At 42.8% G+C, this 69237-nt stretch overlaps 5 protein-coding genes across 11 annotated transcripts in view; all 5 read right to left on the bottom strand.

Moving 5' to 3' along the window:
• LOC131346734 (cytochrome P450 3A30-like) overlaps positions 1-2427 on the bottom strand; it is a 9494-nt gene extending 7067 nt beyond the window's left edge. The window contains exons 1-3 of the mRNA XM_058380325.1: positions 2195-2427; positions 322-415; positions 168-220 (exon numbers count right to left, since the gene is read on the bottom strand). Coding sequence (XP_058236308.1) covers positions 168-220; positions 322-415; positions 2195-2265 — 218 coding nt within the window. The 5' untranslated portion in view covers positions 2266-2427. The remainder of the gene's footprint in view (positions 1-167; positions 221-321; positions 416-2194) is intronic.
• A 660-nt stretch (positions 2428-3087) lies between these two features.
• On the bottom strand, positions 3088-12687 carry LOC131346964 (cytochrome P450 3A27-like). The gene is made up of 13 exons (XM_058380775.1): positions 12530-12687; positions 11560-11653; positions 11416-11468; positions 11116-11215; positions 10535-10648; positions 10339-10427; positions 9090-9238; positions 8836-8963; positions 8641-8722; positions 7910-8070; positions 4934-5160; positions 4427-4589; positions 3088-4234 (listed from the first exon to the last, which is right to left on the bottom strand). The coding sequence occupies exons 1-13, from the start codon at positions 12598-12600 to the stop codon at positions 4148-4150; spliced, it is 1518 nt and encodes a 505-aa protein (XP_058236758.1). The 5' UTR covers positions 12601-12687; the 3' UTR covers positions 3088-4147.
• A 4123-nt stretch (positions 12688-16810) lies between these two features.
• Positions 16811-28157, bottom strand: LOC131346965 (cytochrome P450 3A56-like). 4 transcript variants are annotated; one of them, XM_058380776.1, is made up of 13 exons: positions 27950-28157; positions 25475-25568; positions 25321-25373; positions 22427-22583; positions 20856-20969; positions 20635-20723; positions 20373-20521; positions 20150-20277; positions 19984-20065; positions 19726-19886; positions 18770-18996; positions 18281-18443; positions 16811-18101 (listed from the first exon to the last, which is right to left on the bottom strand). In XM_058380776.1, exons 1-13 carry the CDS (start codon positions 28018-28020, stop codon positions 17997-17999), a joined length of 1593 nt encoding a protein of 530 aa, XP_058236759.1. In that variant the 5' UTR covers positions 28021-28157; the 3' UTR covers positions 16811-17996. The 4 variants fall into 4 exon arrangements, with proteins under 4 accessions (XP_058236759.1, XP_058236760.1, XP_058236762.1 ...); XM_058380777.1 differs by having other exon boundaries at positions 22427-22571; XM_058380779.1 differs by lacking the exon at positions 22427-22583 and adding an exon at positions 21370-21469 and having other exon boundaries at positions 16812-18101; positions 27950-28156.
• Positions 28158-28855: 698 nt separating this feature from the next.
• On the bottom strand, positions 28856-47959 carry LOC131346966 (cytochrome P450 3A27-like). Of its 4 annotated transcripts, XM_058380783.1 has the most exons (14): positions 47715-47958; positions 46360-46783; positions 44190-44283; positions 44036-44088; positions 38547-38646; positions 37725-37838; positions 37397-37485; positions 37145-37293; positions 36901-37028; positions 36742-36823; positions 36393-36553; positions 29836-30062; positions 29341-29503; positions 28859-29168 (listed from the first exon to the last, which is right to left on the bottom strand). In XM_058380783.1, the coding sequence occupies exons 3-14, from the start codon at positions 44223-44225 to the stop codon at positions 29088-29090; spliced, it is 1383 nt and encodes a 460-aa protein (XP_058236766.1). In that variant the 5' UTR covers positions 44226-44283; positions 46360-46783; positions 47715-47958; the 3' UTR covers positions 28859-29087. The 4 variants fall into 4 exon arrangements, with proteins under 4 accessions (XP_058236764.1, XP_058236767.1, XP_058236766.1 ...); XM_058380781.1 differs by lacking the exons at positions 46360-46783; positions 47715-47958 and adding an exon at positions 44561-46312 and having other exon boundaries at positions 28856-29168; XM_058380782.1 differs by lacking the exon at positions 46360-46783 and having other exon boundaries at positions 47715-47959.
• A 5178-nt stretch (positions 47960-53137) lies between these two features.
• Positions 53138-69237, bottom strand: part of LOC131346502 (cytochrome P450 3A27-like) — a 20378-nt gene continuing 4278 nt past the window's right edge. The window contains exons 2-13 of the mRNA XM_058379958.1: positions 63561-63654; positions 63425-63477; positions 62704-62803; positions 60628-60741; positions 57288-57376; positions 57038-57186; positions 56768-56895; positions 56609-56690; positions 56301-56461; positions 54626-54852; positions 53785-53947; positions 53138-53605 (exon numbers count right to left, since the gene is read on the bottom strand). Of these exons, the coding sequence (XP_058235941.1) occupies positions 53525-53605; positions 53785-53947; positions 54626-54852; positions 56301-56461; positions 56609-56690; positions 56768-56895; positions 57038-57186; positions 57288-57376; positions 60628-60741; positions 62704-62803; positions 63425-63477; positions 63561-63654 (1441 nt within the window). The 3' untranslated portion in view covers positions 53138-53524. The remainder of the gene's footprint in view (positions 53606-53784; positions 53948-54625; positions 54853-56300; positions 56462-56608; positions 56691-56767; positions 56896-57037; positions 57187-57287; positions 57377-60627; positions 60742-62703; positions 62804-63424; positions 63478-63560; positions 63655-69237) is intronic.

Here is a 69237-nt window from a genome sequence, read left to right as displayed (position 1 = left end):
TGAGTTTTAGGTGATTTTTTTTCACAAATATTATGGCCTATTATGCAACCAGTTTACATTCCAGTGCATTTACTCAGAACATTGCAGGAATTCTTACAACCAGTTGATTATGTTTCAGAACACGTTGTGTTTTCCGTAACCGGATATAAATATTGTAACACACTCACCCCCAAATCTTGCCGTACTTCTGAAAACTCTCCAGATCAAAATTGTGGATTCCCTGAAAATCAGAGAAAGATATTCTGTAAATAACTCTCACACTGAGTTTATTATATAATGTCATTTTTATAGAACGATGTTTACAAAATAAAATAAACTCACCTTACGATATTCTAACATGGTTCCAAAGAATGGTATGGGTTTAGGACCAGGAACTCCCAAACGCTTAAAGAAACCGTACGGCCAGTACCCATACCTGAGAGCGACAGAACGCAAACACAGTGAGGTGGAGGTTAAAAAATGCTGCTAACATTATAGCAGTGTTACATCAGTGTTTAACCACATGGAGATGCTGTAAATGATTCACTGCCCATCAAATAGAACTGTAGCTATGGCTACATCACCAACACCTGCCTAATGTTGAGTTGGTCCCCCTTTTGATTACAAAGCAGCCCTGAGCCTCGAGACATGGACTCCACTAGATCCCTGAAGGTGTGCTGTGGGATCTGGCACCAAGATGTTAGCAGCAGAACCTTTAAGTCCTGTAAGTTGTGAGGTGGGGCCTCCATGGATCGGACTTGTTTGTCCAGAACATCCCACAGAGGCTGGATTGGATTGAGATTGGATTGGGAACTTTGAGGCCCTGAAATCAACACCTCAAACTGGTTGTTGTGGTCATCAAACCATTCCTGAACCATTTCTGCTTTGTGTCACGGTGCATTATCCTGCTGAAAGAGACCACAGCCATCAGGGAATACTGTTTCCATGAAAGGGTGTAGATGGTCTGTAACAATGCTTAGGTAGGTGGTACGTGTCACAGTAACATCCACATGGATACAAGACCCAAGGTTTCCCAGCAGAACACTGACCAAAGCAGGACACTGCCCCCGCCGGCTCGCCTTCTTCCCCTAGTGCATCCTGGGGCCATGTGTTCCCCAGGTAAGAGACACACACGCACCCGGCCATCCACGTGATGTAAAAGAAAACGTGATTCATCAGACAAGGCCACCTTCTTCCATTGCTCTGTGGTCCATTTCTGATGCTCACATACCCATTGTTGGTGCACAGGGGTCAGCCCCATATGCAACAAACTGTCCTGCACTGTGTATTCTGACCCCTTTCTATCAGAACCAGCATTAACTTCTTCAGCAGTTTGATCAACAGTAGCTCGTCTGTTGGATCGGATCACACGGGTCAGCCTTCACTCCCCACGTCCATCAATGACCCTTGACCGCCCATGACCCTGTCTCCGGATCACCACTGTTCCTTCCTTGGATCACTTTTGATAGATACTGACCACTGCAGACCAGGAACACCCCACAAGAGCTGCAGTTTTGGAGATGCTCTGATCCAGTGGTCTAGCCATCACAATTTGGTCCTTTTGGTCAAACTCTCTCAAATCCTTACACTTGTCCATTTTTCCTGCTTCTAACATCAACTTTGAGGACAAAATGTTCACCTGCTGTCTAATATATCCCACCCACTAACAGGTGCCATGATGAGGAGATACTCAGAGTTATTCACTTCACCTCTCACTGGTCAGAGTGTTATGGCTGACCGGTCTATACTGTATGTATGTTTTACGCACAACACCATGTATGTTCTGAACAAATAAATGGAATTCCAAACACCAGAATATTTTACAAAACTTGGATTAGAACTGTAATCATTTTAGTTCTACAAGAGAAGCTCTATATCAAATTTTGAAAGGGGGTGTAATTAAAAGTCTGGGGATAAATAGAAAGTAAATTCAAAGTTACTAAAGAGAATGTAACAAACAATAAGGAGAGACAAAATAAAAAATGAATAAAAGAAGTTTTAAATTAAATTTAATTAAAATTTAATTAAATTAAATAGTTGTGTATAAATGATCTAAAGGACAGACGTGGTTTTATTTAAGAGATTATAACTCAGTCCCTGAATTCTGGTCTTCTTTGTCGCACTCACTCAGTCCTGAGGGTGTAGAAACTTTTCCAAACTTCATTATTTTCTGTCTGTAACAGTGAGATAAAGTGAAATGTGAGACAGCACTTACAGCAGGATGAGACTGATGAGGATCACGATCAGAGCCCACGTCTCAGCCGAGAAACTCCACCAATACGCCATGCTGATTATTAGTAGTAGCACTAGTTAGTCCTGAGTTAGTGTTAGTAACAATAATAATTGGATTAGTCGTAGTATCCCTAGTCTGTCAAATTCAGTCCGAGTTTCCGGTAGTGTGCGTGTGTGTGTGTGTGTGTGTGTGCGCACGTGAGCACTCAAGTGTTTATCATGAATCTGTAGTGGGAGGTTTTACTGTGTTCTGTGTACTGTGCTCCGCCTCCTCCCTCTCTCTCTCTCTCTCTCTCTCTCCCTCCCTCTCTCTCTCTCTCTCTCCCTCCCTCTCTCTCTCTCTCTCTCTCTCTCTCTCACACACACACACAAAAACTTAGCTAACCTTTGTACACAGTGCTGTAGGGTGTGTCACGTTCAGCTGGTTCAACCCCTCTAGAATTTTCCTGCTTTGGACATGAAAATAATTTTCATTACATCCCTATATTTTCTTGATGTCAACAAAGAAAGACACACAAACTCAGCTGACCTCTGAGCAACATACAGGAAAAACTGCAGACAAACCCTGGCGTTGCTACAGCACTGTAAAGAGCTTCAGGTCTGTACAGGTTGGACAGTGCAGAAAGCTGGACTGTTATATCCAGAGCTACTGATCATCTCCCTGACCAAACCCTTTTAATTAGGATCAGATAAAATGTTAAAAATTGTACTGCTGCCAGCCACTAGAGGTAGCTATATATATATATAATGTGTGTGTGTGTGTGTGTGTGTGTGTATATATACACTGAAGACATTTAAGGTTTGAAATCAAATAATGAGCTGATAGAATTTCAGAATTTCACCTTTTATTTCCTGATATTTTTATCTACTTACTTACTTTACTTTGTCCTTGGCAATTCTTTATGTAGACAGCAGTACACATACATACAGCAGCAACACAACACACATTTATAATTTTCTAATAAGTCACCTAAAATCATGACTGCAGCAGGAACTTTCAAGAAAGGAATTTTTATATCTAATTGAGTTTAAATCTCTGGCCAGTAGGAAGCAGATGAAATTCAGTCCACAGTGGATGGGTGGCATCAGAAAGGACTAACTTCTTATAAGGGCCTTCTTAGTCACCTTATGTTACACCCATTTTTCCAGTGCTCAAAGACATTAGAACATGTGACTGATTGTTTAAACAGGTAATAGCTCTAAACGTCTACACGAGAAGAATGGGTGAGCGTCAGATCATGCTGCTGTGTAATAACATCATCCAGGCTACATTGATATAAGAAAGATATTGATATTTATTGCTCCAAAGTTACCTGTTTACAGTCTACAATAAAAAACAACAACAGTTGTACAGTGAAAAAGCAGAAGCATGTTATATACTGGTGTTAATGGTGGCTAATTCCAGGCAGAACAATTTCTGACATTTACAGATTTGTTCGTAGGCTACAGAATGATATAAATAAGCTTGAGAATGATGCATTGTCTATGGTACAGTGGCTTTTTTTTATATTGTTAGAAGACCACACCAACTGAACAATAAGACCAGAACATGTTTTTAGACGTCACAAAGAATTCCTTGTCATAATTCCTGGCTAATGACCTGAGTGCTGAGTTGGTCCGGGGTTTAGAGAAACCGATATGCACCTGTCCAACTGCAGGTCTTAATGACCCATCTGAACTGTTCTACATGATGTTTAAATCCCTTTATGTAACGTGTAAGCGAGAGAAATATGCAACATTTTACAAGTTAACACTTTAAACATCATTAGTATTTAAAATCACTGAATAATGGATCATTACACACCTCATACCAATGTCTGCATGAACTCAAATACAGTGTGACTGCAATATTCTGAAAGATAAAGTAAAAATCTAAAGATAAAAATGATCAAAACCATTGTGAGTATAGGATTTAACGTAGCGGTTGTCACAGGAGTCAGAATTTAACATTCCGATCAGTGAATTTGAGTTTAATGGGGTGTTTAGGAGACAGAATTCCAGAGTTGATCAGCTCCAGAGGAACCTGATTGGAAAATGAGAAAATTAAGAATAAGGTTTGTTACGGGTGACAGCATTACAGCCAGGAACACAAATATTAAAAACTGTGTTTCATTTTGGGCTTTTTAGGTAAACTATCAGAATCATCTAAAATATTACCAGCTTTAGTGACATTAGCTTTACAAGTGTTACACGATTAGCGATTGAAGATCCTGACCTTCATCTTCTCAGAAAGACTGATGTCAAATCTCTGCAGAATCTCAACTACAGCCAGCTTTATGATCACCAGGGCAAATGTCATGCCGATGCAGTTCCTGGGCCCTAAACCAAATGGCATGTAGGCATACTGCTCGATGCTGTGCTTGTTCTCCTTAGTGAACCTGAAACAACGTGAACAATATATCAACAATCTACACTCACTTCATCAAAAAAGTAAACCAAAATCCTATTCAGACTATCATCAAAACATACTCAAGAGTAAAAACCAAATATTTTTTGTAAATCGTCCCCAACCCTGTATGATAAGCTTGTTTGCTAATCAGTCTAATATTCTGTTAATTTGGACAAAAACAGAATTTGGCTTCCTGGTTAGCTAATGCTTAATACCACATTTGGAATAAAAGCTAATGAAGTGTAGCAATGAAAACAAGCAAACAGGTCATGGAATCATCTCTGTTTACTCTTCTTGATAGATGGGTAAGCTCAGGTGACATATGCATCATACCTCTCAGGGTTGAAGGTGTTTGGCTCAGTCCAGTATTCAGGGTCCCTATGTAGGGCAAAAGTGGGGATTGAAATGACAGTATCTTTTGGGATGGTGAGGCCTTTTATTTCAACCGTTTTCTTGCAGACTCTTTGCAGACGAAAAATGACCGGGTACAACCTCAGTGACTCGTTCAGAACAGCATCCAGATAGTCCATGTTTATCACAGTGTCATGATCAACTTCAGCCTGATAACCAAAAGAAAAACACAGGTAATGTCCACCCCTATTTCAGCCTGTGTCAATGCTCTGTTGGGCTCCACATAGAACCCTGTCACAGACTACATAAAGACCCCTGTAACAGACACCATGCAGTCTCTGTCTGCTGTTCATTTGGATTCTATAAAAGATTTCTTGTGTATACCTTAGACTAAGAACTAAGCCTTGAGAAAGACCCTTTCTTTGTCTTTACCATAAGCTCCCATTATAATGCCTATGTATTCTGAAGCATCTATTTCACAGCAGTAGATTGCCTCTCTTTTATAAAGCTTCCTAAAAAACCCTCAGTGATATATCAAATAGTGCGATGTGTTGAACATGCTACGTAATTACAGAGACCGTTTGCTTCTTTGTTTAGACCGCTGTCTCTCCCTCTGTGTAAAACCCTACCTCAGTCTCTGTGCAGACCCCTGTCTTTGTCTCTGTGTAGACCCCTGTCTCTGAGTAGAACCCTGTCTCTGTGCAGACCCCTGTCTCTGAGTAGAACCCTGTCTCTGTGCAGACCCCTGTCTCAGTCTCTTTGTAGGCCCATGTCTCAGTCTCTGTCTAGACCGCTGCATCTGTGTAGAGCCCTGTCTATGACTCTGTGTGGACCATTGTCACAGTCTCTGTCTAGACCCCGGTATCTGTGTAGAGCCCTGTCTATGACTCTGTGTGGACCATTGTCACAGTCTCTGTCTAGACCCCGGTATCTGTGTAGACCCCTATCTCAGTCACTGTGCAGACCTATGTCTCTGTGTAGAGTCCTGTCTCTGTCTTTGTGTAGCCCCTGACTCTGACTCTGTGTACACCCTTGCCTCTGTGTGGACCACTAAGTCTCTGTAGACCCATATTTTAGTCTCTGTGTTGACCTCAATCTCAGTTTCTGTGTAGCCCCCTGTCTCTGTGCAGAGCCCTCTCTCTGTGTAGACCCCTAACTCAATCTCTGTGTATACCCCTGTCTCTGTCTCTGTGAAGACCTCTGTCCCTGAGTAGAGCCCTGTGTCTGTGCAGACCCCTGTCTCAGTCTCTTTGCAGACCCCTGTCTCAGTCTCTTTCTAGACCCGTCTCTGTGTAGAACCCTGTCTATGACTCTGTGCGGACCATTGTCAGAGTCTCTGTGAAGACCCATGTCTATGTCTCTATGTAGACCCCTGTCCCTGTCTCCATGTAGAGCCCTGTCTATGACTCTGCGTGGACCATTGTCACTGTTTCTGTGTAGACCCAGATCTATGTCTCTGTGTGGACCATTGTCACTGTCTCTGTGTAGACCCAGATCTATGTCTCTGTGTGGACCATTGTCACTGTCTCTGTGTAGACCTGAATCTATGTCTCTGTGTGGACCACTGTCTCACTCTCTATGTAGAACCATGTGTCTGTCTTTGTGTAGATGCCTCTCTCTGTCTGTGTGTAGACCCCTGTCTTTGTCGGTGTGTAGACTCCTGTCTCTCTGGGTAGACCCCTATCTATGTCTCTGTGTAGACACTTATCTCAGGCTCTGTGTAGTCCCCTGTCTATGTCTCTGTGTAGAGCCCTATCTCAGTCTCTGTGTAGACCCCTGTCTCTGTGCAGACCCCTGTCTCAGTCTCTGTCTAGACCCCTGTCTCTGTGTAGAGCCCTATCTCTGTCTCTGTGTAGACCCCTATTTCAGTTTTTGTGTAGCCCCCTATATATGTCTCTATGTAGACACTTATCTCAGACTGTGTGTACACCCCTATCTCTGTCTCTGTGTAGACCCCTATCTTTGTCTCTGCTCTGTCTCTGTGTAGACCCCTATCTCAATCTCTGTGTAGATTCTTGTGTAAGTCTCTGTATAGACCCCTGTCTCTGTGTAGAGCACTGTGTGTCTCTATGTGGATCATTGTCTCAGTCTCTGTGTAGTTGAATGTCTTACTGGGTAAACCTTTGCCTTTGACTCCTGTGTAGACACCTCGGTGTCAAACACTTCAATTCAATTTCAGTTTATTTTGTATAGCGCCTTTTACAGTGAACATTGTCTCAAAGCAGGGATGGAAGATCACACTGATTGGCATTCTTCAGGCAACAAAGGCTACAAGGAGGGTGAAGCAAAGCATGTAGATGAGTCAAGAAGACGACGCACAATCCACAGGATGAGGGCAGCCTGCACCTCAACATCCACCACCGAACACAAGTGCCCAACTTGTGGGAGGTACTTCCATGCCAGGATCGGCCTAACAAGCCATCTGCGGACTCAGAAACAAACTTTCCACATAATTTGATGTCAAGGTCATCTTCGACTACAACAGACGGACATTAGACCCTTATCTCACTCTCTGTGTAGACCCTGTCTATGTCTCTGTGTGGACCACTGTCTCAGTCTCTGTGTAATCCCCTATTTCAGTTTCTGTGTAGCCCCCTGTCTCTGTCTCTGTGTGGACCACTGTCTCAGTCTCTGTGTAATCCCCTATTTCAGTTTCTGTGTAGCCCCCTGTCTCTGTCTCTGTGTGGACCACTGTCTCAGTCTCTGTGTAAACCCCTATTTCAGTTTCTGTGTAGCCCCCTGTCTCTGTCTCTGTGTGGGCCACTCTCTCAGTCTTTGTGTAGACCCCTGTCTCTCTGTGTAGACCCTTTTCTCTGTCTCTGTGAAGATCCCTGTCTCATTCTCTATTTAGACAGCTGTAGTAGTAGTCAAGTTTGTCTGTTACTCTCAATTTAGTGTAATGATATACAGTATAATTGTCCATCACCATACCACATTTTGGTCCCTTGAGTGAATCACCTTATTAGGGAAGGTTTCATCGATTTCTTTCTGGAGTTTCTTCATCGTCTCTGGATTACTGGCCAGATTGTAGAAGAGAAACGACAAAGTCTTGTTGCTCGTCTCATAACCAGCAAAGATGAACACCAAGGACTGGGACAGAATCTCATGATCATTCAGACCTGCAGACACACACACACACACACACACACACACACACACACACAGAATGTCTGTCCATGAGGATTTTGCCTTTTTTTTGTGATATATTCTCTATTCTAAAGTTTCTAGAGTTTGACTTGTTAAACACTACTATTCAATATTATTTAATATTAACATTTAAGATTACTTAAATGATTAAGATAATTTAATACTATTTAATATTAACACTATACAATACTATTCAGATATTTTAATTTTATGTTCCCTTCCCTTTGGTTGATCTAGGCTCAGTTCTGTCTTTATAATTTCAAAATCAATCTCCCTAAAAACCTGAACATTGTTGTGCTTTTTCTGGATCAGTCATGGAATTTACAAAAGTCTGTTTAATTTCTCTGTAATTCAAACCAAACTCTGTAGTTCCACAAAACTAGAACTGAAACAGGATTGAAAAGTGATCTTCATAGGAACAAAACAAACAATTGAGAAAGTGATGAAATGAAATTTCTGCACCGTTTACTTAAAACATAGATTTTAAGGAATAAACATAGAATAATGTTATCATCTGAGTGATTTGTGACAAAGGATATGACCTTTGTTTGACTCTTTAATGTTCAGATCGTCTGTTTCTGATTTCTGAGAATCGATCATCAGCTGCATGAAGTCCACTCGTTTCTGCAGAAAGTCACAGATAAAAAAAACCAAAACAATAAATCCTCAATATCTAAAGTGTGTAAAATATTTGCAACAATCTTTAGCAGTTCATAAATAAACCAGCGTAGTTCTGCCTTATGATCTTGGGCCAGACGTTCAGACTTGATCTTTTGCAGGGAGGTGTAAAAGAAATCAGTCACTGCAGCCGGAAAAATGGAAATATCCATTTTCTCCAACACCGGTGTGATGAAGGGGAAGAGTGCTATTATAAAGAAAAACAGAATATAAAATAAGCCGATGTAAATCCTCATTTATAGCAAGCAGAAACAAGTACAAACATACCTCTGACCTTTAAGTGTCTGAAGTTAAATTTTATACTCAAAATTACCAACAGTGAGTAACAGAGGGTTGAGTAAATCAAACTTCAGCAGTTTCTTGATGTTGGATACGAACGGATCTTTGGGGTTGTTCAGGGAGTCGATATCGATACCAAACGCTGTGCTCATCACCACATCCATACTGTATGCTCCGAAAAATCTAAAATTATACACCAAATTACCCAAAATATACAAATTTGATACCAAACCTGAAAACATAAAATAGCCTCAAAATATCATGCAACTATAAACTTAAAACCAAACAATTTGATAACTTACACTGAGGATATTCATATGAAGGGTTTTACTTACATTGACTGATCTAATTGACCTTGACTGTAAATTAGACTGACTATCTTGTGTACTGGATTCTATTTAGATGTTTCCCCAAACAGATAATGCCAGATAAAGCCCTGTCAGTTGTCCAACTATAGACCAACCAAACCTCCCCTTTGTCTCCAAAAGAAAGTGGGTAGCACAGAAGTTAAGCTCAAAAGTGCATAAGACGAACATTTAGGCCTCAACATAGTACTGAAACAATGCTGGTTGAATAACCTGGTAAATGAGAAAGATAAGAAATATGATGTCACTTCATGATGCAGAGAAACTAGTTGATGCTTTTGTTAGCTCTAGGTTGGATTATTGTAATGTCTTACTGTCTGGATGTTCCAGTAGGAGCAGAAACAAGCTCCAGTTAGTCCAGAATGCAGCAGCTAGAGTCCTAACTAGAACCAGAAGATATGAACACCTCACTCCTATTTTAGCCACACTACATTGGCTCCCAGTCAAATTTCACACTGATTATTGTAGTGGAACATTTTAAACTTTCTGTGATAATGTATTTGTGAGGCTTGTGTGTATGTGCAGATTGTCATGTATATGTGTGCAAAAGACCTGAAATATGCTGACAGTTGTATTTCTTTTTTATAATCGTTGAAGACAATATGTCATCTTCTAAGGGGAACTAAGTTGGCAGGGTAAGGAACTGAGAGGAGACACCTGCCCAGAAACTATAGCTTGAACTTTTGAACTCATGCAACTTCTGTTAAGAGTGTATGTATAAAAGCAGCGTGAGATAAAGTGGAAGCGCCTCTCTCTGCCTCTCTCTGCCTCTCTCTGCCTCTCTCTGCCACGCCTACTTCAAAAGGTGCAGGTTATTTGTTGGTACCTCATAATAGTAAATTGTTACAGCAGGGGGCAGAGCTTTAGGACTGCAGTTGCCAGTTTTGCGTTTATGTATTACATTAGACAATGATTTACTCTTTAATATCTGCTGATTCTCCTCGCTCAGACACCTTCTGCAGATTTTCAGTCAGAGAGCGAGAATGTGACTTCATGATTCCAAACATCTGAGAAACAGAAATAACATCAGCTGTTAATGTTATCATCAAGAGTAAGTCAATGTGTGTGTTTAATTATTAAAAGAAATGAATTAATTGTATTAAAAAACACACACCTCCTTCAGTCTTCCGCTGGTGAATGATGGAGATAGAACACTCCTGATTCTCTTCCAGTCCTCGTCCTCAGCGATGGTCAATGCATCATACAGAGGACCATTAAGACGGAAATTCTGAGTGGAATAAAATAAATTCATTCAGCAGTGCAAAAGTTATATCATGCTAGTGAAATCATTCAGAATTCTGTTTGTTGTTTTTCTCTGTAAAGGACATTAACTGAGTAATACTATTGTTGTCAGACAAAACTACTAGGTGGAACACTGTAGGGACTTCCGCTGAGTGCTAAAGTTATTAAGTGTGCGTGTGTGTGTGCGCGCGTGCGCGTATGTGTGCGTGTGTGTGTGTGCGCGCGTGTGTGTATGTGTGCGCGCGTGTGTGTGTGTGCGTGTGTGTATGTGTGCGCGTGTGTGTGCGTGTGTGTATGTGTGTGCGCGTGTGTGTGCGTGTGTGTATGTGTGTGCGCGTGTGTGTGTGTGTGTGTATGTGTGTGCGCGTGTGTGTGTGTGTGTGTGTGTGTGTGTGCGTGTGTGTATGTGTGTGCGCGTGTGTGTGCGCGTGTGTGTGTGTGTGTGTGTCTCACTCTGCGGTTGGTGAAGAGAGAGTAACACTCTTTGATCAGGACAGTTTTGATGATCTCTGTGTCCAGGATACAGAGGACCGGCTGTCTCACGTCATATATACTGTAATTAACATGACAAACATCTGTGGCAAAAATCTGTGGCATAACTCAGAGCAATTTCTTATGTTTTAACTTACCACTGAAAAATAAAATACAGAAGTACAGGAACAAAAATACTTTTAAATTCTTTAGATTTAGAGATTTAGATTGTGTTTTCTGTTAGAGGGTATAAAGATAAAATCCAGACTGTAACACACTCACCCCCAAATCCTGCCATACTTCTGAAAACACTCCAGATCAAAATTGTGGATTCCCTGAAAATCAGAGAAAGATATTCTGTAAATAACTCTCACACTGAGTTTATTATATAATGTCATTTTTATAGGATAGAATAAATAAACTCACCTTACGATATTCTAACAGGGTTCCAAAAAATGGTATGGGTTTAGGACCAGACACTCCCAAACGCTTAAAGAAACCGTACGGCCAGTACCCATACCTGAGAACGACAAGAGATACAAGATCAAGCTCGAAAGCATCAGCCACTAAAGTGCTGTTACACTACAGTCACCACCACTTAGAGCTTAGAGGCCACCTCAACTAGTGAGCCTAGTCCTACACCAGGCCAAGCCAATAGAGTAATTTATGGAATTCAAGCTCATTCAAGCTCTACACCCTTCAGAATCTTTTTCTCCATGCATTTTGTAGACTCCCTACACACAACAGATAGAGGCGAACTCTACATCATCGTTCATCTGAGATCCAAGAGCAAAGTGAGTAAAGGCACCTTCGTGAGCTGCTGTTTGCCATTGATGCAGCCCTGATGTCCTACACAGAAGCCCCCTCAACCACTGTCACATGCCTGCAAAGACTTTGGGATCACCATCAGCCTGAAGAAGTCCCACAACACTGATGCTGCCCATTCCATCACCATCATCAGTCACACTTATAAGGGTTGCTGACATCACCACCTACCTAGGCTCCGCCACCTCCAACCCTTAACATAAACGCTAAGATAACCAGCAGGATAACCAATGCTGCTGAGTAGTCAAAAAGTGAGAAGTGATTGACAGCTAACACAGAACAACACCCCCCCCCCCCCCACCCCCTTCAAATTCAGCCTGTCAGCCTGTTTAACTGTGAAACCACAAAGTGTAAACTGTGCTGAAAACTTTCCACTGCTTAGAAACACTGCAGCTGTGTATATATGATCTAAAGGACAGACGTGGTTTTATTTAAGAGATTATAACTCAGTCCCTGAATTCTGGTCTTCTTTGTTGCACTCACTCAGTCCTGAGGGTGTAGAAACTTTTCCAAACTTCATTATTTTCTGTCTGTAACAGTGAGATAAAGTGAAATGTGAGACAGCACTTACAGCAGGATGAGACTGATGAGGATCACGATCAGAGCCCACGTCTCAGCCGAGAAACTCCACCAATACGCCATGCTGATTATTAGTAGTATGTGAAATCCAGAGACACTGCAGTCTGAGGTTCCTGTAGTATCTTTCAAGAAAGAGCTGTAAGAGAACACACCCACACAGACGTAACCCTTCCCCCTCACACACACACACACACACATCTTATCTCTGTACAGCAGTTGATACAGGGTATCAACTTCCTCTCTGAAACTGGAAACCAAAAAATTAAGATTATAAATAATTTCAGTACTATTATAAATGTTATAATGTTACACGATGCTCTAAAGATTCTGTAATTAATTCGGACATGTGTATAAGGTGTGTGTGAAAATTAGAACATCTCCTTCTGTTGGTTGAGGATCTTTAATACTAGAGCAATATCAGGAATATCTGTTCTGAACCTCCTACAGCCTCGGTTTCTTCTCCAGCTTCATCACCTAACCACAGAGCTGACCTTCCGCTTTTTTGTGTGACCTTCTGACATTTGCTGTCTGATTTTACATAAAATGTAAATCACCCTCTCTGCTAATTTTTTTTTATTAGGCATTAAAGACGCACCATGAGGGGGTCTGTAAAAAGATTTTGGGAAACTTGGGAAACATTTTTAATATATAAATATTTTAAGGAGAAAAACTTGCAGCTCTAGAATCACTTAAACCCTTCCATTCTTTTCAACTCCTGTCCTCTATTCTTATTTATTTATTTATTATACAGTTCCCCTTTCCCTTTACTCAATGCTACAAGAATGCTCTTTGTGCTATAAGAACATTCCTTGTGGAAGCGGGGTCTGAAGCTCTGTGTAAAATCACACCAATCTATTGGCTAAGGAGGTCAAGTGGAGCACCCCAGCAATACTATATAAGGGAATTTAAGTCACATTACTCCAGCTTCTTTGTTTTCATGAAGTGCTCTGTGTATTTTGGTGTCAACCAACAGAAGATATATACTGTAAAGACTAGGGTCTTTTTTCATCAAGACGAGCAGTCGGCTCAGGGAGGGGGCCGATTGCATGCATTGCGAGTGATTCCTCTTCGCAATCTTCGCTCCTGCTTGGCTGCATTCCAAGCACCTGTGCTGCTGGGCTTTTGAGGTACCATGCCGGCTTCGGTCATAGAGGTCGCAGGTTGAGTTAACGGAAATGTACTGAGAGGCAGATGAGTCCCTATTCTCGTAGTGTCCGCTGACTCTAATGACAGCTTCGGCTCTGGGAGCTTGCTTTGCGATTTCTCCTGACCCAAATGAGGAATTATTATTATTGTCTACAGCGGACTCTGAGGAGCTCAATCTGGGCAATGAGGCACAAGCAGCAGTTGAATTGCCACCACAGTCTGTGGTGCTCGAAAAGCTCCTGGAGGTGATTACACATGCTATTGCTAATCTTAGCTTAGGTTGGCCTGATAAAAAGGTTAGCATTGTTAGTTTGATGACTGTTACCGAACTTCACGCCACCTTCCACTTCCACACAGATGTCTTGCATTTTTCCCACACTTCTTCACTGAGGTGTTGAAGTCATGGAATAATTTTTATTCTGCAAGTATGTTCCCCAATAGTCAGGCCACTGCTAACTATTCATCCATTGTGGGCCTATATGAATACAGGTATGCGGTGCTGACTAGGGTTGAAGAGACCCTTGCAAGTTTCTTGTCTTCATCAGCTACATGGAGAAAGCCTGTGTTTCCTTTGAAACCCTGTTGGGCCACGTCAGCCCTAGTAGGAAAGGCCTACATGGCTGCAGGTTGGTCATCTTTGCCAGCTGGGCCAGAAAGGAATAACCCAGGGGCTAGGGTTTCTTGGGATGTCCCTTTAGGGCCATCTCCACTGCTGCCTACCCTGCCACCGCCAGTGCTTTGGTTGTCAGCCATGCCCACCCATGATTCTGCTCCTTATGTATCACCACCTCCTGGGATAGCCCCTGCCAGCTTGCTGTTTCAGGGCACCAGGCAAGGTGAGAACTGCAAGAGGCTAACACCGCACTGGAAGCTTCGGTCAGCGTTCTGGATACTGTGAAAAGTTTACAGAGTCCATTTCACCTTCTGTCCTCCCTTTTTCAAGGTGTGCTCACTGTGGCTGGCACATACCAAACTTCCAGTAGGAGCTTCTCTCATATCTAGGAAAGGAGCTGTATATTCACCTCCCAGATTGAGCCTCCGGGCCAGTTTTATTACCACTCAAGATCATTGTTTCTATCTTCACATAGGCATCTTGCTAGAGCCCAGGAGACTCCCTTCAAACCTTTCTTATGTGGACAGACCCTAGTTTCTCACCTTGGGTCCCACTCTTAGTGTGTCATCATCATTATTCTCTTTGGACAGATGCCTCCCTCTCGGGTTGGGGAGTGGCCCTAGATGGCGACTCTGCCCATGGCATTTGGGAGGGCTCCTGTCTCCTGTCGCATGCAGATTGCCTGAAGATGGGGCCATGTTTGCCCCTAGAGAGAGACCAGATTTCTCTCCTTGAGGTGCATGATTGGGACCCTCCGGGGCACATGATCTGTCAAGGCAGGGGCTGAGGCCCATAGAATGGCATCTTCACCACAGGTGATGAAATGTGATAGTCACTTCGTTTGAGGAGTTGACCCACTGTTACATTGCTCCTTGGGAGATTCCTGTCAGGATGGATCTCCTCTCTCAGACACAAGGGCACTTCTCCAACCTCATCCCAAGATTCGTTAACTCTTGGTATGGCCCCTGAGGGGGCCTAGTTCCTAGTTCTGAGTCTGAGTTCCTGCAGACGTGCCATTTTGAGGGCCTATCATCCTTTACATTGAGCTATACATGGCAGACATTGCTGCAAGTCACAGGCCTGTTATCTGGGCTCTCGCTTTCAGTGTGGTGCTAGGCAGCTGAGACATTCCTGCAGAGTGTGTCTTCCATCCTAGGACCTCTCAGTGGTCTTGGAGGGGCTGCTTAAAGACCCCTTTGAACCTATGGGGTCAGGCTCTGAGGAGTTTTTGACCCCAGCAATGGCTCTGTATTAGCCCTGGTCATCTGGTCTTTCTGCAGACCTTCTTCCCTCTGCCTCATGAGTCAGTGGAGCTGGTGAGACTGCACCTGCTATGCCCAGTTCAGGTTCTCAGCACTTACAACCATGTCTTTGGTGGTTGCACAAAAGCAATCCAAGCAGCATCTCCCAGGCCTATGAGGTGTGCTGTGTGGCTTTGCTTCTAGAGATTAAGGTCACTCCACTAGGGGTATCACCTTGTCCAGCACTCTGCCTAGAGAACCTCTACATACTCATATCGGCTTGTCTGTGCCCTTTTATGAACTCCAGAACAGACATCTCCCTGTGTGTGGTGGTGTTGGTATTGGCATTCTCATAGCATCAGCCATGATGCAGCTTCGCATTCCCTCGAAAGGGAACTACACCAGGTTATGTATGTTACCCAGTTCCCTGAGAAGGGAATGAGATGCGTAACTTGCCACACTCCAGATGTCCATGTGGTCTTGCTGGCATGCTCCGCTTCATCACATGATCTCCTTAGTCAGTAGATTGGCATGATTTCACACAGAGCTTCAGACACTGCTTTCATAAGAAGCATTTCTATAGCATCAGCCATGATGCAGCATCTTGTTCCCTTCTCAGGGAACCGGGTTACATACATAACCTGGTGTAGTTTTCTTTTTTTCTCCTTCTTTAGCTATTTATTTACCAGTGTGTTTATATATTTGAATTTGTGAATATGCAATCCTTTGGTACCAAGAAGTATGTGTCATAATGTTCTGCCAAATGATGAATTTCACCTTTGTGTTATTACTGCAGTTTTATTTTAATGTGATTTCATGCAGGAATGTTGTAAGAAAGAGAGGCAGTTTACTCCCTATCATGCATCTGTACAGAGTGGTATCTGACTGAAATCCAGGTGAAGCTGAACTTCTGCTAACTTCTGCTTTGGACTTGGTGGGTTTTTTTTTTTTTAGGTTGCACTGAACTTTTAGTTAATGGGAATGTGCGCTGAACAGCAAGCAGGAAAAAAGGAACAATATAGGGAGCCTGAAGAGCACCTGCTCCTTTCTTTTCCCCCACAGGCAGACACTCACCTGGCTGGAGCAACCATAAGTTGTATGGTTTGCCATTAATCATTTGTGTCAAATAAATGTGTTTCCTCCCCTCTCTGAATACTTCGTGAAAAATATTTTCCTCATTCTAAAACAGCAATATAAACCATAAAGTCAGGAATAAAACAATAAAGCAAGATAAAAGCTACTGTTATTGATGACCATGCACTCAATATTTCACCTATAGTATGTGTATTTTTATTAATAAACATACATTTCACAATTACATTTACATTTCTGGCATTTTGCTGACATCCAGAGCGACATTCAACAGTGCTTTGAAGTCTCTATCAATGAAACATCAACACAGGTTAAACGGATCACAGACTTAGGATACCATCAGCATTAAAACTGAGATAGTAGGAAATACAGCACTTTTGTATTTATTTTGTCTTGTGTATTTTTAAAAAATACATAAGACAAACAGGGAAAAATAAGAGCTAGTTTAAGTGTTTCAGGAAGAGGTAGGTCTTCACCCATCGTTTGAAGACGGTCAGTGACTCGGCTGTTCGGACATCTAGGGGAAGTTCATTCCACCACCTCGGTGCCAGAACAGAGAAGAGTCTAGATGTAGACCAACCTTTTACCCGGAGAGATGGTGGAATAGTGGAGCAGTGCTAGTGGACCTGAGCGAGCGAGGTGCAGTGCGAGGCGTAATAAGAGCTTTGAGGTCAGATGGAGCAGGTCCATTCTTGGCCTTGTAGGCAAGCCTCAGTGTTTTGGATCTGATGCAACTACCAGACCCCAGAAGCCAGTGGAGGAGCAGCAGTGGGGTGGTGTGGGAGAACTTAGGCAGGTTAAAAACAAGTCACACAGCTACATTTTGGATCATTTGCAGTGGACGAATTGCATTCATAGGCAGACCTGCCAGTAAAGAGCTGCAGAAGTCCAGTATCTAAATGACCAGAGACTGAACAAGTACCTGAGCATGACAGTTAATTTAATGGAAAGTAAGTAGTTAATGGACAGGATCTGTTGTACACTCAAGCAGAACATTCTTGAAGGACCTCTCAAGTTAATTAGATGGAAATTATTTGCATGCTTCAATTCTGTTAGTTGCAGTGCTTATTAACATAAAGATAATAAAAAAAAAATCTGACAGTTACACCTTTAATGTAAGACTACAGTGAATGCACTATATATATATATATATATTACACATAGTAAAATAAAACCTTACTTTCACTTAACTGAAATCTTCTGTAGGATTTTTGAATGCCTTCATTAAGATGTAAAATATGAAAAATATGTTCAGCATTAACAATTCTACTTTACTGGCATTAATGATAAACAGGGATCAGTCTTATAAAAACTTTTAAAAATCAGAAATGCAGTAAAACGAAGCAGAACCTTTGAATATCTATGCGTTAATGTGGCTGCTCTTGCAGGAATGTCATTTTCCGAGGTGTGAATATGATTTTGATGGGCTCTTTAGAAGACAGAAAGCCACTGTTGTTCATCTTCAGAGGAACCTGATTAGAAGATGAGAAAATTAAGAACATTTAACTACACCAAGTATAAAAAGTAAAGAAAGGAAATTGATAGCCTTTTAATGTGGTACTTAATGCTGTTTTATGTTAGTATTAGATATTACTAGTGTTAGTCACATTATCTTTACATGGTTAGATCATTAGTGATTGAAGATCCTGACCTTCGTCTCCTCAGAAAGACTGATGTCGAATCTCTGCAGTATCTCAACAACAGCCAGCTTCATGGCCACAAGGGCAAACCTCATCCCGATGCAGTTCCTGGGTCCTAAACCAAACGGCATGTAGGCATACTGCTCGATGCTCTCCTTGTTCTCCTTAGTGAACCTGAAACAACATGGAAGATACACACCAAGAATTAGATCAGAAAGCCCTATTATGATGGTGTCTATCTGAAGATTTACACAGGGACCAGGTGGGTTTCTGTCCTTTACAGATAATAATCATGATTTTATTTGTCTAGATCAGGAGTGTCAAATCTTATCCACAAAGGGCCGTGTGGGTGCAGGTTTTCATTCCAACAGAGCAGAAGCCACACCTGATTCCAACTGATTAAGACACTGGCCCTTTGTGCAGGCAAAACTCTATATTTGAGTGAAGGTAACATAGATTAATAAGTGTCCTATCATAGTGCAAGATAGATTCCATCGTACCTCTCAGGGTTGAAGGTCTCTGGGTCAGGCCAAAATTCAGGGTCTCTATGTAAGGTATATGTGGGGATCAAGACTACAGTGTCCTTTGGGATGGTAAGGCCATTTATTTCAACTGTTTTCTTGCAGATTCTTTCCAGACGAAAGAGGACCGGGTACAACCTCATTGACTCGTTCAAAGTAGCATCCAGATAATCCATGTTCATCACTGTATCATAATCAACTTCAGCCTGAAAAACAAAAGAAAAAACAAATTTTTGCCTTGTCAAAAACTGACCCTGGTCTCTGTATAGACCTATCTTAGTCACATTGCTGATCTCTGTCTTGGTCTCTATGTAGACCCATATCATGGTGTATTTGTCGACCATTATCTCATTCTTTGTGTAGAAGTCTCCTTTTAGATCCCTGCCTCAGAATATTTGTTGAACCTTGTCTCTGTCTCATCCACTGATTATTTGTGTAGACCTCTGTCTCAGACTTGGTATGGACACCTGTCTCTCTCTCCATTTAGACCCTTGTACACCCCTGTCTTAGACTTTATGTACACCCCTGAATCAGTCTTTCTGTAAACTATTGTCTTAATCTCTCTGACCTCTGTCTTGATCTCTCTGTAGACAACCGTCCCAGACTTTATGTAGACCCCTGATCCAAACTTCATGTAGACTCCATACCAAACATTGTGTAGACCCTAGTCCCAGACTTTATGTAGACCCCTCTATAGATTTATAATGATAGCACTATACCAGATGTGGTAGCTTGGTCGTTGGCCTAGTGATCAGAAGGTTGTGAGTTCAAATCCCAGGTCCACCAAGCTATGACTCCTGGACCCCTGAGCAAACCCCTCAATTGCTCAGGTAATAATATAAATTGAGAAAAATTGTAACTCTGGATAAGGGTGTTTACAAAATGATAGATCTTAATTTTATATAAAAGCTTTAATATAAATATAAGTGAATCACCTTATTAGGGAAGGTTTCATCGATTTCTTTCTGGAGTTTCTTCATTGCCTCTGGATTACTGGCCAGATTGTAGAAAAGAAATGATAGAGTGCTGCTGCTCGTCTCATAACCAGCAAAGATAAGGGTCATAGATTGGGACAGAATCTCATGATCATTCAGACCTTCAGACATCACACACACACACACACACACACACATTAAAGACGTACAAAACCTCATCATTTTAGTGTCAAAGAGACTTTTATTAGAGGAAAATACCTTTGTTTGTCTCTTTGTTGTTCAGATCGTCTGTTTCTGATTTCTGAGAATCGATCATCAGCTGCATGAAGTCCACTCGTTTCTGCAGAAAGTCAGAGACAACAAACAGTTAAACCTCAATAACATCTAAAGTGAATAGAGCAATTTAAGTTTTTTTAGGTTGTACCTTATTATCCTTGGCCACACGCTCAGACTTGATCTTTTGCAGTGAGGCGTAAAAGAAATCAGTCACTGCAGTCGGGAAAAACCCAAAATCCATTTTTTCCACCACCGGAGCAATAAAGGGGAACATAGCTGATTGGGAAACAAAGAACATTAAATAACGGCAGAAACACAGCAAATGTAAATGTAAAATTTAAGTGTCAAAAATCAAAATGTCAGTAAATTACCTGAAGCAATTATCAGAGGGTGTAGGTAGTTACAAGTCAGCATTTTCTGGACGTTGGTCACGAACGGATCTTTGGGGTTGTTCAGGGAGTCGATATCGACACTAAACGCTGTGCTCGTCACCACATCCATACTGTATGCTCCAAAAAACCTAAAATGACCAAAAACCATCATCAGATCAAAGAAACATGCAGAAATTTGGGAAATAAACACACACACACACACACACACACACACACAGCTGTGTTGAGTTTAATGATTTACTCTTTAATATCTGCTGATTCTCCTCGCTCAGACACCTTCTGCAGATTTTTAACCAAAGAGTGAGAATGTGACTTCATGATTCCAAACATCTGAGAAACAGAAAGAACATCAGCTGTTAATGTTATCATCAAGAGTAAGTCAATGTGTGTGTTTAATTATTAAAAGAAACATTAAAACACACACACACTCACACACACACACACACACACACACACACACACCTCCTTCAGTCTTCCGCTGGTGAATGATGGAGAGAGAACACTCCTGATTCTCTTCCAGTCCTCGTCCGCAACAAAGGTCAATGCATCATGCAGAGGACCATTAACAAAGAAATTCTGAGTGAAATGAAAAATACACTATTAGTCTGAAATTTGATGTTATTAGCAGTAATTCTAATCAGTGTGGATTTCAGCTGCTAAAAGGACACATTTGACAAAAGTATTATTTATCATTTTGTAATTCATCACTTAAGAAAATTAATTAATTTACCGTGGCTTTCTCTAACTGTCTCTCCATCTGTCTGTCTCTCCTGACATGTCTGTGTGTCTGTCTGTTAGCCTGTGTCTCTCTTCTCGCTATCTGACAATCACTTTATCTATCCCTCTGTCTCTCCATCTGTCTGTGTCTCTGTATGTTGTCCTGTCTTTCTTACCATGTCTGTCTCTATGCCCCCCTCCCCCTCTGACCCCACAAGTCAGTATTAAGTGTGTGTGTGTGTGTGTGTGTGTGTCTCACTCTGCGGTTGGTGAAGAGAGAGTAACACTCTTTAATCAGAACAGTTTTGATGATCTCTGTGTCCATGACACAGAGGACCGGCTGTCTCACGTCATATATACTGTAATTAACATGACAAACATCAGACCTCTGACATCACATCAGATTTACCAGCTGCAGCATTAAACAGAAACATTAAACCATTAGCCTGTTAGCAGTTAGAGTTAGCGAGAGTAACACTCTGTATAAATCAACACACTGTGTCCAGCTGAACTGATACAACATCTTATAAGGGGTTATTTGCTATGTTATGACCCACATGCTAACTAAGTAAACAGTAATTAGCAAATAAAACTAGCATTTATATAACGTTTAGACCATATTAGGTTTGTGTTTCCTAAAAAGCTCTCAGCAAACAGTAAACCTCATCAGAATGTTTTATAAAAAAGTTCATGTTCCGTTCCTGGAACGTTGTAGGAACATTTACTCATAATAACTACTATTAGTGTTTATCTGACAATAGATAAACACAGAGCGTGTAATGTTAGTTCCTGTGTAATGTGGCACTTGGCAAGAAAGAAATGTTTTTGGTTATAATACTCCTCGGTTCCCTTAGATTAATAATTCCTTTCCTTTATATTGTTTTTATTCTTGTGTTCAGTTACACATTTATTGAATTCACAGTGTAACCACATGGGGTGGGGGGGCAGGGAGTGCTCTTTTGAAGAGTCAGAGAGTAGAGGCCTGTATGTGGTTTTTTATCACCAGTAAAGTGAGGTTTTGCTAATGAAGCACTAAAATTGAAGTTAATTTGTTTTACACCACTGTGGCCTTGCAGTTTGAGTGGCGTAACAATTTAGAGGTTCCACAGAGATCACATTATTCCATGGAGAAAGACTTTCTAACTCAGAAAACCACAGTAAAGAGAAATGTGTGAAGCGGTGCAGACAAACCAGTTAGGTAGCTAAGCTAACAGTTGAAGTCTAGCTAGCATGATACTGACCCATTTCATTGTTTTTTCTAGGTCTTGGTGGAAATGCTTGGTGTACTGGACCAAGACAAAGCAAAGCATACATACCATCAAGGTAGCATTCGGGAGGAAGCCAGAAAATTCACAGGCTTCATGACCTCCTGGGGATGGAATGGAACTGTATGAATGGAACTGGATTCCGTTCGGCCTCACAAATGGACCCTCAGCTTTCCAGTGTAGTATGGAGGAGAGACTGAAAGACATCCTCACAGCATGTTGAGGATGTGAGACTCATTTTAAAACAGAATGCCTGGGGAATTAAGCTCTGGCCAGACAAATGTGGCCTGTTTAAGAACGTGGTGCACTATGTGGGAAATTGATTTCAGCTAAACGCTACAAGACGGTTGGTAATGAAAATAGCCATAGTGCAATCACCTTAAAACAACATCTCTGAAAACATTAAAGAGCTGTGCAAACTTCTCAGATTTCTCGGGTACTATATGAGTTACATGCAAGACTTCTCTTGTCATGCAAAATGCCTCTGAGCAGATCAGCCAAAATCCTGAGTCAAAGCCCAACTCCCGGCTAGCCAAGGTAGGACAGCTTCCCCCACTCCAGAAAATAGTGTGGACAGACACTTTAAATCATTAATTGATGCCCTGACTACCCTACCCATAATGACTTGAGGAAACTTTCATTTAGCATATTGATGCTTTGGAAGAGGGACTGGGAGCAGTCCTGTATCAGAGACAGGAAGGCAGACTGAGAGTTATAGGGTATCGCTCTCAAACAATGACACCAGCAGAAAAATGCAGACTGATTTCAGGGAGGCTTGAGTGCTTAGAGACAGGTTTAGGGACTACATGTTCTATGCTTCCTTAGTAACAGTATATAGTGATAACCCTGTGACTTATATCCTAAGTACGGCTAAACTGAATGCAACTGGACATCACTGAGTATCTGAGCTGGCCTGCTTCAACAGAGTATGTTCTCCTGGAGCATTAAGTGTAATATTCAGTGCAGTGGAAACACAGAATCAGTGTGACGTGGACTGGATCTCAGGTATTATCTACAGCCTATGGATCCAAGAGATAACTGTAGAGCCTGACATGAAGGTAACACCACATGAGCTACTACAGGCACAGTTGCAGGACCCTGTCATGTCCTATGTACTTCAGATGAAGAAGTCTGGGAAACATGGAAACTGCAAAAGATAAGCAACTGTGAACAGGGAAACTGCAAACTGTTATGGGAATGGAAAAGACTATATATTTCCCAAGAGAAATTACTAAAACATGAAACTGCAAGCTCTGTTCAAATTGTACCTGCACTATGAAATGGGTCACTTGGGAGTAGAGCGGGTCTTACACCTTGCTAAATCAAGATTTTCTGGCCTGGAATGCAAATGTGTCAATTCAACAATTAGAAAAAGTGTAGGGGAGAGCCCCCATGTGTCAAGTATCTGTAACTGCACCTTTCGACTTCCATAGACATCTTTACAGTGAATACATCAGGGCAGGGTATAGACTATATTTTAGTGATTATTGACAACTTCACTAAGTTTGCCCAAGCCTATCTAACAATTCAGATAAAACTGCAGCAGAAAAAATATTCAGAAGGTTGAGATCCACAAACATTACAAATACAAAGAGACTACAAGAAACAAAACATCTAAAGGCATCAAAGAGCTCAGATGAGGAGGAAAATTACTGTGCCTGTGGACTCATTATCACCACCACAAAGACGTTTCACACCCGATTACCCCAGAATAGGTACATCAGTCTTAATAATCAGAATCAGAGGAGTTTAGGGGGGATACACCAGTGCAAACTATCACAGACAATAATGTTTCTGGTACAGAGGCTACTGGAAATGCCATTCAAGACGTGACAGCCATGCAGGTCACAGAGAGAGAGAGAGAGTCATTTGGTCAGCCTGTTCATCATGTGTTGGGGACTCACATGAACTCACTTCATGCAAACACCCTGACATCAACCTATAGACAGTGCAATATGCGCTGATTAACCCCACAGATGCTTGAGATATATCTGCTTTATCTGACTTTTGTTTCTGTAAGATTCCACTGAAAGACTATTCAGAAGTTTGATAAAGACTGATACAAATCATTATGTGAAGAACGGACACAGTAACATGAACTAAGTGGTTACTGTCCATTATGTGTGGCATGATACCATTAGCACCGAGTTAATAAAAACTGGTAAACTGGTACTGATTGGACATTACAAACCTTTTATACAACCAGAAATGAGCTCTAGTCAGAAGCTAGGTGGAGTGTGATGGCACTGATATGAAGTAAATGAAATGTGGTCAATAAATGAGTTAGAAGATCTTTGTGAAGATGGTGAAGTGAAAATGAATGAGTATAATGTGTGTGTGGAATGGTACTACTATAACTACTCAAGAAAAGCCACATTAGGGTCTCAGCATGGAAGTGCTACATAACAGTGAGGTGTGATTAAATTACATAGTTGCTGGTAGTCATGTACTATTACAGTAAAATCGGTTAAAGTGCAATTACATTTATTTGTTTCTAACTTTCAAAATTACAGAGACTGCAGTGTGAGTGACGGTGATCGTATCCCACCTATGAAGAACATCGCTGGAACGTTATACAACATTTTCAGCGTTCCCCAACATTCTGATCAGGCTCTCTCTTAGCCGACTAAACCCTCACCCGAACCCCAGCTAACGATTTTAGATCAAATGAAGGTTTGGTTTTATGACTGTTATGATTTTAGGATCTTTTGGTTATTGGATCATTTAATCTGAGTTTTCTTCACTGTTGTTGTTCTGGGAACATTTGATTTTTAATTGTACAAACATTAAAACTAACTTTTATAAAGTTAGCTGAAACGTTGTGTGACCGTGCAGGAACGTTATTTTCCCAGCATCAGACCTGTTAAACACCTTACTGAATGTTAGCGTTCTCCGTGAGCTGTGTCTCTCACTGTATCACTAAATCCAGACTGTAACACACTCACCCCCAAATCTTGCCGTACTTCTGAAAACACTCCAGATCAAAAGTGTGCATTCCCTGAAAATCAGAGAAAGATATTCTGTAAATAACTCTCACACTGAGTTTATTATATAATGTCATTTTTATAGGACGATGTTTACAAAATAAAATAAACTCACCTTACGATATTCTAACATGGTTCCTAAAAATGGTATGGGTTTAGGACCAGGAACTCCCAAACGCTTAAAGAGACCATAAGGCCAGTACCCATACCTGAGAAGGACAGAACACAGGAAGACAGTTTATACTATAACATTATAAAGAGGAAAACACAGTGAGGTGGAGGTTAAAAATCCTGCTAGCAAAACTTTAAGGCAGGTATGAAGAAATGTTGTAAAGTAAGAATGCTTTTAAAAATTTATATTTTAATTGTTTATTTTTATTAATTTACAAAATGCAAAGTAAGCAAACAGAAGAGAAATCTAAATCAAATCAATATTTGGTGTGGCGACTCTCCACAAAGTCAGAGATTTTGTAGGATCAGAGTCAGGTGTCTGATTAACCAATTATACCAAACAGGTGCTAATGATCATGATTTCATGTGTAGGTTGAAACACAGTCAAAAAGTAAAACAGAAGCAGCAGTGTAGGAGCTTAAACCTGGTTGAGGAACAAACAAGCTTTGTACTAAGGTGAGGTTCTGCAAGTCAGTTTTATGTCACAAGTCATACACCATATCCAGACTGACCACAGCAACATGGCACAAGGCAGTTCTACTGTATCAGCATGGTCTCTCACAGGAATCGATCTCAAAGACTAGGGTTTCAGGATGTGCTTGACACAGTGCACCAAGGAAACATAATGCAGCAGATGAAGGACACATCACGCTCACTTCCCTTCCACATCAGAAGATGTCCAGCATAGCCATCAGCAAAGAACTAAGGGAAACCAGTGGGACCAGTACACCCATCTACTGTTCGGTGAAATCTGGTCAGATGTAGTTTTCATGGAAGAATTGCAGCCAAAAAGCCAGACCTCTGATGTGGAAACAAGGCTAAGAGACTCAACTACACACAAAAACACAGGAACTGAGGGACAGAAAAATGGTGTGATGAGTCGCAGTGTGAGATATTTGTCTGTAGCAGGAGGCAGGATGTTCACCGAAGGGCTGGAGAGAGGAACAGTAATGAGTGTCCTGGAGGTTTGGAGCTGCATTTCTGCAAAATTTAGTCAGGATTATTTGTGTCCTCAATGCAGAGAAATCCAGGCAGTTACTTATCCAGCATGCAGCACTATCAGAGAGGTGTCTGATTGGCCCAAAATTTATTCTTCAGCAGGACAACGATCCCAAACATACAAATAATGTCATTAAGAACTATCTTTAGTGTAGAGAAGAACAAGGAGTCCTGGAAGTGATGGTTTGTCCCCCACAGAGCCCTGATCTCATCATCATCCAGTCTGTCTGGGATTACATGAAGAGAAAGGAGAATGTGAAGCAGCCTACATCCACAGAGGATCTATGCTTAGTTCTCCAAGATGTTTGGAACAACCTACCTGCTGAATTCCTTCAAAAACTGTGTGCATGTGCATTTAGAAGAACTGATGATGGCAGGTAGGTTTTGCAGGTCACACCAAATATTGATTTAATTTGAATTTCTCTTCTGGTGAACTTTACTTTCTATTTTGTTAATTGATAAAAATAAACAATGAACACTTTTGTTTTTGGAAACATTCTTACTTTACAGCATTTTTTCACACCTGTGTATGTATAAAACTCTTCTGCAGTTGCGGTAGCAGAGCTGAACACTGCGGTACTGATTAACGGAGCAATAAAAAAATGTAAAATGTCGTTGGAACGTTCTTTGTAAGATCTTATCTTACTATGCTGTGGACTTCTCCCTTCATAGAACAGTGCAAACTGGTTCTAACCAGAACAGAAGGAGAGAGAGGGAGGCCCCAGTGCAGGAAAACAAGGAAATTCCCTAGTGATCACAAACTGTTGAACAGCTGTGTGTGTGTGTGTGTGTGTGTGTGTGTGTGTGTGTGTGTGTGTGTGTGTGTCTGTGTGTGTCTGTGTGTGTCTGTGTGTGTCTGTGTGTGTCTGTGTGTGTGTGTGTGTGTGTGTGTCTGTGTGTGTGTGTCTGTGTGTGTGTGTCTGTGTGTGTGTGTGTGTGTGTCTGTGTGTGTGTGTCTGTGTGTGTGTGTGTGTGTGTGTGTGTGTGTGTGTGTGTGTGTCTGTGTGTGTGTCTGTGTGTGTGTGTGTGTGTGTGTGTGTGTCTGTGTGTGTGTGTGTGTGTGTGTGTGTCTGTGTGTGTGTGTGTGTGTGTGTGTGTGTGTGTGTGTGTAATTGGTCTGTGAATCAAAGTCACTAAAAATCTGGGGATAAATTCCTAAAAAGTTACTAAAGAGAATGTAACAAACAATAAGGAGAGACAAAATAAAAAATGAATAAAAGAAGTTTTAACAGAATTAAATAGTTGTGTATAAATGATCTAAAGGACAGACGTGGTTTTATTTAAGAGGTTATAACTCAGTCCCTGAATTCTGGTCTTCTTTGTCGCACTCACTCAGTCCTGAGGGTGTAGAAACTTTTCCAAACTTCATTATTTTCTGTCTGTAACAGTGAGATAAAGTGAAATGTGAGACAGCACTTACAGCAGGATGAGACTGATGAGGATCACGATCAGAGCCCACGTCTCAGCCGAGAAACTCCACCAATATGCCATGCTGATTATTAGTAGTAGCACTAGTTAGTCCTGAGTTAGTGTTAGTAACAATAATAATTGGATTAGTCGTAGTATCCCTAGTCTGTCAAATTCAGTCCGAGTTTCCGGTAGTGTGTGGACTGGTACACTGGTAGTATGTGTGTGGGGGGGGGTATCATGAATCTGTAGTGGGAGGTTTTACTGAGCTCCACCTCCTCTCTCTCTCTCTCTCTCTCTCTCACAGCTGACCTCTGTACACAGTGCTATAGACTGTCCCTAGTTCACTGCTTTCAGCAAAAAAGTGAATTTTATCACCCTTTACCTTTTAATTTCATCCTTTAAATTCATGATATCAACAAAGAAAGAAATATATTATTAAATGTTATTGTCCTTGGATGCTTACTCATTTTTATATTTATTGTCCGTAATTTCATTTTCTTTTCTTTCACGCTTCAGTTTTCTGCGAACGTCTTTACTAGTTGCTTGTTTACGATTCCAAAAATTACAAGCAGAGTTTTATGCAGATTAGGGGGCCGGATTAAAGTCTCCATTGGTCCACTGGTTCTCATCGGACAGCCCTTCTCTAGCTAATCAATAAAATGGAAGTAGATGACGTGACTGATCTCTCCGTATTTGGCTGCTTAAAACATTCCCTCGATTCTGGATTTCTGAAGCTTTGTTTGAGTGACAATCAGGTTCTTGTTCACTTCCCTGACCATGGCTTTTCTAGCCAAGTTTCTAAGTTTAATCAGATGGTCAGTTCATTTCACAATTTCACAGAGAAAACACCACACATTGCCAAGCTCTGCTATGCTCGGCTTTGTATTTTAGCAGTAAAACATAACAAATACCTACATCTGAACCACTGTGTTTTTATTATACTTCCTAAAAAACATTATTGCTGAGCATTTGTTTAGAGATAAACATTTAACTTTTTATATTACAGAATACAGGCAATCAGAACAGTAGAAAAGAAAGATGCTACATTTTAATTTAATATAATAGTTTTGGTATAATGGTAATGAAGAAATCTGAAATAGTCACACCTTTAATGTTATGGTGTATTGATACTAGAGTAAAATAAAACATTAATTTTTCCGAGGTGTGAATATGATTTTGATGGGCTCTTCAGGATCCAGAAAGCCACTGTTTTTCAGCTTCAGAGGAACCTGATTAGAAGAGAAGAAAATTAAGAACATTTAACTACACCAAGTATAAAAAGTAAAGAAAGGAAATTGATAGCCTTTTAATGTGGTACTTAATGCTGTTAGTATTAGATATTACTAGTGTTAGTCACATTATCTTTACATGGGTAGATCATTAGTGATTGAAGATCCTGACCTTCGTCTCCTCAGAAAGACTGATGTCGAATCTCTGCAGTATCTCAACAACAGCCAGCTTCATGGCCACAAGGGCAAACCTCATCCCGATGCAGTTCCTGGGTCCTAAACCAAACGGCATGTAGGCATACTGCTCGATGCTCTCCTTGTTCTCCTTAGTGAACCTGAAACAACATGGAAGATACACACCAAGAATTAGATCAGAAAGCCCTATTATGATGGTGTCTATCTGAAGATTTACACAGGGACCAGGTGGGTTTCTGTCCTTTACAGATAATAATCATGATTTTATTTGTCTAGATCAGGAGTGTCAAATCTTATCCACAAAGGGCCGTGTGGGTGCAGGTTTTCATTCCAACAGAGCAGAAGCCACACCTGATTCCAACTGATTAAGACACTGGCCCTTTGTGCAGGCAAAACTCTATATTTGAGTGAAGGTCACATTGATTGATTAGTTTCCCATCATAGTAAGATAGCAAGATAGATTCCATTGTACCTCTCAGGGTTGAAGGTCTCTGGGTCAGGCCAAAATTCAGGGTCTCTATGTAAGGTATAAGTGGGGATCATGACTACAGTGTCCTTTGGGATGGTAAGGCCATTTATTTCAACTGTTTTCTTGCAGATTCTTTCCAGACGAAGAGCAACAGGGTACAATCTCAATGATTCACTCATAGCAGCATCCAGATAATCCATGTTTATCACTGTATCATAATCAACTTCAGCCTGAAAAACAAAAGAAAAAACACATACAATACTTTATCAAAAATGGACTTAATCACCTTGTTAACCCCTACCCTGGTCTCTGTCTTGGTCTCTGTGTAGATCCATATCCTGTTGTATTTGTCGACCATTATCTCATTGCTTGTTTAAAAATGTAAGTCTGTTTTTAGATCCCTACTTCATTCTACTTGCTGGACCTTATCTTTGTCTCTGTTTCAACTTCTATCACTGTCTTTGTGTAGACCCCTGTCTCAGACCTTATGTAGATCCATGTCTCAGTCTTTCATTAGACCCCTTTGGTCTTTCTTTTTATACTTTGTATAGACCCCTGTCACAGATGTCATATAGACCCTTTCTGGGGTTTATATCTGTGGATATCTGTGTACACCACTGTCTCTGTTTCTGTGTAGACCCCTGTCTTGCAATATGTGTAGACCCCGTCTTGATATCTGTGTAGACACCTATCTTGGTTTTTGTGTAGACCCCTGCGTTAGTCTTTCTGTAGAGCTGTCTTGATATCCGTGTAGATCTCTGTCTTAGTCTCTGTGTAGAACCCTATTTTGATATCTTTGTAGGCTCCTGTCTTGATATCTGTATAGACCCCATCTTGATATCTGTGTAGACCCATGTCTCCATCTCGTTGTAGACACCTGTCTTATTTTCTGTGTAGACCCCTATCTCAGTCTAGACCCCTATCTTGATATCTGTGTAGACCCCTGTCTCAGTCTCTGTGTAGACCTCTTCTTGATATCTGTGTAGACCCTGTCGGAACTCAGAGTCCCCTCCGAGTGGACATATCACAGGGTGGAATTTTAGATTGTGTATATTTCTATTATTTCCATAATCTTACCCAATGAACTCAATAAACTATCAAATACTTAGCCAAAATAATGGAGATCTCAGTCAGCAGATGAGAAGAAGCAGGTTTCTTTATTCAGAGATGCAGTCAATCACATGCATTTCTGAAGAGAGCAGCTCCAAAAAATCCCCCTCTACTTATACCTCAGGCGCCCCATGGCACCTCCTTTTCCTAATTTAAATATTTCCAGCAATTTCACATTATATTCAATGTATGGCTACTTTAATCCCTACTTCCTTAATTTACATACTTACTATATTTTCTTATTTGTCCCGATACCGCTCCTTAATTAAAACATCCTCCCCTTGATGACATCAGTGTTCCTTCTCTCAATGTTCCCCATAATTTCAGACTTACTTGGAAATTCTTTGACCGCAACCTTTCGGGTACATGATGTTTACAACAATGTGCACATACCTCGATGTTTACAACAATGTGCACATACCTCGATGTTTACAACAATGTGCACATACCTCGATGTTTACAACACTGTGCACATACCTCAATGTTTACAACAATGTGCACATACCTCAATGTTTACAACACTGTGCACATACCTCGATGTTTACAACAATGTGCACGTACCTTGATGTTTTCGCTGTCATCTTAGTTAGATGCGCTTCTACCTCTAAAATTAGATGTGCTTCCATTTCTTAGTAAACCCTCTATGTCTGAATTTAAATGTGCTTCTATGTTACCTATTAAGCGATGCTGATTATGCTGATAAGATGCTGTTATGTCTAGTGTATGTCTGTCTTCTCTCACCTGGGTGACTATTCTGGGCCCTGAAAATCCCCTCACTTTCACACTTCTCAGCACCAAAAAATCCCCTCTATTTCACCCTTCTCAGGACTAGTTCTGCATGATTATTATAAAAGTTATACATCTGCATTAATCAAAAGCTCAAAAGCCTGATTATTATAAAGGCTATATATTTGATATATTTGCATTACTCAAAAGCTAACTACTAATCAGTAGCTAAATATTTTTGTTAGATATTTGATAGGCATTCGATATTTGATAGATAACCACTACTTCTAGGCAGAGTATTGCTATTTTAAATCGAGGCTAATGTATGATGTATGATATCTATGTAATTTCTCCGACAACCCCTGTCTTTCAGTTTCTGTGTAGACCGCTGTCTTGATATCTGTGTAGACACCTGTCCTAGTCTCTGTGTAGACCCAGAGACAGGGGTATACACAGATACCAATATATCTTGATATCTTTATATCTCTTGATATCTGTGTAGATAACTTTGTAAGTCTCTGTGTAGAGCCCTGTCTTTATCTGTGTAGACCCCCTGTCTCATTCTCTGTTTAGACCCCAGTCTGAGTCTCTCGGTAGACCCCAGTCTCAGTCTTTCTGTATACTCCCTGTCTCTGTCTTTTTGTAGACCCCTGTCTTGATATCTTTGTAGACTTCTGTCTTAGTCTCTCTTTAGACCCCTATTTTGATATACGTGTAGACCCGTCTCAGTCTCTCTGTAGACCTATGTCTTATCTGCTTAGATCCCTGTCTTGTTGTGTGTAGACCCCTGTTTCAGTCTCTCTTTAATCCCCTGTCTTGATATCTGTGTAGACCCCCTTCTTTGACTCTGTGTACACCCCTGTCTTAGTCTCTCTGTAGACCCCTGTCTTAGTCTCTATGTAGACCCCTGTCTTATGCCAAGTTCACACTGCATGATTTTAGCCCTAATTTTCAGTTGCCTACAGGTTTTGCAAATTTGCTGATTAATTTTGCAAATTCAAGGCAAATCAGAGCTCATTCACACAAGTGACAATCACGCAGTGTGAATTATCAAAAACGTGATCTGAGAGAGTTGCCGTGGGCGTCACCGACCCACGTGAAATATTTTGCATGCTAAATATCTGAATCTGTCGGCTACTCAAAATCCTGCAGTGTGAATGGAGTTCTGACTGAAAAATACCTCGGTGATGACCTACAGCCAATGAGAGATCAAGGTATAGGGCAGCGGGCAGTTCGGGGAGGAGTTATAGACTACGTTATCAGCAAGCGTGTCTTGAAAATATCTTATATCGTAGTATATATAGTTATATCAGAATAAATAAGCTTTGCAATTACATCAAACAGAAATAAAGAAGAGACATTTGCTTGACCAGCCGCACCAGCAGCAGCACATTGGAAAATTATTTACTTGCAGAACGCACAATCCTTGTTCCCTGCCTCTCCCCAACATTTCCTCCTCCATAGTCATGTTCTCTTTTTTGCTCTTTCACTGCAAATCAGTTCTTCTTGCAGGATTCTATTTCCAGTCTCGCACAATAACTCTGATCTCACGTGTGATCTTGTGTTTTTCCTTATTATTTCTCACATATGTTTGGTTGTGAAACTCAGTTTGTGGTTCAGACAGAGTTGTGGGCGATTCTTCCTGTTGTGAAGTCATGCAGTGTGAAAGCTCCTGTTACTGATCCATCGTACAGTGTGAACACAGCGTGTAGTGTGTAGACCCCTGTCTTGATATCTCTGTAGACCCCTGTCTCAGTCTCTGTGTAGACCCCTGTCTCAGTCTCTGTGTAGACCCCTGTCTTGATATCTCTGTAGACCCCTGTCTCAGTCTCTGTGTAGACCCCTGTCTTGATATCTCTGTAGACCCCTGTCTCAGTCTCTGTGTAGACTCCTGTCTCAGTCTCTGTGTAGACCCCTGTCTTGATATCTCTGTAGACCCCTGTCTCAGTCTCTGTGTAGACCCCTGTCTCAGTCTCTGTGTAGACCCCTGTCTTGATATCTCTGTAGACCCCTGTCTCAGTCTCTGTGTAGACCCCTGGCTTGATATCTCTGTAGACCCCTGTCTCAGTCTCTGTGTAGACCCCTGTCTCAGTCTCTGTGTAGACCCCTGTCTTGATATCTCTGTAGACCCCTGTCTCAATCTCTGTGTAGACCCCTGTCTCAGTCTCTGTGTAGACCCCTGTCTTGATATCTCTGTAGACCCCTGTCTCAGTCTCTGTGTAGACCCCTGTCTCAGTCTCTGTGTAGACCCCTGTCTCAGTCTCTGTGTAGACCCCTGTCTTGATATCTCTGTAGACCCCTGTCTCAGTCTCTGTGTAGACCCCTGTCTTGATATCTCTGTAGACCCCTGTCTCAGTCTCTGTGTAGACCCCTGTCTTGATATCTCTGTAGACCCCTGTCTCAATCTCTGTGTAGACCCCTGTCTCAGTCTCTGTGTAGACCCCTGTCTTGATATCTCTGTAGACCCCTGTCTCAGTCTCTGTGTAGACCCCTGGCTTGATATCTCTGTAGACCCCTGTCTCAGTCTCTGTAGACCCCTGTCTCAGTCTCTGTGTAGACCCCTGTCTTGATATCTCTGTAGACCCCTGTCTCAGTCTCTGTGTAGACTCCTGTCTCAGTCTCTGTGTAGACCCCTGTCTTGATATCTCTGTAGACCCCTGTCTCAGTCTCTGTGTAGACCCCTGTCTCAGTTTCTGTGTAGACCCCTGTCTTGATATCTCTGTAGACCACTGTCTCAGTCTCTGTGTAGACCCCTGTCTCAGTCTCTGTGTAGACCCCTGTCTCAGTCTCTGTGTAGACCCCTGTCTTGATATCTCTGTAGACCCCTGTCTCAGTCTCTGTGTAGACCCCTGGCTTGATATCTCTGTAGACCCCTGGCTTGATATCTCTGTAGACCCCTGTCTCAGTCTCTGTAGACCCCTGTCTCAGTCTCTGTGTAGACCCCTGTCTTGATATCTCTGTAGACCCCTGTCTCAGTCTCTGTGTAGACCCCTGTCTTGATATCTCTGTAGACCCCTGTCTCAGTCTCTGTGTAGACCCCTGTCTCAGTCTCTGTGTAGACCCCTGTCTTGATATCTCTATAGACCCGTCTTGATATCTCTGTAGACCCCTGTCTCAGTCTCTGTGTAGACCCCTGTCTCAGTCTCTGTGTAGACCCCTGTCTCAGTCTCTGTGTGGACCCCTGTCTCAGTCTCTGTGTAGACCCCTGTCTCAGTCTCTGTGTAGACCCCTGTCTCTGTCTCTGTGTAGACCCCTGTCTTGATATCTCTGTAGACCCCTGTCTCAGTCTCTGTGTAGATCCCTGTCTCAGTTTCTGTGTAGACCCTTGTCTTGATATCTCTGTAGACCCCTGTCTCAATCTCTGTGTAGACCCCTGTCTCAGTTTCTGTGTAGACCCCTGTCTTGATATCTCTGTAGACCCCTGTCTCAGTCTCTGTGTAGACCCCTGTCTTGATATCTCTGTAGACCCCTGTCTGAGTCTCTGTGTGGACCCCTGTCTCAGTCTCTGTGTAGACCCCTGTCTCAGTCTCTGTGTAGACCCCTGTCTTGATATCTCTGTAGACCGCTGTCTCAATCTCTGTGTAGACCCCTGTCTCAGTCTCTGTGTAGACCCCTATCTTGATATCTCTGTAGACCCCTGTCTCAGTCTCTGTGTAGACCCCTGTCTCAGTCTCTGTGTAGACCCCTGTCTCAGTCTCTGTGTAGACCCCTGTCTTGATATCTCTGTAGACCCCTGTCTTGATATCTCTGTAGACCCCTGTCTCAGTCTCTGTGTAGACCCCTGTCTTGATATCTCTGTAGACCCCTGTCTTGATATCTCTGTAGACCCCTGTCTCAGTCTCTGTGTAGACCCCTGTCTCAGTCTCTGTGTAGACCCCTGTCTCAGTCTCTGTGTAGACTCCTGTCTCAGTTTCTGTGTAGACCCCTGTCTTGATATCTCTGTAGACCCCTGTCTCAGTCTCTGTGTAGACCCCTGTCTCAGTCTTTGTGTAGACCCCTGTCTTGATATCTCTGTAGACCCCTGTCTCAGTCTCTGTGTAGACCCCTGTCTTGATATCTCTGTAGACCCCTGTCTCAGTCTCTGTGTAGACCCCTGTCTCAGTCTCTGTGTAGACCCCTGTCTCAGTCTCTGTGTAGACCCCTGTCCTGATATCTCTGTAGACCCCTGTCTCAGTCTCTGTGTAGATCCCTGTCTTGATATCTCTGTAGACCCCTGTCTCAGTCTCTGTGTAGACCCCTGTCTTGATATCTCTGTAGACCCCTGTCTCAGTCTCTGTGTAGACCCCTGTCTTGATATCTCTGTAGACCCCTGTCTCAGTCTCTGTGTAGACCCCTGTCTCAGTCTCTGTGTAGACCCCTGTCTCAGTCTCTGTGTAGACTCCTGTCTCAGTTTCTGTGTAGACCCCTGTCTCAGTCTCTGTGTAGACCCCTGTCTTGATATCTCTGTAGACCCCTGTCTCAGTCTCTGTGTAGACTCCTGTCTCAGTCTCTGTGTAGACTCCTGTCTCAGTTTCTGTGTAGACTCCTGTCTCAGTTTCTGTGTAGACCCCTGTCTCAGTCTCTGTGTAGACCCCTGTCTCAGTCTCTGTGTAGACCCCTGTCTCAGTCTCTGTGTGGACCCCTGTGTCTGTCTCTTTGTATAAAGTCTATTGTACCACATTTGCATATGTGACAGATAATAACTGTTATATAAGAATCTTAATATAATTTGAAAAGTGAATCACCTTATTAGGGAAGATTTCATCAATTTCTTTCTTGAGTTTCTTCATCGTCTCTGGATTACTGGCCAGATTGTAGAAAAGATACGACAAAGTCTTGCTGCTTGTCTCATAACCAGCAAAGATGAACACCAAGGACTGGGACAGAATCTCATGATCATTCAGACCTGCAGATGTCAAACACACACACACACACAAATACTTTTGTCTGATTTTTTTTTTAAACTTTTAACTATTTTCTAAGGCTTGATCCCAGCAGATTTTGGCATTGCTGGACATAACAGCATCATACATCAAAGACATAAAAAAACCTCATCATTTTGGTGTCGAAGAGACTTTAACTAAAGGAAAATACCTTTGTTTGTCTCTTTGTTGTTCAGATCGTCTGTTTCTGATTTCTGAGAATCGATCATCAGCTGCATGAAGTCCACTCGTTTCTGCAGAAAATCAAAGACAACAAACAGTTAAACCTCAATAACATCTAAAGCAAATTAAATAATTTTTTTGGTTGTACCTTATTATCCTTGACCACACGTTCAGACTTGATCTTTTGCAGTGAGGCGTAAAAGAAATCAGTCACTGCAGTCGGGAAGATGGCAAAATTCATTTTCTCCAACACCGGAGCAAAAAAGGGGAACAGCGCTGATTTAAAAAAGAGAGAATGTAAAATATCTCAGCATTTCTAAATATCAAGGGTCAGAAATAAGATTTGTCTCATTATATTGTCCATTGAGATTAATCTGAAATCAGTTAATTACCAATAACGATAAACAGAGGGGCGAGGAAGCTAAACTTCAGCATTTTCTTGATGTTGGTCACGAATGGATCTTTGGGGTTGTTCAGGGAGTCGATATCGACACTAAACGCTGTGCTCGTCACCACATCCATACTGTATGCTCCAAAAAACCTAAAATGACCAAAAACCATCATCAGATCAAAGAAACATGCAGAAATTTGGGAAATAAACACACACACACACACACACAGCTGTGTTGAGTTTAATGATTTACTCTTTAATATCTGCTGATTCTCCTCGCTCAGACACCTTCTGCAGATTTTTAACCAAAGAGTGAGAATGTGACTTCATGATTCCAAACATCTGAGAAACAGAAAGAACATCAGTTGTTAATGGAAGATAGTGATATGTAGGTTACATAACCACAGTATTATTTTTATTGTGTGAAAAGGGAACTAACATTTCAGGGTCTAAACAGACACAAATAATAAACAGTGCTTCCAGCTAAAGCACCACAAGTAATTGTTTTAAGATGCGCACACACACACACACACACACACACACACTCACACACTCAAACACACACACTCACACACACACACCTCCTTCAGTCTTCCGCTGGTGAATGATGGAGATAGAACACTCCTGATTCTCTTCCAGTCCTCGTCCTCAGCGATGGTCAATGCATCATACAGAGGACCATTAAGACGGAAATTCTGAGTGGAATAAAATAAATTCATTCAGCAGTGCAAAAGTTATATCATGCTAGTGAAATCATTCAGAATTCTGTTTGTTGTTTTTCTCTGTAAAGGACATTAACTGAGTAATACTATTGTTGTCAGACAAAACTACTAGGTGGAACACTGTAGGGACGTCCGCTGAGTGCTAAAGTTATTAAGTGTGCGTGTGCATGAACCTTTCAGATGAAAATTCTAAACAAAATAAGAAATATACTTTAAAACTAATCAAAATTAAAGATGTAATAGTTTTAAAGTTGATGTTATTAGCTGTATTTCTAATCAGTGTGGATTTCAGCTGCTAAAATGACGCATTTGACAAATTTTTTTATTTATTATTTTATTTTTAATTTATAGCTTAAGAAGATGAATGAATTTAACGTCACTTTAATACTTTCAAAATGGTTCAAATTAATCACGTAGTAAAGCAAAACTTTTCATATTGTTTTGGTTTTTACGAGTCTCTCCACCTGTCTGTCTCTCCATAGACATGTCTGTGTGTCTGTCTGTTAATCTGTGTCTCTCTTCTCACTATCTGAAACTCACTTTCTCTCTCTCACTGTCTCTCTGTCTCTGTATGTTGTTCTGTCTTTCTAACCATCTGTCTGTCTCTATGCCCCCCTCCCTCTCTGACCCCACAAGTCAGTATTAAGTGCAATTGTGTGTGTGTGTGTGTGTGTGTCTCACTCTGCGGTTGGTGAAGAGAGAGTAACACTCTTTGATCAGGACAGTTTTGATGATCTCTGTGTCCATGATACAGAGGGCCGGCCGTCTTGCTTCATATATACTGTAATTAACATGACAAGTTAGAGTTAGTGAGAGTAGCACTCTGTATAAATCAACACACTGTGTCCAGCTGAAATGATACATAATATTTTTAATATATAAATAATAAACACAGAGAGTGTAATGTTAGTTCCTGTGTAACTGAGACAGCGGTTACATACGTAAACTGTAGTTCCCTTTCGAGGGAACTTGACACTGTGTCATGGCTGACGCTATGGGAATGGCAATACCAACACCGCCACATGCCGGAGGTTGTGAAAGAGCACAAACGAGCCAGGAGCAGAGCATTAGCCTTGTAAGACCCAGGACACAGGAGTGGGGTCCAGGTCCAGGTTATAGAACGTGATAAAGGTTTGCGGAGAAGACCAACCTACCGTAGCACACAGCCAGGGTGCTGGACAAGGTGATACATCTAGTGGAGCAAGCTGTAATCCCTAGAGGTGAAGCCACACAGTGCACCCCATAGGCCTAGGAGATAGCTACCACTACCCAGCACAAGGTGCTGCTTGGTGAACGGATTGCACAATGGCTTAATCTGCAGGATTGCTGGTCTTCTCTATAAGGCCAGTGGGAATGCAGACTTTCTCCATGCAGCCAATGAATGGGAGAGATAGCCTGCAAGCATCTCTTCAACCCTAGGCATTCCTGCATATGGCTGAATAGTCAGCAGTGGCGGAGGAGAACAGTCAGACAGAATAAGGCTTATTCCACAACCTTGAAACCTCAGTGTGGAGGCATAGAGAAAAAAATGGGAGATGCCTGTATGGAGGTGGAAGGTGGTGTGAAGTTAGTCAGAGAATTTCAATTTTCAAGATTAAAGATTCAAGAAGTCATTTCAACCACATATAGCTGACACAGTACATAGTGAAATGAAACAACATTTCTCCAGGACCTTGGTGCTACATAAACATACAACATAAAGATCAAACACAAAAACAACACAGAGCTACAGAGCTAGGACAGAAGTTTGTCTTAGCCACATAAAGTGTGCAACCAGGTGCAAACAAAGCAACAAGAAGACAGTGCAAAAACAATAAGTACAAAAACACAAAAACAGGACTTGTGCAATGAAATAAATAAAATAAAATGAAATGAGGTAACTAATAATATATGTTATATATGTGGGGTGTGTGTGAGGGGTGTGTGGGGTGTGTAAGAGTGTGTGTGAGGGGTGTGTGAGGGGTGTGTGGTGTGTAAGAGTGTGTGTGAGGGGTGTGTGTGGTGTGTAAGAGTGTGTGTGAGGGGTGTGTGTGGTGTGTAAGAGTGTGTGTGCGGGGTGTGTAAGAGTGTGTGTGAGGGGTGTGTGGGGTGTGTAAGAGTGTGTGTGAGGGGTGTGTGGGGTGTGTAAGAGTGTGTGTGTGGGGTGTGTGGGGTGTGTAAGAGTGTGTGTGAGGGGTGTGTGGGGTGTGTAAGAGTGTGTGTGAGGGATGTGTGGGGTGTGTAAGAGTGTGTGTGAGGGGTGTGTAAGAGTGTGTGTGAGGGATGTGTGGGGTGTGTAAGAGTAGGTGTGTGTGGTGTGTAAGAGTGTGTGTGTGGGGTGTGTAAGAGTGTGTGTGAAGGGTGTGTGGGGTGTGTAAGAGTGTGTGTGAGGGATGTGTGGGGTGTGTATGAGTGTGTGTGTGGGGTGTGTGTGGTGTGTAAGAGTGTGTGTGTGGGGTGTGTGGGGTGTGTAAGAGTGTGTGTGAGGGGTGTGTGGGGTGTGTAAGAGTGTGTGTGAGGGGTGTGTGGGGTGTGTAAGAGTGTGTGTGAGGGATGTGTGGGGTGTGTATGAGTGTGTGTGTGAGGGTGTGTGGGGTGTGTAAGAGTGTGTGTGTGGGGTGTGTGTGGTGTGTAAGAGTGTGTGTGTGGGGTGTGTAAGAGTGTGTGTGAGGGGTGTGTGGGGTGTGTAAGAGTGTGTGTGAGGGGTGTGTGGGGTGTGTAAGAGTGTGTGTGAGGGATGTGTGGGGTGTGTATGAGTGTGTGTGTGGGGTGTGTGTGGTGTGTAAGAGTGTGTGTGTGGGGTGTGTGTGGTGTGTAAGAGTGTGTGTGTGGGGTGTGTAAGAGTGTGTGTGAGGGGTGTGTGGGGTGTGTAAGAGTGTGTGTGAGGGGTGTGTGGGGTGTGTAAGAGTGTGTGTGAGGGATGTGTGGGGTCATCCACAATGCTGTTTGCTTTGCGGATGCAGTGTGTAGTGTAAATACACCTTGATTAAAAAACCGGACCTCGACCCCGGTCAGCTGTCTAACTATAGACCGATATCAAACCTGCCCTTTATCTCCAAGATCCTAGAAAATGTTGTAGCACAGCAGTTATGTTCAGACCTGCATAGAAATAACATTTATGAAATGTATCAGTCAGGATTTAGGCCTCATCATAGCACAGAGACAGCACTGGTTAAAGTGGTCAATGACCTGTTACTGGCCTCTGATCAGGGTTGTGTCTCCTTACTGGTGTTACTGGATCTTAGTGCAGCTTTTGACACCATTGACCACACTGTTCTACTTGATAGACTAGAACATGTTGTTGGTGTTAAAGGAACAGCCCTCTCCTGGCTCAGGTCTTATTTGACTGACCGATATCAGTTTGTAGATCTAGATGGTGACTTCTCCATGCATACCAAGGTTATGTTCGGTGTTCCACAAGGTTCTGTCTTGGCCCACTGCTTTTCTCCCTATATATGTTACCCCTTGGTGCAATTATTCATAAACATGGTATTAGCTTCTACTGTTATGCCGATGACACACAGCTATATGTTTCAGCGAAGTCAGATGAGAGACACCAGCTTATTAAGATAGAAGAATGTGTAAAGGACATTAGACATTGGATGGCCACTAACTTCCTCCTGCTTAATTCGGACAAGACAGAGGTGCTTGTACTAGGACCACAGGCAGTTAGAAGTGAGCTTTCTGATTACAGAGTAATGGTGGATGGTCTTTTGGTTTCATCTTGTCCAGCAGTAAAAGATCTTGGTGTGATTATTGATTCTGGTCTTTGGTTTGAAGCTCATGTAGATAATATCACTCGGATAGCCTTCTTCCATCTTAGGAATATCGCTAAGATAAGAAATATGTTGTCGCTTCATGATGCAGAAAAATTAGTTCATGCTTTTGTCTTACTGTCTGGATGTTCCAGTAGGAGCATACACAAGTTCCAGTTAGTCCAGAGTCCAGCAGCTAGAGTCCTAACTAGAACCAGAAGATATGAACACATCACTCCTATTTTATCCACACTACATTGGCTCCCAGTCAAATTTCGCATTGATTACAAAATCCTGTTACTGATCTATAAAGCACTAAATGGTCTCGCGCCACAGTACCTGAGCAATCTTTTAGTCTTTTATGATCCGCCACGCCTACTCTGATCAAAGGGTGCTGGTTACTTGGTAGTACCTCAAGTAGCAAAGGCTACAGCAGGGGGCGGAGCTTTCTCTTTCAAAGCCCCAAAGTTATGGAACAGCCTTCCAATTAGTGTTGGGGATTCAGACACAGTCTCAATGTTTAAGTCTAGGCTGAAGACACATTTGTTTAGTCGAGCTTTTAATGTATAGTTTACTTAGGTAAAGGAGCAGATCTGGAAGGTTCATGGTCATAGAGTGTTTGGTGACTGGGATGTTTGGATGCTGTCATCTTACCACTCTCACAAGTCGCTCAGGTTTGCTGACTGTGAAGTGGTTGGACGCTGCTTTGCTGCTTTGAGACAATGTTCATTGTAAAAGGCGCTATACAAAATGAATTGAATTGAATTGAATTAAATGTCTGTGATAGAGAGGAGAGAGACTCCGATGATCTTCTCAGCTGTCCTCACTATCCCCTGTCAACAACCATCTCTTTGGTCTTGTCGATGTTCAGAGACAGGTTGTTGGCTTTACACCAGGCTGTTAGATGTTGCACCTCCTCTCTGTAAGCTGACTCCTTGTTCTTGCTGATGAGACCCACCACGGTCGTGTCATCGGCGAACTTGATGATATGATTAGAGCTATGCATTGCTGCACAGTCATGAGTCAGCAGAGTGAACAGCAGTGGACTGAGCACACAGCCCTGAGGAGCTCCAGTGCTCAGTGTGGTGGTGCTGGAGATGCTGTTCCTGATCCGGACTGACCCGGTTAGCTGAATGACGGTGTCCGGAACTCTGTCGCTGAGCCACGTCTTCATAAAAACAAAGACGCAGCAGTCTCTAAACTCTCACCGTGTAGTTCGATGGAGTCGGATGTAGTCCAATTTATTGTCCAGTGAGATGTTGGACAAAATGATTGATGGGAGAGCCAGCCGGCTAGGGTTTGTTTTTAGCCTAGCACTTACCTGTTTTCCGTGCTTCCACTTTCTGGAGCACCGCTTACGACATCCTCTCTCCCGGCCACTGGCATCAGGCAACGCCGAGGACTGAAGGGTTGGTCTTCGCAGCAAGCTGAGGTCGCGAAGTTTGCCAAATTTGTCAAAGTTGTCAAGCTCATAGCGGAAAATACTAACCTTTCATCATGCCAAACTAAGCTAAGCTTAGTACCATCATTAATAATCATGTTCAAGAGCTGTTCGAACACCACAGAATGTGGTGGAAATTTGAATGCTGTTTGCTCCTTGTTGCCTACATTGAGCTCCCCAGAGTCTGATGCAGATAGCATTATATCCTCATCTAGGTCAGGAGAAATTGCAAAGCGAGCTCCCGGAGCCAGCAAGCAAACGCAGAATGAGCTTAGTGACAGCGCGCAAAACTTAACAGCATGAATGCCACTGATTTCTTTCTTGCAAGAAACAATTCAGTGGCATACTGCTCATCCTGGCCCACATCAAGCTCTTCAGAGTCTGATGAAGACAATGATTCCCTGTTCGAGTCCAGAGAAATTGCAAAACGAACTCCTGGAGCTGAAGCGAGGAAATCCAAATTGGGGGAGAGGGCAAGAGAAAGGGGATCACCCGCACATCTTGTTTCACCTCCACTAACTCGACCTGCGAGACCCATGATGTAAGTCAGCAAACACCAGACTCAAGTCATGGGGCACAGGTGCTTAGCTGGAGAAAACAACCAAGTGAGAGTGGAGTTTATGGAGAGAAAAAGTTTCACAGTGGACAGAGCCGGCTCCCTCGAGAGCTGCAAGTGCACACTACCATCACATGACCTACCCGAGCCGATAAATCGGCGTGATTTCAGACAGAGCTTCAGACACAACTTCCACATAGAAGCATTCTTATAGCATCAGCCATGACACAGCGTCAGGTTCTCTCAAAAGGGAACTAACTTTTATAACATTAGCTATAACATTGTGGGAGTAGCATTACAAAAATGTTACCATTTTGTCTGAACATTGTAGGAATGTTATTTTCCCACCATCAGACCTGTTAAACACCTTACTGAATGTTAGCGTTCTCCGTGAGCTGTCTCTCACTGTATCACTAAATCCAGATTGTAACACACTCACCCCCAAATCTTCCCGTACTTCTGAAAACACTCCATATCAAAATTGTGGATTCCCTGAAAATCAGAGAAAGATATTCTGTAAATAAGTCCCACACTGAGTTTATTATATAATATCATTTTTATAGAATGATGTTTACAAAGTAAAATAAACTCACCTTACGATATTTTAACAGAGTTCCTAAAAATGGCATCGGTTTAGGACCAGGAACTCCCAAACGCTTAAAGATACCATATGGCCAGTACCCATACCTGAGAACGACAGAACACAGGAGGACAGTTTATACTAGATATAATCAACATTATAAAGAGGAAAACACAGTGAGGTGGAGGTTAAAAATACTGCTAACAAAAATACTGCTAGCAAAACATTTAGGCAGGTATGAAGAAATGTTGTAAGGTTAGAATGCTATCAAAAATTTATATTTTAATTGCTTATTTTCATTACATTTACAAAATGCAAAGTAAGCAAACAGAAGAGAAATCTAAATCAAATCAATATTTGGTGAGAAATACAGATAGATACTACCATGGAGGTGTCTGATTGGCCCCAAATTTATTCTGCAGCAAGACAACGACCCCAAACATCCAGCCAATGTCACTGTATGTTCCAAGATGGTAGCACAGCAGTAGCACACAGCGGCCACTCTTGATCCAACATGGTGCCATTCGCATGTTTAGCCTGACTTCAAGACACCGACCATCACCCCCATGCTGAAGAAGTCTACAGTTTCCTGCCACAATGACTATCGTTCAGTCGCACATACACCAATCGTGATGAAATGCTTCAAGAAGCTCATCATGAGGCACATCAAAACCCAGTTACAACCCTCGCTGGATGCCTTGCAGTTTGCGTATCGTCCTAACCGCTCCATGGACGATGCCATCACCACAACCCTTTCGGCTTTCACACACCTGGACAATAAGGACACATATGTATGAATGCTGTTCACAGGCTTCAGTTCAGCATTCAACACAATCATCCCTCAGCAGCTGATTGAGAAGCTGAGCCTGCTGGGCCTGAACACCTCTCTCTGCAACTGGATCCTGGATTTCCTGACTGGGAGACCTCAGTCAGTCCGGATCAGGAACAGTATCTCCAGCACCACCACACTGAGCACTGGAGCTCCTCAGGGCTGTGTGCTCAGTCCACTGCTGTTCACTCTGCTGACTCACGACTGTGCAGCAATGCATAGCTCCAACCACATCGTCAAGTTTGCCAATAACACAAGAACGATGAGTCAATAACGCAATAACGCAGGAGCGACGAGTCAGCATACAGAGAGGAGGTGCAGCGGCTAACAGCCTGGTGTAAAGCCAGCAAACTGTCCCTGAATATCAAGAAGACTAAAGAGATGGTTGTTGACTTCAGGAGAGCACAGAGTGACCATTCTCCGCTGTTCATTAACGGATCCTCTGTGGAGATCGTCAAGAACATCAAATTCCTTGGTGTTCATGTGGCAGAGAACTTCACCTGGTCACTCAACACCAGCTCCATGACCAGGAAAGCCCAGCAGCGCTTCTACTTCCTGAGGAGGCTGAGGAAAGCCCATCTCCCTCCCCCCATCCTGACTGTGTTCTACAGAGGGACCATGGAGAGCGTCCTGAGCAGCTGCATCACTGCCTGGTTTGGGAACTGGACCGTCTCAGATCACAAGACCCTTCAGGGGATAGTGAGGACAGCTGAGAAGATCATCGGCTCATCCCCTCTGTCATGGACATTTAAACTGCACACTGCATCTGCAAAGCCAAAGGCATTGTGGATGATCCCACACAAACATTCTTTATTCTCCTGTTGTCTGGAAAAAGGAACCAAGCAGTTGATCCATCAAAGCCAGAGTATGTAACAGTTTCTTCCATCAAACCATCAGACTCCTCAACACTGAACTGTACTGAACTCACTCACACACACACACACACACACACACACACCCAGACTCAGTCACTCAGCTGTGTGAACTGAATTATTCTGAACTCGAACTCTCAAACACTCAATTCAATTCAATATTCCTCCATGTCTATAGCACCAGCCATATTGTAACTGTTAACATGTTACTCAGTTGCTGCTTTTGCACACATTGCACACAAACTGCCACCAACTGCTGCTATTACAGATGTGTATATGTTTACAAGAACCCTCTTTGTTTACAGTTCTCTTATTTTTGCATGTTGTTCTGTATAACATATTATTCAGATACTGATCAGCATTATTTTGTGTATGTGTCCTGTACTATAGTGCTTTGTATTGTCTGTTTGCACTGTCTTTTTGTCTTGCACTGTTTGCACTAGGTTGCACAACATGCACTTTATGTGGCTAGGACAACTTACTAGCTCTTTGTTGATTCATATAGCACCAGGAGAAACGTAGTTTCTTTTCACTGTGTACCGTGTCAGCTACACGAAATGATAATAAAAGCTTCTTGACTAGACTTGATTTAGCACTGCCTTCAGTGTAGAAGAAACCACTCCACGGCTGATGCCATCACCACAACCCACACTGGGGTCCCTCAGGGTTGTGTTCTCAGACCACTGCTGTTCACTCTGCTGACTCATGACTGTGCAGCAAAGCACAGCTCAAACCACACCACCAAGTTCACTGATGACATGACCATGGTGGGTCTCATCAGCAAGAACAGCATACAGAAAGGAGGTGCAACAGCCTGGTGTATCTTCAGTGTAGAGAAGAGCGAGGAGTCCTGGAAGTGATGGTTTGTCCCCCACAGAGCCCTGATCTCATCATCCTCCAGTCTGTCTGGGATTACATGAAGACAGAAAGATTTGAGGCAGCCTACATTCACACAAGATCTGTGGTTAGTGCTCCAAGATGTCTGGAACAACCTACCTGCTGAGTTCCTCCAAAACTGTGTGTATGTGTACCTAGAAGAAGTGATGCTGTTTTGCAGGCAAAGGCTGGTCACACTAAATATTGATTTAATCTGGGTTTCTCTACTGTTCAGTTAATTTCCATTTTGTTAACTGATAAATTAACAATGAATACGTATATTTGGAAACATTCTTACTTAACAGCATTTTTTCATACCTGTATGTTTATGTGTATACTTATAAAACTCTTCTGCAATTGTACTAGCACAGCTGAACACTGTACTGATTAACGGAGCAATAAAAAAATAAAAATGGCCTTCTATAGGTTAGTTTAGTATCCGGAGCATTAGAAGTTGTTGGAACGTTCTTTGGTAAGATCTTATCTTACTATGCTGTGGACTTCTCCCTTCATAGAACAGTGCAAACTGGTTCTAACCAGAACAGAAGGAGAGAGAGGGAGGCCCCAGTGCAGGAAAACAAGGAAATTCCCTAGTGATCACAAACTGTTGAACAGCTGTGTGTGTGTGTGTGTGTGTGTGTGTGTGTGTGTAATTGGTCTGTGAATCAAAGTCACTAAAAATCTGGGGATAAATTCCTAAAAAGTTACTAAAGAGAATGTAACAAACAATAAGGAGAGACAAAATAAAAAATGAATAAAAGAAGTTTTAACAGAATTAAATAGTTGTGTATAAATGATCTAAAGGACAGACGTGGTTTTATTTAAGAGATTATAACTCAGTCCCTGAATTCTGGTCTTCTTTGTCGCACTCACTCAGTCCTGAGGGTGTAGAAACTTTTCCAAACTTCATTATTTTCTGTCTGTAACAGTGAGATAAAGTGAAATGTGAGACAGTACTTACAGCAGGATGAGACTGATGAGGATCACGATCAGAGCCCACGTCTCAGCCGAGAAACTCCACCAATACGCCATGCTGATTATTAGTAGTAGCACTAGTTAGTCCTGAGTTAGTGTTAGTAACAATAATAATTGGATTAGTCGTAGTATCCCTAGTCTGTCAAATTCAGTCCGAGTTTCCGGTAGTGTGCGTGTGTGTGTGTGTGTGTGTGTGTGTGTGTGTGTGTGTGTGTGTGTAAGCGCTCGAGTGTTTATCATGAGTCTGTAGTGGGAGGTTCTACTTTGTTCTATAACAGCCCTTCTCTCTATCACACACACACACAAACTCAGCTAACCTTTGTACACAGTGCTATAGAGTGTGGCTACTTGTTCAGCTGACTCCCCTGAGGAATTTCATTTTGTGTGTGTGTGTGTATATGACAGAGAGAGAGAAAGAAATTAGAATGTTGTGAGAAAAAAGCAAAAGGAGAGAAATTTCCTAGTTTCAGACAGATAGACAGAAAGAGGATGTGAGAGTGTCATTTAAGTGTGTGTGTGTGTGTGTGTGTGTGTGTGTGTGTGTGTGTGCGCGTGTTTGAGCACTCGAGTGTTTGTCATGAATCTGTAGTAGGAAGTTTTGTGTGGAAGTGCTGTGTTCTGTTACAGGCCTTGGAGCTCCACCTCCTCTCTCTATCACACACACACACACACACATTACACCCTTTATTTTAATGATATTAACAAGAAAGAAAACACACTGTCAATTTCACACCATAAGTATTGTGGTTGCAAAAAATAATATACGAGTCACAGTATTGAATACAAAATTAAAAAAATAATTATAGTCGATAAAGGTCAATTAGTCTAGTCTCAGAACCACCTTGCTGGTCTCTTGACTGGTTGATCCCTACCCCTCATTTGGCCAATAACAGTCCCTGCTAAGGTTCTGCTGCACCGTGCTACCTTCGCTCCATGGAACATCTTTATTCCCTCTTTCCATTATTGGCACACTAGTGTCATTCAGGGTCGGCACCCTCTCTGTGACACTGGCACTTCCAGGTTCCTCTGCAAGAGATGAGACAGGTCCAGGTCAAGTTCAGTTCCATCGGCTTCCAAGTTTGGATTTAGAACTTCCTGCAGTAGTCAGACGTCTGAATCCTTGAGCACCAAGTCATCCAGCTGCCCCAGGATGAAGTAAGGACCAACATAGTTTGGGAGAAACATTATGACCTCAACATTATGAGCCACTGTAGACTGCTATGGTCCGTACACACCATGAAAGGTTTGCCCTACAGATATTGAAGGAACTGTGCTGTGAACTCCACTACTGCAAGCAATTCTCTCCACACATGCAGTAATTTTGTTCAGTTGGTGTCAAACTCTGATTTCCTTATGCCAGTACACATTCTTCACAGCCCTGATTCCAAAGTTACTGGCGTTGGTGTCAAGGTTGAGACCGTCATTGTCCATAGGGTAGCCAAGAACAGGGGCAGCAGTGAGCAGATCCTTTAGCTTGTCAAATGCTTAATGAACCTCTGGAGTCCAATGAAATCAGGCAAATTTCTTAAGGAGGTTGTGAAGGGGTTTGGTCACTATTGAAAAGTCTTTGACAAATCACCTGTAGTAGGATGCAAGACCCACAAATTGCTGGACCTCATTAACATTTGTGGGCTGTGTCCATTCTTGGATTTTTTGCCCTTTCTTGGGGTCAGTGGTGATACCCTGTGCAGAGACAATGTGGCCCAGGTAGGCAGAAAAGACAACACTTGGTGTGTTTCAGTTTCAGTTTGGCTTGGCATAGCCTCTCAAACACTTGTGTTAACTATTGGATCATTACCTCCATGTCTTTTCCCAGCACAGTGATATTATCCAGGTAGACTAGGCAGATCTCCCACTGCATTCCAGCTAAGACACAATCCATTAAGTGCTGGAAGGTTGCTGGCGTGTTGCAGAGTTCAAATGGCATCACATTCCATTCAAAAACCATTGAACCTCTGGAGTCAGCTCCACCTGCTAATAGCCTGAGGCAAGGTCCAAGGTGCTGAACCATTTCACTGTAGACAGCATGTCCTGGATTTGTGGAAGTGGGTATGCTTCCTTGATAGTGTAATCGTTCATAGTCTACGCACAGGCGGTATGTCTGGTCTTTCTTTTGCACCATCACAATAGGTAAAGCCCAGCTGATATTGCTTGGGGAGGCTAACCCAGCATCGAGATTCTGCTGAATCTGGTCATCTGTGCGTTGCTACTTTATTTATATTTATTATATTTTATTCTATTTTTATTCTATTTTATTTTTTACCTACTGTGAACATGTTGTTTTTAGATTTTATATTTCATATTTTTAGTATAATTCGTATTCTTATATTTTATATTTCATATTTTTATATTTTATCCTTGTCTTTTGTTCTGTCCTTATTCCTTTTCCTTTGCCTTTTTCAAGGGTCAAAACAGTGGTGTAAGCATTTCACTGCATATCACACTGTGTACCATTATGTATGTGACAAATAAAATTTGAATTTGATTTGATTTGAAATGCCATTATACGTGGTTGTTGCTTTACAGGCGGGTCAGATCTGGTTTGAATGTCATGCTGCACTACACCAAGGTCTGTGTGTTCAGTAGAAAAGACTTCACTGTAAATGTTAAGCAATTCTGCCAGCCTTTGCTGTTCTATCTTTCCAGCTCTGCCATATTTTTTGCATACAGGGACTCAAGATGATACAGAATGACAGTAGGGAGTGGGTCTGATGGGGTTAGTTCTGGGGTGGTGGCTTGAACCACATAGGCAGGCAGGAGGACTCCAGCAATGACTCCCCTTTTCACTTGCACTGCCACAGTACCTGGGTTATGGAGTCTAATGGGAATTTGATTATTTGCTTGGGCATCTACTACATTCCAAGCCACTATCACCTAGTGCTTTTCCATAAAACTTTTAACTGGGCTTAATATCAATTTGCCCTGCACCTGCTCTTGGAAATGTGCATTGCCTGGCACAATGTATTTACGTCCTTCCTTAAGAACAGTCATGCATGCTATGTGAACCACATGTACTCTGGGTTTGTTTTTCAGGCTGAAGTATGGTATCTGTTCACTAAACAATATCATATCATGGCTGCCAAAATCAAGGCATGCTCGTGCTTGTTCCAAGAATGGATGCCCCAAGATGGCTTTAGTGCCGTCCACTACATCTGCCACAATGAAATTGACACTTATTGTATGGGTTCTGACTTGTATTGGAACATCAACATCCCCAAGAACATCAACATTTATAGGGCTTATCCTTTGCAGAGCCTGTATGCTAGATAGCTTAAGTTTTTTTTATGTCTGCCTTGATAGTCTCATAGCAGTGTCGAGGTAAAACACTCCTCCTGTCCCTGGTGTCCAGAAGAACACAGACTTCAACGTCATACAGCAGAGTGTGGATGCACATCTCGGGACCACTACCTTTGACTCTGAGAACTGTGGGGGCAGGTTTGATCTCTGAAGCCTGGAATAGCGCTGAAGCTACATGTCACCTGTCAAAACAGTTCCACCTCATATGGCCAATACCCTGGCAATTATGACATACAGAGTCCTCCCAATTTGTTGCCTGAGCTCTATTCCAATTGCAGCAGCATGCTCAGATGATGGACCATACACAGTCTCTACTTCCATCCACAATACTGGCATAGTTCCAGCGGCTGGACCTGGGGTTATTGTGAATTACTCCACCTGCTGCACCCACTAAACAGAACCTCATCTGCACAGCCATCATTCTATTAGACCAGTGATTAGCTCTAGCACAATCCTCAAAGTGACTTAGGAACTCTCTCCATTAAGTAGAACCTGGTTGTATTGTGGGAATCCTTTCTCTCTGCAAATTGCACTCTTCCTCTCTGTCTGATGACATGTCTTGTAATGTCTGACCTGACTCCCTTCTACAAATCTAATAAACTCAGGGAGACAATGTCTAATAAACTCAACATCATTTGTGTAAAGCGTAGTCCCTTCAGTCCTGTGTCTGCATTACTGAGCTGCACAGACATCACTGTGGCAGGGCTGATGATTCATTATGGGTGTGCCTTAGCATCCGTCTAGCAGTTAGCTCTTTGCACATTGACTGTGAGTAGCTTGAATTGGCTGGTGTACTCTGTGAATAGCATTGTCAATTATCAATTCCACTGTCATGTATGGATTCTTTTCCCACCCCACTTTTAAATGGAATAGTCTCTCTCACTCTTTGCTGAGATGAGTGTGGCTCATAGCAACATGTGGACTAGCTTTCTGGAGCTGATGAAGAACATGGGACACTGTTCAGAAAAAACAAAAATGAACACACTTCCTCTCAACTACATCACCCATAATGCATTTCGTTCGTGACTACAATACCAGCAATTATTTCCCTTAAAGTGACGGCTCTTATTTCCCTCTCTTGCAAAAGCGCATATTATTATTTATGACTGCGATACTCATGGCATGAAATTGACGGGTTTTTTAAAAAAAAACATATTTAACTTATTCTATCAACTAACACCTAAAATCTACATGGTCTGAAATTGGAGTAGGATGTTTCTAAGAAACAGAAGAGCTGACAGAAACTGATAAAGTGTATTAAGCTAATAACATTAATTATTGTAATAATGACAACAAAAGTTTCATTTTCTGAATGCATTCCTCTGTATAAGCCTCTTTATGGGATAGCAGCGTGATGAGGCGTGATGAGTTGAAGCTGTTGAAGTAGCTTCTGGAGCATCATTAAATAATTTTTTATTAGGATTTAGAATAGAAGGTCGTTTTACACAATGACTAACGTGCTGTTTTAATATTTTTAGTGAAACTGTCATCAACGTATTTCATGGTAATGAGGTCCAGGTCAGCCATCATGCACAGCACATGTTCAGGGCCAGTCAAGTGTATGTTGAACAAACAGGTTCTTCAAGGATCTCTCTGTATTTGGCTACTGAAAATGTTCCCTGGATTCTGGACTTCTGAAGCTTTGTTTGAGTGACCATCAGGTTCTTGTTCACTTCCCTGACTTTCTGTGTTTAATCAGGTGGTCAGATGGAGTCCTGGTGGCTTCAAACTTCTTTCATTTCACAATTTCACAGTGAATTTCTGTAATCAGACTCCTGTGAAGTTCTAGAGGGATACCTCAAAACAATAAAATGTGACCAGGATGGACCTGAGCTCAGTTTGTAGTAGTCCAAGTGATAAGATATTTCACTGATAGATTTTCAGACATGTCTAAAAGCTTATTATTGTGATAAATATGAGTAGATCATGTCCATGAAAATGAAAAAACACTTTATCATGATCAGTGTGGTGGTGAGTCAGTACCCAGAACAGTGGAGCTTTGAGGAGAAAACACTACACATTGCCAAGCTCTGCTATTCTGAGCTTCATATTTTAACAGTAAAACATAACAAGGACTACTTAAGTCCTTAAGTCCTTAAAACATAACAAGGACTCAACTACTGTGTGTTTTATTATACTTCCCAAAAACATTTAGAGATAAACATCTACTTTTTTAGATTACAGAATACAGGCAACCAGAACAAAAAAAGAGAAAGATGCTAAATTTAAATTTAACAATAAATCCCAGACTGATATGATTAAAGAACTGTATGAAAGTAACATTAAACACTGTGAAATTAAACATGACAATTAGGTTGATGGAAAGTAAGTAGTTAACAGACAGGAACTAAACACACCAGTTCTTGAAATGCTTCTCTGGAAATTATTTGCATGCTTTCATGTTAGCCATAGTGCTTATTGGTATAAGGGCAATGAAGAAATCTGAAATAGTTACACTTTTAATGTTATGGTGTATTGATACTAGAGAAAAATAAAACATTAATTTTTCCGAGGTGTGAATATGATTTTGATGGGCTCTTCAGGAACCAGAAGGCCACTGTTGTTCAGCTTCAGAGGAACCTGATCAGAAGATGAGAAAATCAAGAACATTTAACTACACCAAGCATAAAAAGTAAAGAAAGGAAATTGATAGCCTTTTAATGTGGTACTTAATGCTGTTTTATGTTAGTATTAGATATTACTAGTGTTAGTCACATTATCTTTACATGGTTAGATCATTAGTGATTGAAGATCCTGACCTTCGTCTCCTCAGAAAGACTGATGTCGAATCTCTGCAGTATCTCAACAACAGCCAGCTTCATGACCACAAGGGCAAACCTCATCCCGATGCAGTTCCTGGGTCCTAAACCAAACGGCATGTAGGCATACTGCTCGATGCTCTCCTTGTTCTCCTTAGTGAACCTGAAACAACATCAACACCAAGAATTAGATTAGAAAGCCCTATTAAGATGATGTCTATCTGAAGATTTACACCCATTTCAAAAAATACCAGCCCAAAATGCTTACTGTTATAACTAATACAATAACAAACAGTTATAACAGTTAATAACATTGTGATATTGGCTTAACGAGTAGAACAATTACAACAACCCGCTAATCAAGACTGAAGTCTGACTGGACAGGACTCTCCTGAACCTTATTGGCTAAACTGAACCATATAATTAAAACGTCAACATTACATGTTACACTTTCTTGTGAAGTTTGTTTGAATAGAAAATTAATAAAATATCATGTTTATAGTCAAAAATAAAAACCCGCCAGTTGCATCAAAAACCAGCCCAGATTTTATCAACATGCTCAATGCATTTTTTCCCGGTAAGACATGACCAAAAGAAGCCCTATTGGGCGTAAACCGGTCCAATCTGGCAACACTGCTTGTGAAGTCGGCGTCTCAGGCTTCTGATTGGCCAACATGGCTTTACGGTTGAGGTTATATCACCACCTGTTGGTTTTGCATGCTCTTGACAGAGCTTCAGACCACGTTTTTTTGTTTTCATGTGGACGAGATTTTTTAAAAACAAAGGAGGAAAAACTTCCCCGTGTACATGTGGACTAGGCCTAAGATAGATTCCATTGTACCTCTCAGGGTTGAAGGTCTCTGGGTCAGGCCAAAATTCAGGGTCTCTATGTAAGGTATAAGTGGGGATCATGACTACAGTGTCCTTTGGGATGGTAAGGCCATTTATTTCAATAGTTTTTTTGCAGACTCTTTCCAGATGAAAGAGGACTGGGTACAACCTCAGTGATTCGCTTATACTAGCATCCAGATAATCCATGTTCATCACTGTATCATAATCAACTTCAGCCTGAAAAACAAAAGAAAAAAACACATATAATACCTTGTCAAAAACTGATTTAATCACCTGGTTAACCCCTACCCTGGTCTCTATGTAGATCCATATCATGGTGTGTTTGTCAACCACTGTCTCATTCTTTGTGTAGAAATGTAAGTCTCCTTTTAGATTCCTGCCTCATTCTGTTTGTTGGACCTTGTCTCTGTCTCTGTTTCAACTTCTGTCACAGTCTTTGTGTAGACCCCTGTCTCATGTCTCTCTGTAAGCCCTTTTTTATGCTCCTTTTTTAGTTTTATAATATAATGAGTGATACATTACATGATTGGGTAGCATTTTGTAATTTCACTGTAAAAGTTACAATGACAGTAAAGACATTCCATTCTATTCTATTCTATTTTACTCCTTTTACTCCTTACTCCCATCTCTCTCTGTAGACCCCGGGCTCAGACTTCACATAGATCCCTGTCTCAGTGTCTGTGAAGATCACTATTTCAGACTTTGTTTAGAACCCTGTCTCAGTCTCTGTGTAGACCCTTTCTCAGACTTCATGTAGACCCTTGTCTCAGTCTTTGTGTTGACCCTGGTCTCAGACTTCAGCTAGACTCAGTATGTAGACCCGTTTCAGTCCCTGGGTAGAACCCTTTTTAAGACTTTGTGTAGACCCCTGTCTCAGTCTTTGTGTTGACCCTGGTCTCAGACTTCAGCTAGACCCCTGGCTTAGTCATTACATAGACCCTGTCTCAGTCTCTATGCAGACCCCTGTCTCAGTCTATGTGTAGACCCCAGACCCCTGTCTCAGACTTCACTTAAACCTTTCTCTCAGACTTCATGCAGACCCTGGTCTCAGACTTCATTTAGACCCCTGTATCAGTCTCTCTGTAGACCCCTATCACAGATTTCACATAGAGCCCTGTATCAGTCGTAATGTAGACCCCTGTCTCAGACTTCATGAAGACCCTTGTCTCAGACTTTCTATTGACCCCTGTCTCAAACTTCACACAGATCCCTGTCCCAGACTTCACAAAGACCAATGTCTCAGTCTCTAAGTAGACTTCTGTCTCAGACTTTGTGTAGACCCCTGTCTCAGTCTCTGTGTAGACCGCTGTCTCAGACTTCACAAAGACCAATGTCTCAGTGTCTGAGTAGACTTCTGTCTCAGTCTCTGTGTAGACCCCTGTCTCAGTCTCTGTGTAGACCCCTGTCTCAGTCTCTGTGTAGACCCCTGTCTCAGTCTCTGTGTAGACCCCTGTCTCAGTCTCTGTGTAGACCCCTGTCTCAGTCTCTGTGTAGACCCCTGTCTCAGTCTCTGTGTAGACCCCTGTCTCAGTCTCTGTGTAGACCCCTGTCTCAGTCTCTGTATAGACCCCTGTCTCAGTCTTTCTAGGTGTAAACAGTTTCGGGGCTATTTTCACTTTGTGTGTAACAATATAAGAATTTTAATATAAATTCAAGTGGATCACCTTATTAGAGAAGGTTTTATCAATTTCTTTCTGGAGTTTTTGCAATGTGTCTGGATTACTGGCCAGACTGTAGAAGAGAAATGATAGAGTGCTGCTGGTCGTCTCATAACCAGCAAAGATAAAGATCATGGACTGGGACAGAATCTCATGATCATTCAGACCTTCAGATGTCAAACACACACACACACACACACACACACACACACACACACACACACAGACATTTCATATTGCTTTTTTAAATAAATTAAAGACGTACAAAACTTCATCATTTTAGTGTCAAAGAGACTTTTACTAGAGGAAAATACCTTTGTTTGTCTCTTTGTTGTTCAGATCATCTTTTTCTGATTTCTGAGAATCGATCATCAGCTGCATGAAGTCCACTCGTTTCTGCAGAAAATCAAAGACAAAAAACAGTTAAACCTCAATAACATCTAAAGCAAATTAAATAATTTTTTAGGTTGTACCTTATTATCCTTGGCCACACGTTCAGACTTGATCTTTTGCATTGAGGCGTAAAAGAAATCAGTCACTGCAGTCGGGGTTAAGGAAAAATTCATTTTCTCCAAAACCGGCGTAATAAAGGGGAACATCACTGATTTAAAAAAAACAAAATGTAAAATATCTCATTGTAACAACAAGCAGATATAAAAACAGCATATCTGAATATTAAGGATTAAAATTTGGTTTGTCTCATTATATTGTGAATAGGAGTTAATCTGAAATCAGTAAATTACCGACAGTGAGGAACAGAGGGCTGAGGAAGTCGAACTTCAGCATTTTCTTGATGTTGGTCACGAACGGATCTTTGGGGTTGTTCAGGGAGTCGATATCGACACTAAACGCTGTGCTCGTCACCACATCCATACTGTATGCTCCAAAAAACCTAAAATGACCAAAAACCATCATCAGATCAAAGAAACATGCAGAAATTTGGGAAATAAACACACACACACACACACAGCTGTGTTGAGTTTAATGATTTACTCTTTAATATCTGCTGATTCTCCTCGCTCAGACACCTTCTGCAGATTTTTAACCAAAGAGTGAGAATGTGACTTCATGATTCCAAACATCTGAGAAACAGAAAGAACATCAGCTGTTAATGTTATCATCAAGAGTAAGTCAATGTGTGTGTTTAATTATTAAAAGAAACATTAAAACACACACACACACACTCACACACACACACACACACAGATGGTGGCGCGACAGTAGCACGCACTGGCCACTCCGGATCCAAAATGGTGTTATTTGTGTGTTTTAGCCTGAATTTCAATGTGCATGGACACTAAAGACAGTGGCGCTCATGTATACGACTGCCAGACGCTACTACAGTACAGAAATCATGCAATTACCAACCTGCATGATGAAAACTTTACGACCTTGGCTTGCTGTGAAGACCAGACCTTCAGACCTCTGTGTCGCCTGATGCCAGTGGGCAGGAGAGAGAATGTTGAAAGCGGTGCTGAAGGAAGCGGAAGCGCAGAAAGCAGATGGGTCTGTGCTAGGCTAAAAACAGACCCTAGCTGGCCGGCTCTCCTGTCCATTATTCTGTCTAACTTTTGATCACTGGACAATAAACTGGACTGAATCCGACTTCAGCAAACCACATGGCTAGAGTTCAGAGACTGCTGCTTCTTTGTTTTTATGGAGACGTGGCTCAGCGACAGAATTCCAGATGCCGCCATTCAGCTAGCCGCGCTCACCGTGTTTTGTGCCGACAGGAATGAAGCTCTGTGTGCTAAGACTCGCAGTGGCGGTGTATGTGTTTAGATCAACATGGAATGGTGCAAGAACTCTGTGCTTATCTCTAGTTACTGTTTATCGCTAGTGAAGTTCATGAATGTTAGATGCAGACCATTTTATTTACCTCAGGAATTCACCAGTTTTCGTTTTGGAGTGTTCATTTCCACCAGCGTTAATGCTAGGAAGGCATATATGAACTCTATGGGGCTATTAGCGATCTGCAGAATGTTCACCCAGATGGTCTGTTTATTATTGCCAGAGATTTCAACCATGCGAATCTCAAAACAGTGCTCCCTGCATTCCATCAGCATGTGGACTTTGCGACGAGAGGGGCGGACACGATGGATCTTGTTTACACAAACATTCCCAGCGCGTACCATGCAGAGCCCCACCCCAACACAGACTACTCATCAGGTGCTCTAAACCGGTTCTGAAACAGGTGAAAACCTGGCCAGCAGGAGCCATCTCTGCTCTTCAGGACTGTTTTGAATGCAATGACTGGCACATGTTTAGAGAGGCTGCAACCAATGGGGACTCTATCAACTTGGGGGAGTACACGGCATCAGTGACCGGCTACATCAGCAAGTGCATCGATGACATGACTGTCTCCAAGACCATCACCATACACTCCAACCAAAAGCTGTGGATGACTGCAAAAGTGTACACACTCAGAGAATCCATGGCCACTTTCAGGACAGCAGAGACACCCAGGTGCATGTGGGAGGGCTTACAGGCGATCAGGAATTACAAGACCACATCACCTGCCTGTGACAGTGACACCTCCCTCCCTGATGTGCTGAATGACTTCTATGCTTGGTTTGAGGTGCAGAACAATGTAGCAGTGAGGAAGACCATCCTCTACCTATCAATGGCCGATGTGAAGAGAACTCTATGCAGAGTTAACCCAAAGAAGTCTGCTGGACCAGACAACATTCCTGGCAGAGTGCTCAGGGAACGTGCAGAACAGCTAGCGGATGTCTTCACTGATATCATCAGCACTTCTCTGAGCAGCTCCACTGTCCCAGTGTGCCTCAAGACAACGACCATCGCCCCTGTGCCAAAGAAGTCTATGGATTCCTGCCTCAATGACTATCATCCTGTTGCACTCACACCAATCGTGATGAAATGTTTCGAGAGGCCCGTCATGAGGCACATCAAGACCCAGCTACCACCCTCACTGAATCCCTTGCAGTTTGCGTATCGTCCTAACCGCTCCAAGGACGATGCCATCACCACAACCCTCCATCTGACTCTCACACACCTGGACAATAAGGACTCATACGTATGAATGCTGTTCACAGGCTTCAGTTCAGCATTCAACACAATCATCCCTCAGCAGCTGATTGAGAAGCTGAGTCTCCTGGGCCTGAACCCCTCTCTCTGCAACTGGATCCTGGATTTCCTGACTGGGAGACCTCAGTCAGTCCGGATCGGGAACAGCATCTCCAGCACCACCACACTGTGAGCTCCTCAGGGCTGTGTGCTCAGTCCACTGCTGTCCACTCTGCTTACTCATGACTGTGCAGCAATGCACAGCTCCAACCACATCATCAAGTTCACCAATGACACGACCCTGGTGGGTCTCATCAGTAAGAACGACGAGTCAGCTTACAGAGAGGAGGTGCAACAACTAGCAGCCTGGTGTAAAGCCAACAACCTGTCTCTGAACATCGACAAGACTAAAGAAATGGTTATTGACTACAGAGGGACCATGGAGAGCGTCCTGAGCAGCTGCATCACTGCCTGGTTTGGGAACTGCACCGTCTCGGATCACAAGACTCTTGAATCTTGAATGATCATTGTAGGTGGCCGAGTAGATGAGGATCAGTCGTCAGTGTAAGTGATTACATATTTGTTGATCAAGTCCTTGAATATCTCATTGATAAAAGCTTGAAACACTGCAGGAGCATTAGTGAGACCGTATGGCATTACCTGGTATTGGTAGTGCCCCCTAGTAGTAGTAGTAGTGGTATGAAGTAGTAGTGGTATGAAAGGCTGTTTTCCATTCACCCCCCTCCTTGAAAGGAATCAGGGTATATGCACTGCGCAAGTCCACTTTTGATAAGATCTCCCTTAGTTGTTCCAGGGCTGCAGGAACAATGCTGAAGACTGAAGGAGCTGCTTGTTGCCGGCTTGCAGGGCCAATAGTTGCTCCTGATACACCCGGATAATTGCTCTTTGGCGAGTGGGCATTCTCTGCTGGATCCATTTCAACCGAAAATGTTCTATAATGAAGTGCCTGAGGCGGAGGATCTTGGATCCATATCTGGTGATCTGATGGAAGTGCAGCCAAATGGGATGATACAGTCTTGCACTGTCTGCACCTGGTTGCACACGGTGCACTTTATGGAGCTAAGACAAACTTTCTGTCCCTTGCTCTGTGTTGTTGTTTCTGTTCTGTAGTTATATGTTGTCTATGTAGCACCAGGGTCCTGAAGGAACGTTGTTTCATTTTACTATGTGCTGTGTCAGCTATATGTGCAGCTAAATGACAGTAAAGCTTCTGACTTGACTTGACTTGACTTGACACACATACACACACACACACACACACACACACACATACACACACACACACCTCCTTTAGTCTTCCACTGGTGAACGATGGAGAGAGAACACTCCTGATTCTTTTCCATTCCTCGTCCTCAGCGATGGACACGGCGTCGTACAGAGCACCGTTTAGACGAAAATTCTGAACAAAATAAGAAATATAATTAGAAAACTTTTCTAATCAGTGTGGATTTCAGCTGCTAAAATAATACATTTGACAAAAGTGTTATTTTCATATTCAAATTCAAATGTTATTGGTCACATACATAATGGTACACAGTATGATATGCAGTGAAATGCTTACACCACTATTTGTTTTAACCCTTGAAAAAGGAAAAAGAAAAGGAATAAGGACAGAAAAAAGACAAGGATAAAATATAAAAATACGAAATATAAAATATAAAAACAACAAGTTCACAGTAGGTGAAAATAAAATGTAATAAAAATAGAATAAAATATAATAAATATAAATATAAATATAAATAAAGTAAGGCAAGAAGTATATGTATGTAGAATATGTATATAAAATAGAATATATATATAGGAAGTATAAAATGTAATAACTGTATTATACAACATTATATAAAGTGAATAGTGTGTAGTGTGCAATAGTGTCCAAGGTGCAGACAGCAGCAGTACGGGGTGGTCACGAAGTGGGATGAGGTGATGAGGTGATCAGAGAAGTGGTATTGTCCACTTTGTAATTTATCACTTAAGAAAATGAATGAATTTAACGTCACTTTTATAGTAATACTTTCAAAATGGTTAAAATTAATTCATGCAGTAAAGCAAAACTTTTCATACTGTTTTGGCTTTTACGAGTCTCTCCACCTGTCTGTCTCTCCATAGACATGTCTGTGTGTCTGTCTGTTAATCTGTGTCTCTCTTCTTTTATCTGACACTCACTTTTAATACGCTCTGCTTTTAATACAGTTGTCCCTAGTAAACTGATCACTCAGCTCAGTGACCTGGGTATCTGCACATCCATATGCAGCTGGATTATGGACTTTTTAACAAATCGACTTCAGTCTGTAAGGTTGGGTAATCACATATCCTCATCCTGAACACCGGCATCCCACAAGGCTGTGCGCTGAGCCCACTGCTCTACTCCCTGTTCATGACTGTGTTCCGTGGCATAACTCCAACATCTTCATCAAGTATGCAGATGATACCACAGTTGTTGGCCGAATCAGCAACAACGATGAATCAACCTACAGGGAGGAGATCCATAGACTGTCACCATGGTGTTCCATGAACAACCTCACCCTCAACGCCACAAAGACCAAAGAGCTCATCATGGACTTCCGGAAATCTAACAGCAGCAGACACTCCCCTATTTACATCAATGGGTCTGAAGTAGATCGTGTCTCCAGCTCTAAGTTCCTGGGTGTCCACATCTCTGAGGATCTGTCTTGGCATCTGAACACCTCAACTCTGGTTCAACTCTGGTTTACTTCCTAAGAAGACTAACAAAAGTTCACCTATCCCCCAAAATCCTGACCAACTTTTACCGCTGCATCATTGAGAGCATCTTGACGAGCTCCATCACAGTGTGGTACAGCAGCTCCACGGTGTGTGAAAAGAAATCACTGCAAAGAGTTGTGAAAACCGCCCAACGCATCATCGGCACCCAACTACCTGCCATTGAGTCTCTTCACCACAGTAGATGTCTGCACAGAGCACACAAAATCATCAAGGACATTTCATAGATTACACCTAGTTTATCTATCTGTCTATCTGTCTATCTACTTATATACATTTATATATATATACTATATTTATATATACTATATACTGTATATATCTGTATAAACACTGTATATTATCTGTATATTAACTTTCTCTATCTCACCATCTCTCTGTCTCTCCATAGGCATGTCTGTGTGTCTGTCAGTTAATCTGTGTCTCTCTTCTCACTATCTGACATGCACTTTCTCTATCTCACTGTCTCTCTCTCTCCATCTGTCTGTTTCTCTGTATGTTGTTCTGTCTTTCTAACCATCTGTCTGGCTCTATGCCCCTCTGCCCCCACCTCTGTCCCACCAATCACCCCATCACCCCAGTCACTATTAAAAGTATATGTGTGTGTGTGTGTGTGTCTCACTCTGCGGTTGGTGAAGAGAGAGTAACCCTCTTTGATCAGGACAGTTTTGATGATCTCTGTGTCCATGACACAGAGGACCGGCTGTCTCGCGTCATATATACTGTAATTAACATGACAAACATCAGACCTCTGACATCACATCAGATTTACCAGCTGCAGCATTAAACAGAAACATTTATATTTTATATAATATAATTTATATAATATTTTTAATATTATTTATATAATAAACACAGAGAGTGTAATGTTAGTTCCTGTGTAACTGAGACAGTGGTGCAAGTGAGAGCGATCGTATCCCACCTATGAAGAACATTGTTGAACAAGTTATACAACATTTTCAGCGTTCCCCAACATTCTGATCAGGCTCTCTCTTAGCCGACTAAACCCTCGCCCGAACCCCAGCTAACGATTTTAGATCAAATGAAGGTTTGGTTTTATGACTGTTATGATTTTAGGATCTTTTGTTTGTTATATAATTTAATCTGTCAGAGTTTTCTTCACTGTTGTTGTTCTGGGAACATTTGATTTTTAATTGTTTTAATTGTATAACATTAGCTGGAACGTTGTGTGAGTAACATTACAATAACGTTACCATTTTTTCTAAACACTGCAGGAATGTTATTTTCCCAGCATCAGACCTGTTAAACACCTTACTGAATGTTAGCGTTCTCTGTGAGCTGTGTCTCTCTGTATCGCTAAATCCAGACTGTAACACACTCACCCCCAAATCTTGCCGTACTTCTGAAAACACTCCAGATCAAAAGTGTGCATTCCCTGAAAATCAGAGAAAGATATTCTGTAAATAACTCTCACACTATAGAGTATAGAACAATGTTTGCAATATAAAATAAACTCACCTTACGATATTCTAACATGGTTCCTAAAAATGGTATGGGTTTAGGACCAGACACTCCCAAACGCTTAAAGAAACCGTACGGCCAGTACCCATACCTGAGAACGACAGAACACAGGAGGACAGTTTATACTAGATATAATCAACATTATAAAGAGGAAAACACAGTTTCAAGATTCAAGATTCAAGAAGCTTTATTGTCATTTCAACCACATATATCTGACGCAGTACATAGTGAAATGAAACACCGTTTCTCCAGGACCTGGTGCTACAGAAACATACAACAACAAAGTTCAACATAAAAACACCACCACAGAGCTAGGACAGAAGATTGTCTTAGCCACATAAAGTGCACAGTGTGCAGCTAGGTGCAAACAGAGCATAGACAAGACAGTGCAAAAGACAAGAAATACAAGAAAGACAACACAAAAGAACACAGGACACTTAGCGCCAAAAAGAAAGAAAAGAACATGTGTACTGGAATGTAAGTGAAATAAAATAAGATAAAGTGAAATGATGTAAAAAAAAGTATTGTGCAAAAATATTGTGCAAAAATACACAGCAGCGGTTGAGGTAGTGCAAATAGAAATAAACATAAATATAACTACAGCAACAGATGACAGGTAGAGGTAGTGCAATAAATAATGAACAATATAAATTATGTGTGTGCGTCCACACAGTCAAGAGAGAGTGTGTGTGTGTCTGTGTGTGTGTGTGTGAGAGATAGTGTAGAACAGTTGCTCCGAATGCTCCGGTACCTCTTTCCAGATGGCAGGAGGGTGAAGAGTGTGTGTGAGGGGTGTGTGGGGTGTGTAAGAGTGTGTGTGAAGGGTGTGTGGGGTGTGTAAGAGTGTTTGTGAGGGGTGTATGGAGTGTGTAAGAGTGTGTGTGAGGGGTGTGTGGGGTGTGTAAGAGTGTGTGTGAGGGGTGTGTGGGGTGTGTAAGAGTGTGTGTGAGGGGTGTGAGGGGTGTGTAAGAGGGAGCACTGATTTGAGATGGTGCAACCATGATGCATGGTTGAAATCTCCGGTGTTAATATACAGTCTTTTGGGTGAGCATTCTGCAGATGGCTAATAGCCCCATAGAGTTCGCATAGTGCCCCCTTAGCATTACTGCTGGGAGGAAAGTACATTCTGACAATGAAAACAGTGCTGAATTCCCAAGGTAAATAAAATGGCCTGCATCTGACAGTCATGAACTCAACTAGTGATGAACAGTAACTAGAAACAAGCAGAGTTCTTATACCATTCTGTGTTGATGTAAACACACATGCCACCACCACGAATCTTACCTCACAGAGCTGCATTTCTGGCAGCACAAAACAAGGTGAGAGTCTCTCTCTGTTACACAGTCTGGTTGTGAGGGCCTGAATGCTTCGGTACCTCTTTCCAGACAGCAGGAGGGTGAAGAGTGTGTGTGAGGGGTGTGTGGGGTGTGTAAGAGTGTGTGTGATGGGTGTGAGGGGTGTGTAAGAGTGTGTGTGAAGGGTGTGTGGGGTGTGTAAGAGTGTGTGTGAAGGGTGTGTGGGGTGTGTAAGAGTGTGTGTGAGGGGTGTGTGTGGTGTGTAAGAGTGTGTGTGAGGGGTGTGTGGGGTGTGTAAGAGTGTGTGTGAGGGGTGTGTGGGGTGTGTAAGAGTGTGTGTAAGGGCTGTGTGGGGTGTGTAAGAGTGTGTGTGAGGGGTGTGTGGGGTGTGTAAGAGTGTGTGTGAAGGGTGTGTGGGGTGTGTAAGAGTGTGTGTGAGGGGTGTGTGGAGTGTGTAAGAGTGTGTGTGGGGTGTGTAAGAGTGTGTGTGTGGGGTGTGTAAGAGTGTGTGTGAGGGGTGTGTGGGGTGTGTAAGAGTGTGTGTGAGGGGTGTGTGGAGTGTGTAAGTGTGTGTGGGGTGTGTAAGAGTGTGTGTGTGGGGTGTGTGGAGTGTGTAAGAGTGTGTGTGAAGGGTGTGTGGGGTGTGTAAGAGTGTGTGTGGGGTGTGTAAGAGTGTGTGTGTGGGGTGTGTGGGGTGTGTAAGAGTGTGTGTGAAGGGTGTGTGGGGTGTGTAAGAGTGTGTGTGAGGGGTGTGTGGGGTGTGTAAGAGTGTGTGTGATGGGTGTGAGGGGTGTGTAAGAGTGTGTGTGAGGGGTGTGTGGGGTGTGTAAGAGTGTGTGTGAAGGGTGTGTGGGGTGTGTAAGAGTGTGTGTGAAGGGTGTGTGGGGTGTGTAAGAGTGTGTGTGAAGGGTGTGTGGGGTGTGTAAGAGTGTGTGTGAGGGGTGTGTGGGGTGTGTAAGAGTGTGTGTGAGGGGTGTGTGTGGTGTGTAAGAGTGTGTGTGAGGGGTGTGTGGGGTGTGTAAGAGTGTGTGTGAGGGGTGTGTGGGGTGTGTAAGAGTGTGTGTAAGGGCTGTGTGGGGTGTGTAAGAGTGTGTGTGAGGGGTGTGTGGGGTGTGTAAGAGTGTGTGTGAAGGGTGTGTGGGGTGTGTAAGAGTGTGTGTGAGGGGTGTGTGGGGTGTGTAAGAGTGTGTGTGGGGTGTGTAAGAGTGTGTGTGTGGGGTGTGTAAGAGTGTGTGTGAGGGGTGTGTGGGGTGTGTAAGAGTGTGTGTGAGGGGTGTGTGGAGTGTGTAAGTGTGTGTGGGGTGTGTAAGAGTGTGTGTGTGGGGTGTGTGGAGTGTGTAAGAGTGTGTGTGAAGGGTGTGTGGGGTGTGTAAGAGTGTGTGTGGGGTGTGTAAGAGTGTGTGTGTGGGGTGTGTGGGGTGTGTAAGAGTGTGTGTGAAGGGTGTGTGGGGTGTGTAAGAGTGTGTGTGAGGGGTGTGTGGGGTGTGTAAGAGTGTGTGTGAGGGGTGTGTGGGGTGTGTAAGAGTGTGTGTGAAGGGTGTGTGGGGTGTGTAAGAGTGTGTGTGAGAGTGTGTGTGAGGGGTGTGTGTGAGGGGTGTGTGGGGTGTGTAAGAGTGTGTGTGAGGGGTGTGTGGGGTGTGTAAGAGTGTGTGTGAGGGGTGTGTGTGGTGTGTAAGAGTGTGTGTGAGGGGTGTGTGGGGTGTGTAAGAGTGTGTGTGAGGGGTGTGTGGGGTGTGTAAGAGTGTGTGTGAGGGGTGTGTGGGGTGTGTAAGAGTGTGTGTGAGGGGTGTGTGGGGTGTGTAAGAGTGTGTGTGGGGTGTGTAAGAGTGTGTGTGTGGGGTGTGTAAGAGTGTGTGTGAGGGGTGTGTGGAGTGTGTAAGAGTGTGTGTGAGGGGTGTGTGGAGTGTGTAAGAGTGTGTGTGAAGGGTGTGTGGGGTGTGTAAGAGTGTGTGTGTGGGGTGTGTAAGAGTGTGTGTGAGGGGTGTGTGGGGTGTGTAAGAGTGTGTGTGAGGGGTGTGTGGGGTGTGTAAGGGTGTGTGTGAGGGGTGTGTGGGGTGTGTAAGAGTGTGTGTGTGGGGTGTGTAAGAGTGTGTGTGAGGGGTGTGTGGGGTGTGTAAGGGTGTGTGTGAGGGGTGTGTGGGGTGTGTAAGAGTGTGTGTGAGGGGTGTGTAAGGGTGTGTGTGAGGGGTGTGTGGGGTGTGTAAGGGTGTGTGTGTGGGGTGTGTAAGAATGTGTGTGAGGGGTATGTGGGGTGTGTAAGAGTGTGTGTGAGGGGTGTGTGGGGTGTGTAAGAGTGTGTGTGAGGGGTGTGTAATGGTGTGTGTGAGGGGTGTGTGGGGTGTGTAAGAGTGTGTGTGAGGGGTGTGTAAGGGTGTGTGTGAGGGGTGTGTGGGGTGTGTAAGAGTGTGTGTGTGGGGTGTGTAAGGGTGTGTGTGAGGGGTGTGTGGGGTGTGTAAGAGTGTGTGTGTGGGGTGTGTAAGAGTGTGTGTGAGGGGTGTGTGGGGTGTGTAAGGGTGTGTGTGAGGGGTGTGTGGGGTGTGTAAGAGTGTGTGTGAGGGGTGTGTAAGAGTGTGTGTGAGGGGTGTGTGGGGTGTGTAAGGGTGTGTGTGAGGGGTGTGTAAGGGTGTGTAAGGGTGTGTGTGAGGGGTGTGTGGGGTGTGTAAGAGTGTGTGTGTGGGGTGTGTAAGAGTGTGTGTGAGGGGTGTGTGGGGTGTGTAAGAGTGTGTGTGAGGGGTGTGTGGGGTGTGTAAGAGTGTGTGTGAGGGGTGTGTGGGGTGTGTAAGAGTGTGTGTGAGGGGTGTGTGGGGTGTGTAAGAGTGTGTGTGAGGGGTGTGTGGGGTGTGTAAGAGTGTGTGTGAGGGGTGTGTGGGGTGTGTAAGAGTGTGTGTGTGGGGTGTGTAAGAGTGTGTGTGAGGGGTGTGTGGAGTGTGTAAGAGTGTGTGTGAAGGGTGTGTGGGGTGTGTAAGAGTGTGTGTGGGGTGTGTAAGAGTGTGTGTGTGGGGTGTGTAAGAGTGTGTGTGTGGGGTGTGTAAGAGTGTGTGTGTGGGGTGTGTAAGGGTGTGTGTGAGGGGTGTGTGGGGTGTGTAAGGGTGTGTGTGAGGGGTGTGTGGGGTGTGTAAGAGTGTGTGTCAGGGGTGTGTAAGGGTGTGTGTGGGGTGTGTAAGTGTGTGTGTGGGGTGTGTAAGTCTGCGCGAGGGGTGTGTGGGGTGTGTAAGAGTGTGTGTGGGGTGTGTGGGGTGTGTAAGTGTGTGTGTGGGGCGTGTGTAAGGGTGTGTGTGTGGGGTGTGTGGGGTGTGTAAGAGTGTGTGTGAGGGGTGTGTATGGGTTTGTGTGGGGGGTGAGTGGGGTGTGTAAGAGTGTGTGTGTGGGGTGTGTAAGAGTGTGTGTGAGGGGTGTGTAAGAGTGTGTGTGAGGGGTGTGTAAGGGTGTGTGTGAGGGGTGTGTGGGGTGTGTAAGAGTGTGTGTGAGGGGTGTGTGGGGTGTGTAAGAGTGTGTGTGAGGGGTGTGTGGGGTATGTAAGAGTGTGTGTGAGGGGTGTGTGGGGTGTGTAAGAGTGTGTGTGAGGGGTGTGTGGGGTGTGTAAGAGTGTGTGTGAGGGGTGTGTAAGAGTGTGTGTGAGGGGTGTGTGGGGTGTGTAAGAGTGTGTGTGAGGGGTGTGTGGGGTGTGTAAGAGTGTGTGTGTGGGGTGTGTAAGAGTGTGTGTGAGGGGTGTGTAAGAGTGTGTGTGTGGGGTGTGTAAGAGTGTGTGTGAGGGGTGTGTAAGAGTGTGTGTGAGGGGTGTGTAAGAGTGTGTGTGAGGGGTGTGTGGGGTGTGTAAGAGTGTGTGTGAGGAGTGTGTGGGGTGTGTAAGAGTGTGTGTGAGGGGTGTGTGAGGTGTGTAAGAGTGTGTGTGTGGGGTGTGTAAGAGTGTGTGTGAGGGGTGTGTAAGAGTGTGTGTGAGGGGTGTGTGGGGTGTGTAAGACTGTGTGTGTGGGGTGTGTGGGGTGTGTAAGAGTGTGTGTGAGGGGTGTGTAAGAGTGTGTGTGAGGGGTGTGTAAGAGTGTGTGTGAGGGGTGTGTGGGGTGTGTAAGAGTGTGTGTGAGGGGTGTGTAAGAGTGTGTGTGTGGGGTGTGTAAGAGTGTGTGTGAGGGGTGTGTAAGAGTGTGTGTGAGGGGTGTGTGTGAGGGGTGTGTGGGGTGTGTAAGAGTGTGTGTGAGGGGTGTGTGGGGTGTGTAAGAGTGTGTGTGAGGGGTGTGTGGGGTGTGTAAGAGTGTGTGTGTGGGGTGTGTAAGAGTGTGTGTGAGGGGTGTGTAAGAGTGTGTGTGAGGGGTGTGTGGGGTGTGTAAGAGTGTGTGTGAGGGGTGTGTAAGAGTGTGTGTGAGGGGTGTGTAAGAGTGTGT

Source organism: Hemibagrus wyckioides, linkage group LG26, assembly GCF_019097595.1.
Source record: "Hemibagrus wyckioides isolate EC202008001 linkage group LG26, SWU_Hwy_1.0, whole genome shotgun sequence".
In the NCBI taxonomy this organism is placed as follows: Eukaryota; Metazoa; Chordata; class Actinopteri; order Siluriformes; family Bagridae; genus Hemibagrus; species Hemibagrus wyckioides.
Note: the sequence above shows the minus strand (reverse complement) of the source record. Positions and strands in the feature narration are given on the sequence as shown.

Excerpts from the sequence above, each read along its gene's own strand:
- LOC131346966 (XM_058380781.1), bottom strand. The coding sequence starts at position 44,706 with ATGCGAATGGCACCATGTTGGATCAAGAGTGGCCGCTGTGTGCTACTG. Across the intron at positions 36,824-36,900 it reads GTGTGGTCAAGGATAATAAG|AAACGAGTGGACTTCATGCA; the intron begins GTACAACCAAAA and ends GATTTTCTGCAG. Across the intron at positions 29,504-29,835 it reads GAGACCTTCAACCCTGAGAG|GTTCACTAAGGAGAACAAGG; the intron begins GTACAATGGAAT and ends ATGTTGTTTCAG.
- LOC131346964 (XM_058380775.1), bottom strand. The coding sequence starts at position 12,600 with ATGGCGTATTGGTGGAGTTTCTCGGCTGAGACGTGGGCTCTGATCGTG. Across the intron at positions 11,469-11,559 it reads CCCTGTTAGAATATCGTAAG|GGAATCCACAATTTTGATCT; the intron begins GTGAGTTTATTT and ends TCTGATTTTCAG. Across the intron at positions 4,590-4,933 it reads AACACCTTCAACCCTGAGAG|GTTCACTAAGGAGAACAAGC; the intron begins GTATGATGCATA and ends ACGTTGTTTCAG.
- LOC131346965 (XM_058380776.1), bottom strand. The coding sequence starts at position 28,020 with ATGGCATATTGGTGGAGTTTCTCGGCTGAGACGTGGGCTCTGATCGTG. Across the intron at positions 20,724-20,855 it reads CCAGCGGAAGACTGAAGGAG|ATGTTTGGAATCATGAAGTC; the intron begins GTGTGTGTGTGT and ends TCTGTTTCTCAG. Across the intron at positions 19,887-19,983 it reads CAACAAAGAGACAAACAAAG|GTCTGAATGATCATGAGATT; the intron begins GTATTTTCCTCT and ends TGATGTCTGAAG.